Source organism: Larus michahellis, chromosome 20 (assembly GCF_964199755.1).
Source record: "Larus michahellis chromosome 20, bLarMic1.1, whole genome shotgun sequence".
NCBI lineage: Eukaryota > Metazoa > Chordata > Aves > Charadriiformes > Laridae > Larus > Larus michahellis.
This window is the reverse complement of record NC_133915.1, coordinates 7,519,722-7,580,669: the sequence shown is the minus strand read 5'-3', so window position 1 is coordinate 7,580,669 and position 60,948 is coordinate 7,519,722. Positions and strand designations below refer to the sequence as shown.

The following is a 60,948-nucleotide window of genomic DNA, read 5'->3' as shown; positions in this document are numbered from 1 at the left end:
TAAGATCATCGAGTCCAACCTTTAGCCTACCCTGACAAGAGCCACTTCTAAACCATGTCCCTCAGTGCCCCATCTACCCTTTTTTTAAACACCTCCAGAGATGGTGAATCCACCACCTCCCTGGGCAGCCTATTCCAATGTTTAATAACCCTTTCAGTGAAAAAATGTCTCCTAATAACCGTCCTTCTAGGCGGTTGTGCTGTTCAGTTCAGAAGATGTCCCCGCTTTGTCGAGGCAATTCCAGGCCATGGAAAGGGCTCTGCGTTTCCAGCTCAGAGCGGCAAGGCCCCATTTTCAATTACATTCATTATAGGCCCTGTCAGGTTCTGCAGAACGCCACGGAGGAGCCAATTAAGAGTTTTACAGATCAGCAGCTTCTCATTAAGAAGCTCTTCACAGAAATACAATGGTTTTTATTTCTTATAAATGTGTGTCACCGAGTGTCAGGCCTTCAGTTCAGCTCTGTGCTGGCAGAGGGCTCCTGTCTCCCTCGTTCTTTCCAGTGTCTGTGACTGGGACCGCTCTTTTTAGCCTTAAAAGGGGAAGTCGCGGCCCAAACCACCCAATTACTTACATGATAATTTTAAGGGCACAGCTCGCAGCGCTCCCTGCCGGCACCGCTGAACAAATGGCTCCGCCCGCCCGGAACTCGCGGCGTGCGGGGCTGCGGCGGCCCGGCCGGACCGGCGGCGTGGGCGGACCGCAGGCTGTGCCGCGATTGGTGGGCTGTGCCGCGCCGGCACCGCGATTGGCAGGCGGCGGTGCGCCCTCCCCCGAGCGGCGCCGTGATTGGTGGGCGGCGGTGTGCCCGCCCTCCGCGGTCCCCCCGGGCCGGTGGCGGCGGCGATAATGGCGGCGCGGGGCCGGTGCCCCAGCTGCGGCTCGGCCGCGCTGGTGGAGGACGCGCACTACGCGCAGCAGCAGCTGGTCTGCGCCGCCTGCGGCTGCGTCCTGGCCGAGGGGCTCCTCACCACCACCTACGCCGAGGAGGAGCACCTGCGAGGTGCGGCCCGGCCCGCGGGGGGCGCTGCCCCGGCGGGGAGAGCGATCGGCCTGGGGCAAAACTGGGAGAAAACCTGGTTTTGACCATTCTGAGTCGGTCCGAGCGGCGAAGCAACACCCGCACAGCCGTGTTGGCCAGCCCGGGGGCCTTTGGGCTCCCGCAGCCGGTGCGGGGGTGAGGGCGGGCAGTGCCAGGCCCTCCCGCCCTCGGCCAGAGCCCGGCGCGGCTGTTCCGCTATAGCGTCAGGCCGACAGCACTTCCCTGCCAGGTTTTAGGCTTGGGAGCGGCGCTGTGCTGCCTTGGGGCGTTTAAATATCTTATAAGAAGGACAGGGAACTGCTGGAGAGGGTCCAGCGGAGGCTATGAGGATGATGAGGGACTGGAGCATCTCTCTGCTGGGGAAGGGCCGAGAGCCCTGGGGCTGCTCAGCCTGGAGAAGAGCAGACAGAGGGGATCTCATCAATATCTAAAGGGCGGGTGTCAGGAGGATGGGGCCAGACTCTTTTCAGAGGTTCCCAGCGACAAGACAAGGGGCAACGGGCACAAACTGGAACACGGGAAATTCCGTCTGAACATGAGGAAAAATTTATTTTCTTTGAGGGTTCCTGAGCCCTGGCACAGGCTGCCCAGAGAGGTGGGGGAGTCTCCTGCTCTGGAGATATCCAAAACCTGCCTGGACGCGTTCCTGTGCCACCTGCGGTGGGTGACCCTGCTCTGGCAGAGGGTGGGACAGGGTGATCTCCAGAGGGCCCTGCCAACCCCTGCCATTCTGTGATTCTGTGGTAAGAGCAGTGGCGTAGTCCTGAGGCCATTTGCTCATTCTTTTTGTTGACAAGCGATGGCTGGAAGGGATCTTGCTCCTCACTGTTACGTACCCTGTGCTGCCAGCTCTAGTTTAGTGGCCTCAAAGACCTGTCAACTCTGATAATTGAAATCCAGTACCAGGGCATCTGGTTGCCCAAAACCTAAATGACACTGTCCCCCAGAGTCCCTGCGAGACCATCTGGCCTAACACTGCCTGTTTTTCAGAGGTGGCGTATTCCCAGAGCACTGGCCAGAAAGAGCAGCTGAGCCGCTGCCTGCAGCGAGGTAAGAGCTTGCTGTGCAGTTTCCTTCCCACCCCGATTCTCTCTTGTTGCTACTCTGGTTTGTTTTACATGTTTCTAATGCTCTTTAAAATGGCATAAGCCTTCAGAGTTGTCAGTAAAGCATGAAGGTGGCAGTTAATTCTGCGGCCAGCTGGTGCCTGCCTTCAGCAAGCTGCCTCACCTGCACAGAGGGACTTGGTGCAGAGGGACTCTTTGCACACTGGCTGCAGGAATGCAGGAGCTGGGCTGCTCTCGCACCTTTGCCGGGGGCAGGGTGAATGCTGGCTGCACCCTGATGTTGAGGAGAGGTGTGTATCAGAAGCTGCTTGAGCTGATCTTTAAGGGCGGTGTCTTCTCACAGGGATCAGGCGGGTCCAGGATCTCTGTAAAGTCCTCCAGCTCCCGAGGGTGTTCGAGGAAACGGCCGTGTCGTACTTCCAGAGAGCTCTGCAGCACCCCTCCTTCCACCTGGTCAGCCTGGAGAAGAAGGAGCTCCTGGGGGGCTGCTGCGTCTTCGTGACTTGTCGACAGCACAACTGGCCTGTGACGATGGGGACGATCTGCTCCCTCCTGTACGCGAAGCAGGAGCTGTTCGCCAGCGTCTACCTGAGCCTTCAGAAAGAGCTTGAGCTCTCTGTGCCGGCCCTGAGCCTGGCGGATCTGGTGAAGACACACCTGAACAGGTAACGGGGCCCCTTCCCGGGATTTCAGAGTCCTGCGTTTGACGCCGGGGGTGGAAAAGCTTCTGAAAAGCAGCTGCGGCCAGGGCGGAAGTCCACAAGCACGCACAGGGTGACCTGTGCTGTTACACCGGCACGTTGTTGCCGAGTGCACTAAGGCAAAACCAGATCATCTGGAAAAGTATTCCCTCAGACGGCTCGCAGCCCTGCGTGCTAAGGGGGGGCAGATCTACCGGGAGCCCGTGAGGCTGGATGGTGGTACTGGTGCAGCAGCATCTAAAATCTGTGGTCTGGGAGTGCACTCTGGTGACAAACTTCATCGAGTTCTTGCTCCAGCCAGTGACCATAGTACTGGAGGTGGACGTCAGCAGGACTGGTGCTTGCTGATGGGCTGCGGGGAATGGCCCACGTGAGAGCCGGGGTTTTTACAGACTGTGATGGCTTTTTTGCCTCCCTGCCCACAGTCTGGGCTGTGATTCTTCTCTTCCTGCCCCTTTCTCCTGAGTTTGGAGAGGGCAGTGAGGCACTTACGTAGGTAACATGAGCAGAAGCCCATCGCAGGGGCAGGGTGTGTTTGTCCTAAAGGACCTCACTGCAGCCAGCTCCCGCACTGCGCCGGATTGCGGCGTGGTGAGCCTTCCCTCTGCCCTGGTGCTAACGGTGGCCTCTTCGCTCTTGCAGTTTTCGGCTGTTCCAGCAGACAGCCGACGTCCCTGCCCGGTTTGTGGAGGACAAGGAGAAGATGGTCGCCCGAACGATGCAGATCGTGGAGCTGGCCAGTGAGACATGGCTGGTCACCGGCCGGCACCCTGTTCCCATCGTCACGGCGGCGGCTTTCCTGTCGTGGCAGTCGCTGCAGCCCGCCGCCCGCCTCACCTGCACCTTGGCGCGGTTCTGCAAACTGGCGGGTGTGGATCTGCCGCCACCAGCACACCTGAGGCTGAAGGAGCTTCTCGAGATCCTCCTCAGAATGGCCTCCCAGCTCGCCTGGCTGAGGGTGTTTAACGTGGACAAGAAAACTGTGGTCAAATACATCGGGGACCTGCTGCAACACCGAATTTTCCTGCTGAAAAATGCCTTCTGCCTGGAGGACGGGGAGGAGCAGCGTGCTGCGGCCCCGGGCGAGGGCCCCCCAGGCAAGGGCTCCCCCAGCTCTCCTCCGGCGGCAGGAGGGGCAGCGCAGGAGGAGGGCTGTCCCTCGGAAGGGAAACGCCAGCGTGAGGACGGCCCGAGGCCCCTGCTGCCGCCCTGCCTTATCAATCCCAGGAAGAGACTGCGGACGGCAGCCCCGAGCCCTTCAGCCTCTGCCATCACCGGCGACGAGCCCATCTCCGACAGCGAAATCGAGCAGTACCTGCGGGGCCCGGAGGAGATCCGGGCTTTCAGGAAGGCCAAGGCCTGGCCGTGAGGATGGTCGCCTCCGGCATGGTCCGGAGGATGGTGCTGCCAGAGACACTGGGGCAGCAGGGACTGTGGGACCAAAAGCAAGAAACCCGATGGTGACAGAGCCATTGCGCGCTGCAGGGACAGTGGCCCACAGGAGCAGGGTTGTGGGAAAGGAGCGGACTGTGTCCCGTTTCATGTTCTGGACCAAAACGGGGCTTTTTATGGAGTAACTGTTTTGGGTTACGTTCTGTTTCTGTTAGCAATAAAGAGAAGGGCAGGCGCCGGCACTGTTTTCTGGGTTCTCTCTCAATGCAGCCTCTGGTAAAAGGTGTTTTGGTGCATCCCAGTCCTGCGGGGCAGCGCCATGAGCGATTCTGGTGAGTCTGTGGACTTACGCTGAGGGGGATGCCCAGGGGAAGGTCGCCAGCACCTTCACTGCTGCTGGTTTTCCGCAGCGCTGCTCCAGCTTCTCTGGGGCCGTCTCACCTTCTTGTGCTTCACCTCCTTCAGCAGAACGGGTTTGGGAGTGTCAGGGAGACCCCTCAACCTGCTGAGAGAAAAATGCCCCGTCCTTGGTTAAATAAGGGCTGTGAAGCTGCTGGAAATCGTGGCAAAGGCACAGCTTCGGCTGGTGTGTTCGGGGCTGCCGGCTGTTCACGGCCGCGTGCTGCTCACTCGACACCACGCCGCCCTCTCCGTGCCCAGGGGCCTGTTGTATTTGACCGCAAAGTCTGTGAGAAACAACAGGAGATCTCGGCGGATTGGCAAATCTTTAATATATTAAACAAAACATATCTGCTAGAAACATTCTATTTATATAAAAATGCAAAAAAGACCCCTTTAAAGACATTTCTTTGGCATACTTTCCCCTCCCTCCCCCACGTATATTGCAAGAAGCTCTCTGTTGATATGTCATTTGCTTGTAATGTAAACAGACAAAAAAAAAAGTGTAATTAATAATACAAAGCTTTTTATATAATACTGTCACAGTGCAGCAAGCATATATATAACAACTCGGCATCAGCACGACCGTGTAGGCTGCGGTATCGACAAGAAGGATTTAAATTGTATTAAACACCAGGCGCAGTGAAAACGTGGTTTATGTCGGTTGGGCAGAGAGGCGGAGGCAGGCGGGGAGCGGCAGAAGCGTGTTAAGCCCAGGGGTGCCCCAGCCCTGCGGGGTGTGCGGGTTCCGAAGGGGAGACAAATCCACCACTAAGTGCTTTTTTTACTCCACTGGCTCGTGGCTCCCTCTCCCCACCGGCCCCTGCCCGGTCCCGGCGACCCCGCAGGAGGTAGCTGAATAATTAAACCCATTTGCACGCAGGAGAAAAAGAAAAACGGAGGCAGGAGGAGGCTGGAAAGGGCAGAGGAGGCACCAGGCTCCCATCCCGCCTCTGCTGCATCGCTCTTACAGCCGGGCTCGACGCCGGACGAGGGGGTGAAACGCAGCCCCGTCCAGAGGCAGCGGGTAGAGCTGTGGGGTACCCGCATGGGGATGGGGGGGGGACACCTCCTCTCCTTCTAGGAAACCTTCACGACCTGGCAGGGGACAGGTAGCCCAGAGCCTGCCGCTGCCTGCAGTGTGCCTTCTTTAGCTGCACGCTAGGGGAAAAAAAAAAAAGGGGGGGACACGACTTGTTTTGAAATGGGGAAAAATAAGTGCTTATCCAAGTTCCGGCCCTTTGAACGCGTCATGTGAACTGTCCAAGGAAGGGCCCTAATTAATTGGCATCATTCTCCCACTCTCCCAGGAATGGCCCCCGCTCCCCGGTGCTCTCCGGTCGTCTTATACGAGTGCGAGGCCGGTAGCCGGGGGGATTTCTCTGCCTTCCTAAGAGCAAACCCAAGCATTTTCTGAGCGTGCGCCCCTGGGTTAAGGCCGAGGACCTGCTCGGGGTCTCCATCCCAGCTCGGCTCTTTGGTGCTTTAGCAGAGAGGGTCAGTGGGCTCCGGCTCCGCCAGCCCACCCCATTGCATAGCTTACGCCTCGGGGGGCTCGGGAGCCCTTTCTGGCCGTGATTTTAGTGTCTGGCGTTAAAACAGTGCAGACAAATCGCCTCGCCTGGGAGCTGAGGCTCCTCTTACCTTGTGCTTGCTTTGCAATATGGCTTTTACTTGGGCGGCTGCGTAACCCACGGGGCCGAACGCTGGCGTCTGACACAACGCAGATAGATAGAAAAAAACTTTTGCGTGTAAAAACATTTCAGACAGAGAAGCTGCCCTCTGACTCGCTCAGAAGCAGCTTGCTCAGGCTGGGGGGCGGGGTGGGGGGGGTCACACAGGCATCGGCGCTGCGGTGCCTGTACGGAAAGGGCACTTGGTGTGGTCCCTCGGCGGGAATATTGCAGTCGTGGCACGAGCGGGCTATTGCCAAAGCGCCCGGGGACTCGCCCGCTCCCGGAGAACACTGCTTGGTAACGAGGCACTCGCATCGCTTCCTGATCTGTCTATACATATATACATTCAATAATATAGCTTTGAAAAATAGACATTTGTTTCCTCTGTATATTATAAAATAGCATTTAGGATCAGTCTTGAGTGACGTGCAGGAGCCATCGAAGCGCGGCTGCAGCTGGGGGCTGCGGCAGAGCCAGGGCTGCCTTTCGCCTCGAGCCCCCCCCGCTGCCACGGGACGCTTTGAGCCTCCTCGGAGGGGGACGGGGGGGGCCCAGCATCGCCCTCCGCCCGGGCTGAGCCGCAGCCCCCGGCCGCGCCGCCCGTCCCCACTAGTGCACGTGGCCATTCCCGCAGCGTCACCTCCTCGCAGACGCTCTGGCCGTGGCTCCCGGCAGAAAAATGCTGCAGCCGTCAGGTCCTTCCCCACCTTTACACGGTGGTTTCGCTCTTCCAGAGGCCGGTCTTCATCCCGGCCACGCTGTCAGCGCCGGCCAGGTTGATGTCATACTTGCTGCCCTTGAGGCCGCCGTTGTGGCTGGCCACGTTGAGCGGGTAGGAGCGTCGCTTCGCCTCCTTCTCGGCGGCGTTGCTTTGCCGCAGGTTGTCCCTGCTGGCGCTCCTCCGGCGAGCCTCGGCGAAGTCGGGCGCCCGCCGGCCGCCGTCGCTGCCTTCCGAGTGGCTGGGCGCCGTCTCCCCGTCCTGGGGCGGCCGCGGCCCCGGGCGGCCGCTGCCCACGGGGCTGTTCCGGCCGCTGTGGTAGCTCTCGGAGTGGCTGTTGTGGAGGCTCCCGCTCTCGCTGGAGGGATGCTCCGAGGAGGGGCCCCGCAGCATTTTCAAGCGGTGGTGCTTCCCGTCCCGGCACTGCTTAGTTCTGCCCCGGTGGTTCCTGCGGCTGTGGAGGTTGCTGGCGTGCCTGCCGGCACCCGCCGTCTTCCCGTCGGTGGGGTCCGGCTCCGGGCGAGCGTCCGCCTGGCTCTGGGCTACCTGCAGGTTGGTGAGCTTGCAGCGGCCCCCAGCCGAGCCGGCGCTGCTGGGCGAGGAGGAGGAGGAGGCACCGGAGCGAGCCGCCTCCGGGTCGCAGCCGATGAAGACCTGCGAGCCGTCCTCCGGCGCCAGCCCGGGGTGGACATATGCCTGCATGGGCAGCGCGTTCCTGTAGGAGGGGCAGCAGGAGAACCAGGAGCTGAGGACGTCCCGACGCCGCACGCAGTGGTGGACGAAGATGAAGAGCCCCAGCGCCACAGCGGTGATGCCGTAGAGGCAGCTGAAGACGATGTTCAGGTACCAGCGCTGGGACACGGCCATGGCGCCGAACGTCCACAGGGCGACGTACAAGGCGTGGGTGGTCACCAGCGCCCAGAATTGCACCTGCAGAGAGTAGACGCCATCCGCCTCGGGGCAGGGCGGCCCCGAGTTCAGCGTGACCGAGATGGACCCAGAGTCTGTCAGGAGGTCCCCGGCACCCCCCAGCCGCGGCGGCGGCTCCAGCGGCTCGGGGACGTCTTTCCGGCGTGACGGTCGGCACTGAAGGCTGAGCCCAGCGCAGAGGAAGTAAATCCAGGTGACGAGCAAGATGAAAGCCACGGGGACGTAGAAAGCCCCCAGGCTGGGCCGCCACACCAGCCAGCAGCTGTACGGGAGGAAAGGGGCTCTGAGCTGGGTGCCCGCCGTGCCGCGCAGCCCGCGGCCACGCGTCGTGGCACTGTGACGCTCGGCATCGCTGCCCCAGAGGGACAGGGCGGGCTCGGTGGCAGCCTGGCGGTTGTTTTCCCAATACATGGACTGCCTTGGGAAAGGTCTCAGCAACCTTTCCCGGGCTTGCCCGGATCCCTGGCACTGCTGGTGCCCCTGCCCGGGCTGGGGGGAGGCAGCCCCTTCGGGGAGGAGGGATGGCGGAGCAGGGACACTTACTAGGGGTTGTTGTCGTGGTAGTTGTGGATGTTGACGGCTGCCGTGATCCCACAGATGATGAGGGGGATCCCGCCGGCGATCAGGTAGAACCTGCATGGGGGGGACACGGTGTCACCGCGCACCCGGAGCGAGCCCTGGGGACGGCACGGCACGGCTGCCGGGGGGGACGGGCTGGTATGGCAGGGCAAGTCCTGGCCCAGCCTCTGGACCAGGGAAGCTGCCCCGGCTCCCCGTGGGGCTGGGGCGAGGGGAAGGGGGGGTTCGTACCGCAGCATGGGTCTGGGGGCCGGCTGGGACGCATCCCCGTCTGGCTGCCGCGGCACCTTCCAGGTGGCCTCCTTGTAGAGCACTCTGGCTTTCACCGCCATCCACAGCAGCGTGGAGAGGGAGGAGTAGTGCAAGATGATGCCCACCTGCAGGAGAGAGGCCATGGTCGCGAACGGGGGGCTGCAGACACGGCTGCGTCCCCGCCGGTCACCATCCTGGGGTCTCGGCAAGGCGGAACCTCACCGTGCCGGGCTCTGCGGTGGCCGTCCCCTCTCCCCCGGTACCTACCGCTTGGCAGACGATCAGGTAGCCGGTGAGGGTGATGCCTCCGGCGAAGACGGCGGCCGTCATGGCGATGTGGAAGCAGAGGTTAAGCAGCATGTGCCAGCCCTTCCGCGGGACGAGAATGGTGCTGGAAGAGGCACAACGGGCGCCTGTCAGCTCCTGCCCGGCCCCGAGCGGGACATTTATAGTCATCGGCGGCGGGTGAGAGAGCCGCAGCCTGCACTCGTCCCGCCTCCGCTGCTGCGGGAGGATGCTCTGACACAGCCGGTCCCCGGCCGGGCGACGGAGCGGAGCTGCTAAAAGCCCACAAGTGCACCCATGTGGGCAAAGGACTTCTCGTAGCTGCTGGCCGGGCTGCCAGCAGGGAGCCACCGGTGCCGGGACGCGGAGACGGGACCCGGCTCAGGTTGTTCCTGCCGCTGGCTGGGCAGCATCACGTTCCCACACCGGCTGCGGGGCCATAGCGCTGCCCGGCTTTGCTGGGGTTTGCGTCACTCAGAGCAACAGGAATGGCTTGGCCTTGCATTTATCTAAGTAAGTACTTGTTCAGCCTTGGAGATAATAATTATTATTGGGTTCTTCCAACTGGGAAGTAGTTAGATGTGGACTGATAGCGTTGCTTGGCTTTAATTAATACTGGTTTCACTTACCATAAATTCGCTTGCTGTTAACACTGGTTTCACTTACCCTAAGTTGAATGGCTTGGCCTTGTACGTACCTCATTAAGTAAGTAAGTATTTGACATAATAATTACTGTTGGGTTCTCCCAAACAGGTGGCAGCTCCATGGGGGCGGATGGTGGTGTTTGAGCTCTTGTTAGTCTTTGTTTCACTTCTAGTAAGGGGAACGGTTTGGCCTTAGGTGCATCTCATTAAGTGCTTGCTAAGCGTTAAACGTAATATTATTTCTGAGATAATAAAATTATTTCTGAGAAAGAGATAATAGAGGTTGTCCAACAATGCTGCTTGACTTTGTGTGTCACTCGTGGTAAGGGGAATGGTTCGGCGTTATATTTATCTTATTAAGCACTTGGTAGACATAATACTTATTATGGGGTTCTTCCTGAGAAATAGGTAACGGATTTAGCCAACAGCCCCTCCAACCGCCCCCGCGGCGCTGGCTCACCCGTGGTTGACGATGTAGGTGATGATGGTGGTGAAGAGGCAGAGCAGCAGCACGGCGGTGCAGGTGTACATGGCGGGGTGCAGCACCTCCGCGGCGCCCCGCGCCTCGCTGGGGAAACCGCTCAGCTCCTGCAGCGCACACCACGGCCCGTCGGACCCCGCCTCACCCGTCCCCGTCCCACCTCACCCACCCCGGACCCCCCCAGGGCTCCGCACCCCCCAGGAGAGCTTCCCAACCCCCCTCCGGCTCACCCCCCACCTACCATGAGCACGGCCACGTTGCTGAGGTGCCGGCAGTGCAGGGAGGTGACGTTGGGCTCCCGGGCCGCCAGCTGGCAGCCCTCGGCGCTCCAGCCCCCCATGCCCCCCAGCACCTCGAAGTTCCAGTACGCGGCCACCGGGTCCGCGCCCTCCCCGGGGTGTCGCAGTGACACGGCCACCGGCTCCGACAGGTTTCCCACTCCGCAGCCGTCTGCAGCAACAGAGAATCCTGCTCAGCAGGACAACAGCCACCCCTCCGCCTGCACCCCCAAAGGGGGCTGGGCACGGGGGAACCCCCCCACCGCATCCCACGGGCACGTTGCCACCTCCCCATGAGGACCCCCAGGGACGGCTTTGCCCCTGCGGGAGCACCAGGGCAGCACCAAGAGCCCCACGGAGCTCCATCCCCCAAGAAAAGCCCCACATGGGGCACCCCAAGTCCCCCCCCGCAACAGGCAGCCCTTACAGGTCCCGGCGTAGATGACCGGCGTGGCCACGCTGCGGCGTTTGCCGTCGTCGGCCAGGCGGGAGGAGTTGCCCGTGCTGCAGAAGAGCTTGCCGTTGCGGAAGACCAGCAGCTGGAGCTTGCAGTCGGCCATCGGCGCGGCCGGGACGGGGCTGGCGAAGAGGCTGGGGGGCAGCTGGATGGAGGCCAGGGCGATGCTGTTCTGCGGGCGCACGGTCACCGGTGAGCAGGGGACGACCCCCCCCGCCATGCCTGCCCCGGTACCCCCCATGCCCTGTCTGACCCCTACCTTGATGTGGAAGCTGGTCAGGGAGACATTGGGGCGCCCCGTGGTGCAGCGCAGCCTCAGCTGCTGGTCGGGCATGGGCTCGGCCCCCCGCTCGGCCGGGGGGGGACGCCCAGCCGGGCCCCCGTCCCGCCGCTGGAAAGCCACGCAGCTCAGCCCCACGTAGCTCTCGGGCTTCACCACGTACGCCTCGAAGGCGATGTTGCGTGAGTTCTGCCAGGCACAGCGGGGCGGCCGTCAGCTCTGGCATGGCCAGAGACCCCCCTGGCATGGGCAGAGACCCCCCCAGCATGGGCAGAGACACCCCTTGGCATGGGCAGAGACACCCCCTGGTACAGGCAGGGACCCCCAGCATGGGCAGAGACCCTCCCAGAATGGGCAGAAACCCCCAGCATGGGCAGAGAGACCCTCTGGCACGGGCAGACACCCCCCCAGCATGTGCAGACCCCCAGCATGCGCAGAGACCCCCTCATCATGGGCACAGACCCCCTGTCACAGGAAGAGACCCCCCCAGAGAAATCTCCTGGCACAGGCAGAGGCCCCACACCAGCAGCCCAACCCCCTCCTCCTGCCCCCTCAGCCCCCCATCTCCAGGCAGCCCCCCCTTGCCCCCGCTCACCACCGCCATGTGCTGGGAGTTGCTGCTGAGCGTGTGGGCGGCGATCTTCTCCAGGGAGCGGACGATGCTGGTGCACGCCTTCTCCTCCTTCTGCGACATCCACAGGATGTGGTCGTCCACCAGCATGATGTTGCTGGCCATCTCCACGATCACGTCCGTCAGCTGCGAGGACAGCAAGTGGCTCCGCAAAGAGCTACCGCCGTCCCCGGCGGCAAACACCCCGATTCATGCTTTTCTGCCCCAAAAAGTAACCAGCAGGGGCTGGGGCAAGCAAGGGACGGGAGCAGAGCTCATTACCTGCTTGATCTGGTCCACGTAGCCGATAAACTTCTCTATCATCTGGGCCACATAGAGGACATCAACCATGTCGGAGAAGTTGGCTGCCTCGGCCGTGTAGACGCGGAGCTGGTGAGCCAGGGTCAGGGCGTTGGAGGCGTTGATGGGCATCTGCAGAACGGCACGGCCACGGAGGCGGGGGGACGGTCACCGGCTGCGCCAGACCCACCCCCCCGGCATGGCCGACGTTCCTCCCCGGTGCCCCGTCTCACCAGCACGAAGGTGTAGAGGACGCGGGTGATGTCGTTGGTGTAGAGGCAGTGGGAGTAGTCGCCCTCCTCCCAGCGCCCGGCGCGGTCGCAGCGCCGCCATGCCTGCTTCTCCGCCCCCGCGCCCGCGCCCGCCGGCCCCGCGGCGAAGGGGTACTGCAGGCAGGGCTGGAAGGCAGTGATGCCAGCCAGGGTGCGGGGCCACCTGAGGGTGTTGACACACGGTGACCGCGGGGCCCTCGCCACCAGCAGCAGCTCCCCCCCTCAACCTGCTCCCCCCACGCAGACCCTGCCCAGCACCACGCCACGACCCCCATGTCCCCCCAACAAGCCCCTGACGCTCCGGGGGGGCTGAGAGTGATGCTCCCCAGAAATCTTCCCCCCGCCTCAGTCCCGCATCCCACTTGGCTCAGCACAGCACAGAGGGAAGCAGCGGGTGGGGGCGAGGGGGCGGCACTGCTAATTTAAGCCACATTGACTGTACCAGTAATTTATATTCCGTAACGGCCCCGCCGGGGTTACGGCGGGCGCCCGGAGCCTTTCGTCTCGTGCCAGAGAAATTCCAACACCTCTGCTGCTGGAGCCGGGCTGCACCGCCGCCACGGGAAGCCCTTCAAAGGCGCTCGCGTTCCCCGCGGCCGCTAATCGCTACCAGACGCCCGGTCACCTGCGGCGAGCCCCCCGGCCCGGCACGCACCACTCACGCTGTACGTGGCACACGCCACGTGCACCCCCGTCCCGCCGCCGTGGCACCCACCCCCTGGCCAGGCCACCGCCGGTCCCCACCTGAAGTCCCCGCGGTTGTTGGTGACCCGCTCGGCAGGGCAGTAGGACGCGGAGGTCTCCAGCACCACGATCTCCACCTTCTTGCTGACGTTGCCCTGGGAGGTGGAGACAGCGCATTCCCACTCGCCGTTGGCCGAGACGTGGATGTTGGAGAGGATGAGCTCGCTGCAGGCAGAGGGGACGGGCTGGCACGGTGGGTCTGCCCCACAGCGAACCCACAGCAGCGATCCCCCAAGCTTGGGGGCACGGGGACACACACCATGAAGTGCAGGAGGTGCCCACACTTGGCATCCCACCCATGGCACGTGGTACCCACAAACCAGCAAGCCCTGTGGCTATGAGTGTCCGTCCCCATCCCTGTCTCCATGTCCATCCCATCTCCATCCTTGTCCTGGTCCCACCTCCATCCCAGTCCCCATCCCCATTCCATGTCCATCCTTGTCCTGGTCCCATCTCCATCCCAGTCCCCAGCCCCATCCCATCTCCATCCTTGTCCCAGTCTCATCTCTATTGCTATTGCCACCTCATCTCCATCCCTGTACCCATCCCATCTCCATCACTGTCCCCATCCCATCTCCATCCCTGTCCCAGCCTCCATCTCCAGCCCCATCTCCATCACTGTCCCATCCTATCTCCATCCCTGTTCCCATCTCCATCATTGTCCCCATCCCATTGTCATCCCTGTCCCCATTCCTATCTCTATCCCTGTCCCCATCACATCTCCATCCCCGTTCCCATCCCTGACCTGGTAATGAAGGTGCAGTCATGGATGAGGCTCTCCTCCACGATGACGCCCGTCCGCTCGTCCTCCTCCACCAGCTCCCGGTTGTGGTACCATCGGATCTGGGTGCTGTTGTCCAGGTAGGTGGCGGTGCACTGGAAGGGCAGTCGGTCGCCCTGGAAAACCACCTGGCGCAGCGACGGGATGAGGTGGTGGGTGTGCAGCTCCGGGGCGCCCGCTGCGGGGGACACAGCCGGCGGGGTGAGCCCGCGCCCCCGCCTGACGCCGCCGCCCCCGCCCCGGCCCCGGCTCACCGCAGCGGAGCTGGCTGTCCCGCGCGCTGCGCAGGGGGAAGGCGTGGAGGTGCCGGGGGTAGACGCACACCGTCCGCTCCGAGATCTGCGCCGAGCGGTTGCGAGCCCAGGGCAGCACCCAGCGCAGGTTGCAGTCGCACGTCAGGTACTCGGTGGCGAAGTCCCTGCAAGGGCCGGTGTCATGGGGGTCCCGCAGGGAAGGGGACACGCCACCAGCCCCGAGACCCTCTGGCAGGGACCCCTCTGGGTGCTGAAATCCCGGGGCACAAACTCACACGACTTTCAGGGAGGGGAGTTCGTCAAAGACGCCGGGTGGGAGGCTGGAGAAAATGTTCCCGGACATGTTCCTGCAGGACAGGAGAGAAAGGCGGAATGGAGGGGACCGGGCACGGAGGGGACTGGAGACCTGCCGGGAGTGTGAACACCTCCCGGGCCTCTCGCTGTGCCTGCACACCCCACCATGGCACCTGACGAGGGTGGGCATGGGGCAGGCACAGCCTAACGAGCCCCCAGGCTGGCTGGAGGCATGTGGCATGGGGAAGGAGCCCTCGGGATGCGGCACAGGGAAGGAGCCCTTGGGATGTGGCAGGGGGAAGCCCTGGGATGCAAAACCACCAGCGATGCCCCGGGGGGCACAGGACAGCCCCGGGAGCTCCTCTCGAGGCCAGGGGACAGGGCCGGCCAGGGTGTCCCCAGGGAGCTACTTACAGCCTGAGGAGGTTGGGGAGCCCCTGGAAGACGCTGGCGCTCAGGCAGCCGATGCGGTTGTTGGAGAGGTCCCTGCAAGGCAAGCGGAGGGGCCGTCAGGGCTGGGGTGGACACCCCGCTGTCCCCGTTTCCCCCCGCCCGGCCCCGGGGGCTCCCTGGGGGGCTGCGCCAGCACTTACAGACGCTTCAGCTCGGGGAGGCCGAGGAAGGCGCCCGGCTGGACCGTGCTGATCAGGTTGTTCTTCAGGTCCCTGCGGGGAGACAGACACAGAGCTCAGATTGTGCAGCAGGGACCCCGGGATGCGTCCTCTGCCCCATCCGCAGGAGACCCAGCGCAGTGGGGACAGGGGCACGCGTGCACCCCAATCCCCCCCCGGATTCCAGTGCGGGTTCCTCGGCAGCCCCAGGCGCTGCAAAACCCCGCAGGGGAGCCTCATTAGCAGCTTTCCATCCCATTTCCCTCTCGTTATCTCTCCAAAGGGCGCAGGGAAGGCGCGAGGCTCCCCGCTGCTCACGGGGGGGACGCCAGCCCCTCTGCCCGCTCCGAGCGCGCCCCGCGGAGCATCGCCTGCTGGCGGTGGCCGCTGTCCCCTCCGGCACATTGTTTCCGGAGCAGCCCTATCCCGGCGGGTTATCTCCTACGTGTGGGATAAGAGCGCGCTGCAACTGCCAGCGTGGCCCCAAAAGGGCCTTGTGGCCCGCAGGAAGCTCGTTTGGGTTATTAGCCTGATTGGAGGCACGTATCTAATCAGAGGCAAGCCAGGCGTGCGCCGGTGCGGGGTGGCTGCCGTCACGGCGGGGAGCACCGGCGGCATCGGCCACTCCGTCCAGCCCTGGGGACCAGTGAGGCGGCTCCTGCCGAGCACCGGCGCTGGCCGGGAGAGGAAATGGGATCCATATGGCAATGCCGTGTTTATTTATAGCAGTCTCCACGGTGCTCATCGCTGGGGCGCCTGCTGCTCTGCGTGCAGCCCCAGGGACACCCCGTGAGCCACAGCCCTCGTTTCAAAGCCACAAGCTGGCAGCCGTGGCACACAGACCTGGGGTGCAGGCGGGCGCGGGGGTCCCCCCGGTGAAATGCGAGGGGCCACGCAGGGAGAAGAAACCAGGGCGACGCTGCCTGCACGCCATGGCCACGCAGACACAATTTGCTTCCAGACTAAAACTCACACACGTGGCTTCTGGGGGTCCCCGGCTGATCCCGAACGGGCAGGGCTCGGTGGGGGGGCGCACGGCCCCAGGGAAGGGAAACGCAGTGTGACACCTTCCCAGCCGGCAGCGTCCCAGCCCCGCTCGGCCAACGGAACTCTGCCCACACCTGCCTTCCCCGGTCTCCCCCGACAGGTATAAGCATGTCCTGCCGGCTCCAGTGGCTGGGTGCCTGGCTGGGTGTGCAGGCAGGGGTGCAGGCAGGCAGGCAGCGGTACAGGCAGGGGTGCAGACAGGTGTGCAGGCAGTGGTACAGGCAGGCATAAAGGCAGCGGTACAGGCAGGGGTGCAGACAGGCATACAGGCAGTGGTGCAGGCAAGGGTGCAGGCAGGCATACAGGCAGTGGTATAGGCAGCGGTGCAGGCAGGGTTGCAGGCAGGGGTGCAGGCAGGGATGCAGGCAGGGATGCAGGCAGGCATGCAGGCAGTGGTACAGGCAGGGATGCAGGCAGGTGTGCAGGCAGGCAGGTGTGCAGGCAGTGGTACAGGCAGGCATGCAGGCAGCAGTGCAGGCAGGGGTGCAGGCAGGCGTGCAGGCAGGCGTGCAGGTAGGTGTGCAGGCAGGCAGGTGTGCAGGCAGCAGTGCAGGCAGGGGTGCAGGCGGGGGTGCAGGCAGCAGTACAGGCAGGGGTACAGGCAGCGGTGCAGGCAAGCAGGTGTGAGGGCAGCAGTACAGGCAGGCATGCAGGCAGCGGTACAGGCAGGCAGGGCTGCAGGCAGGGGTGCACCGGGTCCAGGTGAGCAGCGGTGCTGAAGGAACAGCTCCACTCACCTGCCCCGCCAGCGCCGACACCCCCTGCTCCGACACCCCCTGCACCGACACCCCCTGCATTGACACCCCCTGCTCCGACACCCCCTGCACCGACACCCCCTGCTCCGACACCCCCTGCATTGACACCCGCTGCACCGACACCCCCTGCTCCGACACCCCCTGCTCCGACACCCGCTGCACCGACACCCCCTGCTCCGACACCCCCTGCTCCGACACCCCCTGCTCCGACACCCGCTGCACCGACACCCCCTGCTCCGACACCCCCTGCATTGACACCCCCTGCTCCGACACCCCCTGCTCCGACACCCCCTGCACTGACACCCCCTGCACAGACCACCCCCTGCACCGACACCCCCTGCTCCGACACCCCCTGCATTGACACCCCCTGCACCGACACCCCCTGCACCGACACCCCCTGCTCCGACACCCCCTGCTCCGACACCCGCTGCACCGACACCCCCTGCTCCGACACCCCCTGCATTGACACCCCCTGCTCCGACACCCCCTGCTCCGACACCCCCTGCACTGACACCCCCTGCACAGACCACCCCCTGCACCGACACCCCCTGCTCCGACACCCCCTGCACCGACACCCCCTGCTCCGACACCCCCTGCATTGACACCCCCTGCATTGACACCCCCTGCTCCGACACCCCCTGCATTGACACCCCCTGCACAGACCACCCCCTGCTCCGACCACCCCCTGCTCCAACACCCCCTGCACCGACACCCCCTGCACCGACACCCCCTGCATTGACACCCCCTGCTCCGACACCCCCTGCTCCGACACCCCCTGCTCCGACACCCGCTGCACCGACACCCCCTGCTCCGACACCCCCTGCATTGACACCCCCTGCTCCGACACCCCCTGCTCCGACACCCCCTGCACTGACACCCCCTGCACAGACCACCCCCTGCACCGACACCCCCTGCTCCGACACCCCCTGCATTGACACCCCCTGCACCGACACCCCCTGCACCGACACCCCCTGCTCCGACACCCCCTGCTCCGACACCCGCTGCACCGACACCCCCTGCTCCGACACCCCCTGCATTGACACCCCCTGCTCCGACACCCCCTGCTCCGACACCCCCTGCACTGACACCCCCTGCACAGACCACCCCCTGCACCGACACCCCCTGCTCCGACACCCCCTGCATTGACACCCCCTGCACTGACACCCCCTGCACCGACACCCCCTGCTCCGACACCCCCTGCATTGACACCCCCTGCACAGACCACCCCCTGCTCCGACCACCCCCTGCTCCAACACCCCCTGCACCGACACCCCCTGCACCGACACCCCCTGCTCCGACCACCCCCTGCTCCGACACCCCCTGCACTGACCACCCCCTGCACCGACCACCCCCTGCTCCGACACCCCCTGCTCCGACACCCCCTGCGCCGACCACCCCCTGCGCCGACCACCCCCTGCTCCGACACCCCCTGCTCCGACACCCCCTGCGCCGACCACCCCCTGCGCCGACCACCCCCTGCTCCGACACCCCCTGCACCGACACCCCCTGCACCGACACCCGTCCAAACACACCCGTCCTGCAAACACCCGTCCTGCAAACACCCGTCCGAACACACCCGTCCTACAAACACCCTGGGACACCATCCACACCAGCCCCACTCCCTGCCGGGGGCCAACAGAGGTCCGCGGGGACCCCCCACAACCCAGACACCCACCCAGCACAGCCCGCAGCGACTGGGGACGCAGAAGCCAAAACACGTCCCACGGCCAAAACTCAGCGCCCCCGGCTCTGGCCAGGGCGCAGTTGGGGGCTGCAGGGGACCACTGCCAGGGATGGGACCCGCCAGGGACTGTGCTGGGACCGGGGGCTCGCAGCCAGCCCCGCGCATGGCCTGGCGTGGAGCCTTCTTTGCTCAATCACTTCCTCCCCACTGGCCGGGGGCCGGGGCTGCTGCTGCTGATTTACGATAAGGCTCTTCTCTCCACACCACGGTTGTTTGCCTTCGTGTTTCCGCTGGTCCCAAAGCCCTCCTCCCCCTGCCCCGGCGGGGTGACATGCTGCAGGCACCAGAGCCGTCAGCAGCACCGTGCCACGTCTGCTCGGGGACCCCGCTGCCACCATGCACACGTGGGCACGCTGCAAAGCAACCGCTTCCTGCCCCAAGGCAGCAAGCCCTGGCACAGAGGGCCTGATCCAGCCCAGTGCAGACCCCAGGAGCCCAGCACCCCAGGGCTGAGCCTGCAGCCACACCAGCAGCGCCCGCCGCAGCCCAGTGTAGGTGGACAGAGGGACAGACTCCATCCCCGTCACCGCCGTCACCCGACCGAGCCCCCTCGCAGCCCCGAGGGGGGAAGCGCTGGCCCCGGCGGAGGGCAGGACATTCCCAAGCGGGGCTGTGCTAATGAGCGCGGCTGCCCCGGCTGCATACCGGCCCCGCTCAGACTCATTAATCTCATTACGCCGCTACAAATCACTGGAGATGCCAAGCTGCAAAGCCCGGAGGGGTGGTGGTACCCGAGGGCACCCCACACGCCACCGAGACCCCGTGAATGGCTCCTCCCCAACGTGGTGGGACACCAAAACACCCACGGCAAGCAGTCAGGGTGGGCAGGGGTCCCACAAGCCCCAGGATGAGAAGCGAGGGGCCCCCGCCACGCCAGCGCAGTCCCTCCACGGGGCACGTCTGTGCCGCGGCCGCGGCCCGACCCGATGAAAACAATTAGGGCTCCTGTCGAGGGCAATCAGGCGCGGCGCGACGCTGGCCGGCCCAAGATGGGGGAGCACTGCCCAGGACCCCCCCGCCCATGCTGGCGCTCCCCATCTGACCCACGCGGGGCTTCAGCACGGCAGAGAGGAGCGGGAGGTGACGCGGAGCGGCTGCTCTCCCAGGGCACAGGGACTCTTAGGGGGACGCCAGGGCTGCAGAGCTGCGGTCCCCCCGGGTGCCGGCCGCCCCAGCTGCCCCCTGCCCGCACGCACGTTCATCCCTCCCGTTAATGACAGCCCGGTGCCAGCCGCGGGAGGGGGTGACCCCACGCCTGTTACCGCACTGGGGGGGACTCGCCCACGTGGGACTGCAGGGACGCAAGGTCCCCACGGTGACTGCTTCCCGCTCACCCCGAAAACAGTCCCACGGGGATTTCCACGGCTTTACAAGCCAAAAAGCCAGTGTACCAGGCACTGCCTGCGCCCCAGCCGCAGTGCCCTGCCCCAGGCACCCGGCATCCCGGGGTGCCTGCACCCCACCCCAGCCCCTGCACCCCACGCTGTGCCCGGGGGTGGGCACCCCCCGAGGCCGTGTGCCCCAGAGCAATGCCACCAGCGGGCACAGCCCACCCCGGGCTCCGCTGTGAGCTGGGGCAGGTGCACGGCATGTAACTCGAACAAGATCCCCGTTAATAAATGCTTCCTCGTTTGGGCTAACGAAAGGCAGGCGGCGCGGGTCCCACCGCCCCTGGGGGACCATGCGGTGTGGGGCAGGGACCCAAGGGAAGGGGACCCCACAACCGCAGCCCCACAACCACAGCACCATGTGCCGCAGAGGATGCCCAGCACAGAGGTGGGCACGGGGCACGGTGCCCGTGGCCACCGTCACATTGGGCGAGCATCCGGCAGTGGGAGCCCACCCGGCCCCACTCGGCGCAGGAATGTGCGAGACCCTCGCGGGGAACAAAACGCCCTCAGTGCGCCGGTCCCCGCTCCTGCATACCTACAGATCAAACCCATATGGGGGCCATAAATCTCCCCTTATTACAGCTCCCTCCATAGAGATGCCTTTCATGGAGAGATAAGAAAGTTGACTTTGTTCGGGGGGACAATGTCGCTTTTCATACTGGCCCCCACGGAGCGCAGCCCCCCTGGTGCCTCCCGCCCCAGCGCAGCTCCCGGGGTCCCCAGTTCGCCCGCGGGTGCCGGTGGCAAACCCTGCACCCTAGTGCTGGCCCTGATGCGGCACCCGGGAGGGACGTGGGGAGCAGGACGCACACGGTGCTGCCAGCACCCGCCCCACTGACACCCCCATGGAAGCCCTGCCTGCACCCCGCCGCTGCCCACCCCTCCGGCCCCGAACCCCAGCCGCCTGCCAGGCACTCACAGCTTCTCCAGCGCCCGCAGCCCGAAGAAGGAGCCGTTCTCCAGCAGCGTGATCTTGTTGTTACTCAGCAGCCTGCGGGAAGAGCAGAGGGAGAGGGGCAGCCCCGTTACTCGACTTGCCGGCAGCCCCGGCCGTGCCACCGGGGTGGTGGTGGCGACGTTGAAGGCTCAGGGACAGGCTGGCACGGCCGGGGTGGGGACATGGGATGCAATGGCCACACTGGGATGCCAAGTGTGATCCACATGCATGGCAGCACTGGGCTGGGGGTGCCCAGGGCATCGCTCCTGTCCCTGGGCCTGGGTGCAAGGAGCTGCACGTGCCAGGGACGAGATCCCCACCCCAGCACCCACACCGAGAGGGCACCCTGAGGACCTGGAGCCAGGACAGGACCATACAGCACCCCCAGCTCTTGCCCCCCACCAGCCACAGCCATCCCAGGAGCCTCCCAGCGCTGAGATTTTATCCCAAAATAAACAACTTTGCTGGTACAAAGGGGCCCTGCGTGGCGACAGGAGAGGGAGGGAAGGCACAAGCACCCGCCAGTTCAGCCAGGAGCTCATTAAAGCGTGTCAGTGGCAATTAGCAGAGCCAGCCCCTGGCCTGGGGATGGGAGCTGGCTCTCGGGGACCAGCGGTGCTTCCCCGGCACCGGTGATGCTCCCGCCAGCAAACGGGATCCAAAAGCCAGGGGGGCAGCCTGGAGCTTGGCCGGGGAGAGGCGCGGGGAAAAAAGGGCTCATTGAGGGCCGGAGCCGGGGGTGTTTACCCACGGGCGGGCTCTGCAGCCGGGCTGAATGGCGGCTGTGTGCTCCACAGCCCCAGCCCCTCTGGACGCCCAGCCGTTGCCGGCCGCGCTCGGCTCATCCTGGCCGAGCTCCCGCGTCGGGGCTGCCCGGGAAGCGGCGGGAGCGGGACCCGGATCGGGGGGCTTCATCGCGGCAGGGGTGGCTCCAAACCCCCGAAGGGTGATGGGGAGGGAAGGGCTGGGGGCAGCCCCCCCACCCGGGGCCGCATCCTGTGCTAATGAGGAGCGGAGGCGGCCGGTGACCCCGCCAGCCTGAAAATTGCTTCCACACGCCGGCGGCCAGAGCCACATCTTGCCCTTTCCTCCCCGTGGGGACCCCGCTGTGACAGGGCTCAGCGAGCCCCAGCACGGCGGCAGCGAGCCCCGGTGCCGGCCAGCGGTGGGCTCAGCCCCGGCAGCCTGCCCGGAGCAGGGGGGGGCAGCAGGGATGCTCCCGGAGCAGCATCGCTCCCGGAGCAGCATCCCTCCCGGAGCAGCCCCGTGGCACCCCTCCATCCCCTCTCACGGCATCGGTGGGGGCTGTTGCTCAAGGGTGCGCCCGCCTCAAGGGCTACAGAAGGTTTTAATTCCAGCAGCGGCAGATTTCACAACCCAGCAAAGCTCCGCAGGCTGCGCACTCATGGGGGGGACCTCAGAGGCTCCCTGCTAAAGCTGGGGTGAGCAGAACCCCCTGGCTTGGGGTCTGAGCTGGGGCGCACGCTGGACCCTGCCGAAACAGCCCGTGGCGCTGCATGAGCAGAAAATGCAGAAATTAGAGGAGTGCAGGAGATTCCCATCTTGGACCTCCCGTGTTTGCTCCCACGCCCTGGCCCAGGGTGGTAGGGGGTCCCCAGCACGGCCAAGGGGCAGGGGGGAGCTGGTCACCCCGGGCAAGCCGGACCGGGGCTCCGACCGCGGACATGCAGGGAGCAGGCACCCAGCTGCCTGCACCGGGGGGACGGGGCTCCGGAGAGCTGCCCCCAGCCCCCCCAGGGCCGAGCCCCGCGCTGGGGATGCTCGGTTTGCTCATGGACCCCCAGCACCATCCGCGCCTCCGCCATAAACCCAGAACTCCCCGCCTTCAAAGGCAACGCTCCCCGACGGGCTCGGCCTCCCCTCTCATCTGCAGCCAGGCCACCGGGCCGGCAACCCGCCAGCCACGGCTGGGAACGAGCCACGGACACCCTCCCCACAGCCAGCTGGGGCCAAGGGCAAAGCCACCCCCGGAGCCACCGGCCCCCTGGGACCTGCCATCGGGAGCGCGGGAACGGCCAGGACCCCGGCACGGCGGCACTGCCCGGCACAGGGTCTGCCCTTCCTCAAGGAAAAGATGTCCTCGCCCAAAATGGGTGTTTGGCACCAGAAAATTGCGCTGACAGTGACGATTTGACTGAAAGTTTTCTTCCTGATAGAACTTTTTCTGGGTAGCGATCCCGGCTCATTTTTTCCCCGTCCTGTAGAAACCAGCGGGGTCGCGCTCCCCCGTAACAACTCGCATCCTCAGACACGGTTTTATTTTGTTTTCTCTAGTTTTATGGATATTATGTTCCAAAATGTTTTCTGGGTTGTTTTTTTTCCAGGAAGTTCCCGTCAGGCTCCACGGGACTTTCCGGCCCCACGCAGTCGCCGGCACTGTCCCCTCACAGGAGATTAACTGAGAACCCCCCAAATACGATGGGATAAGTGTCCCCGAGAGGCCACCCCGACCCAGCACACGGGGGTCACGGGCAAGCAGCGGGGCCCCACGCTGGGACCCGCCCTCGGCACCGGGGCTGGACCCAAACCCCTCGGCCGATTTCAAGCCCCGAGAGCCGCCCTTGCTCTTGCACCCGGCCAGGAGCCGGGATCGATGGGGTGGGAAGTGGATGGAGGGCGGGAAGGGAATCCCGCTGCTCCCCAATCTCCCCTTCTCACCATGGCCACGGAGGCTCTTGCCGCCGGCGGGCTGGGGAAGACGCCGGGCAAGCTCCCTGACGGCTCGCCGTGGTCCGTGTGGGGCTGGGGGTGCAGGGGGGACGCGGTGCCCCCACGTCCCAGCCGTCCGCAGGCTTGGCAGGGCATGAAAGCACAGCTGTGCTCCTCCAGAGCCGCCGCTCGGCCGTGCCTTGGCTCCGGCCCAGGCTGGGACTCCTCACCTCGGCATCGCCAGCAAATGCCGCGGCGAGAGGTACCCCCCAACCCCGCAGCGCGGTGGCAAGGGCTGGGGACCCCGCGGACACCCCCAGCCCTCGACGCCCGGCCACCCTCGTGCTGCTCCAGCATCCTCCTGCCCCACGGCACCTTCGTCCTGCCCGGCCGCCCCAAGACCCTCCGGCATCGCGGAGCGTGGGCAGGCGGGTGGCTCCCGTCGCCTGCCAGGGGATGGTCCTGCCACCGGGATGATAATCGGCTAATTGAGCGGTGGCTGGAAAAGTCCCTCCAGACAATGCGGGCATTAAGGACCAGAGCGTCGAGTCAAAGGGAAACAACGGGGGGATGCGTGGCGGCGACGGGAGCCCCCCAAGGGGCATCCTCCCATCCCGGGGGGATTCAGCCTTGGAAGGCGTGCAGCATCCTCACTCCATCCCGCCCGCGCCGGGGCTCTGGGAGCTCGGAGCCCTGGAGGCTGCAGGCAGGGAGATAGAGATCCCTTCTTCTTTTTTTTTTCCTTTTTTTTTTTTTTTTTTCATCTCAAAAAGAGGAGCCAAAAGTGAAAAAAAACAAGATTGTTTTTTCAAGCATGCTGGAATCCACTTGGATAAATAACAGCTCCAGAAACTGGGCTGCTGAAACAATAAACTTCCTCTGGACCCAACCAAAAAAGGACGCGGGGAGATGGTGGCTCCCCGGCCGGGCAGGGGCACGGCAGCGGCGCGGAGCTTCCTCGGGGGGGGCCGCGGTGGGGGCGGGGAGCCCGGCTATGCTTTGCTCTCCGAGTGCATTAATTCAAAGCATATGCTGGCGGCAGATCCAGCGCGGGCTGCGCCCCGAGCAGAGCCCGCTGCTTCGCAGAGGGATTTTTTAGGAAGAGAAAAGAGGGGCCCCGGAGCTGGCGAGAGGTGCCGAGGGCTGCGGCGCCGCGACGGGGTCTGGGGGGGGGGGGGGGCAGCATCCCAGAGGGGGGACCCCGCAACTCCGAAGGGGCTGGAGACCCCCCGACACGGCCGGGGACGCCCCCTCCCCGCTTCGTTTGGGCTCCCGGGGGCTCTTCCCCTCCCCGCGACGTGCCCGGGGCGTTGCCTCCAGCCTGGCGTCACGCCGGGCTATTTCGGATGGTGAAAATTATTGTTCCAACCCTCGGCTTTTGTTAGCACAGGAAAAATCAGCCCCGGAGAGAGGGCGAAACCTCCAGAGCTGGCGCGGGGCCGGGATGCTCCCAAGCACCGGGCAGCACCGCGACCCGCAGCCCCTGGGAAAACCGGACCCGCAGCCCAATAAATAACAAATAAAAAGCTGAAAAAGGTTAGGGAAAGAAACCATCTGCAGGGCCCAGGATAAACCGGCCTCGGAGAGGGGAGTTCAAGTAGAACTGGAAATTGGTCATAAGTCAAAGCCCTCTATTCCCTGCAGACAATCTGTAATTTCGGTGCAATCAAGCTGTGCACATAAATGAGGCCTGGGCTGGGATTCCACATCTGGAAGAGGTTTGGGCTCCCGCCCGTGTGACAGCGGGGCTGGCCGCGGCCGGCATGGCTATCTGGGTCTCGTTAGGGATACAGTGCTTTTTCCATTAGGCGATTAGCACAGGGGTCAGCGGGAGGGGGAGGGAATTAAAGCCTTGTTAATACACGTCTGCGGAGCCCCGGCACCTCACAGCTGTGCCGGAGGGATGTCCCCGAGAGGTGACAAAGCCCCCAGCCCCAAACCACGGGGAGACAGCAGTCCCCCCAGGACGGAGGGGCCAGGCAAAGGGCTCTGCTGAGACAGCCGCAGCCGGGCGAGCCGTGCAGGGCTATGAGCCAAGAAGGGGTGACCACACCAGCCATTAGGGTTGGCAATCCTCCTCCCTCCCCACGACGAGCCGGGGGGCGAGAATTAACCTCCAGGTATAAAAACGGGGCGGGTGTCAGAGAGCACACGCCTTGTCCCGGCTGCTGGGGTGGCACGGGGACGTCGCACCCCTGCGAGCATCGTCCCCCTTGCCAGACCCCACGTGTGTCCCCACGCAGCTCCCTGCGCCTGCGCCCCCATGAAGGCAGCGCTTCCGCCTGCACCGGCACCCGCCGGGTCTCCCCACAGCAGGAGTTCCTCAGCCACAACCGGGGGGACACGGCCGGGACAGCTGTAGATATTTAGGCAAGAAGCGAGGTACCCCATCTCCCTGTCCCGCTGCCATCCCACAGCTCAAGGGGCTGCAGCGCCGGGGTCCCGGGGGTCATATCTAGCGCCAGGACGGAGCAGGGCCACCGGTTCCCAGCACCTCCAGCCACGCTGGGTTTGTTCCCCACCACCGCCGCTTCCCCACATGGAGTTAATTTCTGCAGCTCCACATCTGCGGGCGCTGCCGGGGCTCCGGCTTCGCTCCCTCCCGAAGCAGCGAGCCCTGCGAGGCGCCCAGGGAAGGGACAAGCTGCCACGTCCCCCAGGACGCCCAGCCGAGCCCGGCAGGTCCCCGGGGTCGCAGGCATCCCTCGTCCCCTGCTCTGCCCGTCCGCAGGCTGCGATGGCAGCAAGCGTTTCTCAAGCGCGGGGGGGTAAATACGCAGCAGCTGTCGCGGCTGCAGCCTTGGATTCCTCAGCACAGGCCTAATAATTAAAGATAAATAAAGAAGCAAACCAAGAGTGTGGGAAAAAAGCCAAGCGAGAGCTGGCGTGAGGGACCCGCACGGCGGCAGACCTCCTCCGGCCCCCCCGCACATCCCCGGCCATCGCCAGGGCGGCCGGAGCTGTGGCCGGGACAGCAGCGGTCCCACCCCGGCAGCCTCCCCCCGCGCCCAGCATCGTTAGCACTAACGCACACCCGCTTCCAGGCCAGCCCAGACGAAAACTAGACCAGGGCTCTGCTTTTTAGTGTTTTTCTGCACAAAACACACCCTGTGTTTCCTGCGACTGGGGCAACACGGATGATGCTGAGCATCCCTTGGGGCACGGTCGGGACCTGAGCATCCTGTGGGGCATGGATGGGACCTGCGCATCCCCGGGGCACGGACGGGACCTGCACATCCCGGGGGCACACAGAGGAGCCCCACTCGGACCCGTCTCACCCGCGGGGCTCAAAATCAGGCTGTCCCCAGCGGGGTGTCCCCCAAGGCACGTGCAGCCCTTGCCATGTGCCCAGGCCCCGCTGCCTCCTCCGCTCCCTGCCCGCACCCCAGTGGCTCCAGGAGACGCTCCCGAAGCCGGAGCCTCTGGTTTTGATTGTTCCATCTGGAAAGGGTTTAGAATAAATCATGTTTACTGCGCAAGAGCAGAGCCCAGGGTCACCGCATATTTGTAGGTTTCTGCCTACGCCTGTAGGTTTCGTGTCACGTTTTAGTGGGATCGTGTGATGCCCTAATGCCTCTGCACGGTCATCCCGGCTCCTCCAAGGGAGCCGACCCCGGCATGGCTGGCTCCAAACACCCCTGTCCCACTGGGCATGGCCCCCCCTCGGCCGCTCTGCCGGCACGGGGCTCCGCTCGTGCACAGCACTGGGGTAACGCTCCCTCACACTGGAAAAAGCACCAGAGCAGGCAATTAATCAGATGCTTTTCCCAAAACAAATTGACAAAGGACTGAGAAGTCTCTGCGGGTATTTGCAAGGGGGTGATGTATAAAAATGGGCCGTAGGAGGAAAGAAGTGAAGAGCAAAACCTGGCCGAGGGAGAGAGCGACCAGAGAGCCCAACCTCCACCTGCCCAGTGCCCCCCACCACGGGGAAGCTCAGGACAAACCCAGTGCTGCTGCTCCAGGACGATTTACGCTTTTTTTATCGCACCCACCACCCTTCAGACCCTGCTTGTGGCACCCGCGCAGCACAGGCACGGTTCACAATGTGGGGGACGGCGGCATCAGCTGGGTCGCCTTCGCAGCCACCCCATTTTCACAACGTGGACATCGCCACCCCGAAACGAAGCCCCGCGGCAGCCAGCGACCCGGCACACGGGAACCGGGAGATGCTTTAGGCACAGCAGAAACTCCAGCATGGGAGTGGACACGTGGCCAAGCGGGCTTGAGCACGTAAGAGCGATAGGACCACGAGCGCCGCAGCCCCCAGCCCAGCCCCAATTCTCCGCAGCGCCCAAGAAAACCCACCCGAGGAGCTGAAGGTGGCGAGCCGAGGCCGTGGGCACGCAGGGCCACCCTCCTGGGACGACACTCGAGGCGAAGGCGACCTTCCCTCCAGCAACGGCGCTGCCGGCCCTGCCCTCCAAACCAGATTTTAATTCAAACGTCTCCTGCGGAGTTATAAATAAACCCTGCAATCTGCTGCTGCAGCGAGCGGGCGCAACGGCTGCCAACGCCGGCCGAAACCTCCCCAGGACCGAGGGGGAAGCTTTTAGGAAGCAGCTTCAGACCCTTCGCGCAAACCCAAAACCCACTTACTGCCCCCGATCTGTCTTCAGCAAATATTTCCAGTAAGAGCCTTGGCTTTCAAACAAAAACATCCTCCCCCAGCACTCAGGCAGCAAGCGCCGCGGAGGGAAGCGTGGAGAAGGAGCCCGTTTCCTGGATTTCCAGCTCACGTCCACACTTTAAACCCGTGCTGCCGCCGCGCCGTGGGGAGAGCGGGTCCTTTCCGTTATTCTATAGCCGCAACATCCCGCTTTAATGCGATTTACACAGCGTTACGCAGAACCGAGAAATGCTTCTGTGGGTACAGATTCGCTTATTAAGTAAGTGAGTGAAAAAATAAGTGAAAAAAAGGATCTGTTCGTACTGTGCTGCCCGACACGGCGGGAATTTACCCCCGCCGGCACCCGGGGGCGCGGTACCCGCGGCGTGGGGTGGTGCTGGGGGGTCTCCCGCTCCCCCGGGGCCGCTCGGCGCCACCCGCGCCCGGGCTCCCACCCCTCTCCCGGCGTCCCGGCGCAGCAAATGCCCGGCCGGAGCGGCCCGGGGGGGAATGCCCGGGGCCGGGGACCGATGCTCGGGATCGGGGACGGATTCCCTGGTCCGGGGACCGATGCCCGGGGCGGGGGACCGATGCTCGGGTCGCGGTACTCACAGCGTGGCGGTGCCGTCGGGCAGCAGCCGGGGCTCGGGCGGCACCGGGAGCCCCCCGCCGCTGCAGACCACCCTCCGTCGGGGGGCGGCGGGGCCGCCGGGCGCCTTGGCCCGCTCCGCCGAGCACTTGCAGCCCAGGCTCTGCACCGGGCAGCTCCGCGCCGCCCCCCCGCCGCTCAGCGCCGCCGCCAGCAGCACCAGCGCCGCCGCCCGCCGCATGGCCCCGGCCCCGGGCCACGGGCTCCGGGCTCCGGCTCCGCGCCCGCCGCCGCCCCGCTCCCCGGGGCGGCTCCGGCGGCGCCGCCTCCCCCGGCTCCGCCGCCGGCCCTGGCACCTCCCCCGGCCCGCCCCGCCCCGGCCACGGCCCCGCCGACGGCATCGGCTCCGCTGCCCCCGTGGGAGAGGGCTGGAGTTCCCCGTGGGCCGGGGCTGGAGCGCGGGGGGGTCCTGGAAAGCTGGAGCCTGCCCGGGAGAGTCAGAGTCACAGAATGGTTTGGGTTGGAAGGGACCTTGAAGCCCACCCAGTGCCACCCCCTGCCCCGGGCAGGGACACCTCCCACCAGCCCAGGTTGCTCCAAGCCCCGGCCAACCTGGCCTTGAACCCCTCCAGGGATGGGGCAGCCACAGCTTCTCTGGGCAACCTGGGCCAGGGGCTCACCCCCCTCACAGCAAACAATTCCTTCCCCAGATCTCATCTCCATCTCCCCTCTGTCAGTGTAAAACCCTTCCCCCTCGTCCCATGGCTCCCCTCCCTGCTCCAGAGTCCCTCCCCAGCTTTCCTGGAGCCCCTTTAGGGACTGGAAGGGGCTCCAAGGTCTCCCTGGAGCCTTCTCTTCTCCAGGCTGAACCCCCCCAGCTCTCTCAGCCTGTCCCCACAGCAGAGGGGCTCCAGCCCTCCCAGCATCTCCGGGGCCTCCTCCGTCCCCGCTCCAAGAGCTCCGTGTCCTCCTGATGTCCCCAGCGCTGGAGGCAGCACTGCAGGGGGGTGTCCCCTGAGCGGAGCAGAGGGGCAGAATCCCCCCCTCGCCCTGCTGCCCACGCTGCTGGGGACGCAGCCCAGGCTGCAGGGGTTTTCTGGGCTGCCAGCGCATGTTGCCGGCTCCTGTTGAGCTTCTCCACCACCAACACCCCCTAGTCCTTCTCCTCGGGGCTGCTCTCCAGCCATTCTCCGCCCAGCCTGGATTTGTGCTTGGGATTGCCCCAACCCCACCCCAGGACCTTGCGCTTGGCCTTGCTGAACTTCATGAAGTTCTCATGGACCCACCGCTCAAGCCTGTCCAGGTCCCTCTGGGTCCCACATGGTACAACGCTGGAGCCCCCATGGAGAGGGGGTGGAACTCCCACAAGACCAAGAGCTACAGCCCCCACAGACCAGAGCATCCTCCTGGAGGAAGAGAAGCTCCAGCCCTGCCTGGTCCTGAGCTGGAGCCCTGGGCATCAGCGGGGGGCAGAACAGAGCCCTGCATGGTCCGGAGCACACGTGGTCCATATGGGCCATGATGCGACGCCTCACTGTGTCATCCCAGCTGTGACAAGCACAGGGTGCTGTGACAGGGTGGTGGCACACACATGGCCCCACCAGCCCTCCTGCGCGGGGGTCTCTGTGGCCCCCCACTGCCTGCCAAGACCCTGGGACCCCTCGCCATGGAGGAACGCCCTGCACAAACTCACACAGTTGACTCCACGGTCGCGCTGCTCTGTCCCCTCCTGGCCTCCGCCCCGCAGTTAACACTCCTCCCTTCTTGCCTTCCCTGTTTGCTTCACTGCTTTTCATGCTAAGTTCAATATTTTCCTTCCCGTTCCCCCCTCCCACGTCCCCGCTGCCTCTCGCGCTGCCCCCGGCCCTTTCTCCCCCTGGGGCTTGGCTTCTCCGAGGCCACGGCTCGCTGCGGCTTCAAATCAAACGGGAACAAAAGCCAGCAATGAAGTCTCCAGGACCCCGCGCCAGGCAGCGGAGGAAGAGGGTCATGGAAGGAGGACAAGAGACAGTGCTGGGAATGCGGTTTCTCTCCAGGACCAATAGTTCCTGGAGGGGAAAAGAAATTGACTCCTTTCTCCAAATAAATACATCTTGCTGCGGCGGTGGGCGTCGGAAGGAGGAGATACTCATCAGCACACACTCCCAAGCTGTTCCCACATGCGCTTTGGTTTGGGAACATAAGCAGCGCAGGGGCCCGCGCGGCTCGTTAGACACTTCCCCAGCAGCGGCCTCGTCTCTCCAGCTCTCCCCTGCCCGCGCCCTCGCTGCCTCCCGCTGGGCAGGGACAAGGACCGTGGCCCCAAGGGCTCTTCATGACCAGTCGCACCCCCCACAGACCTCCCCCAGGGGGTCAGCTGTCAGACCCCAGAGCCCTGGAGAACAACAGGAGACCAACATCATCTTGCCAGTAAAAAAACAACAATCAACAGTGTACCCACATCTTCCCTGCTTCTTTTTTCCCCCCTCCTTTTTTTTTTTTCCTCCCCTTTTTTCCGCTGAGCAAAATTTCTACGGCAGGAATTCCCCTCCCGCGCTCAGCGCCGCAGGATGCTGGTCCCAGATCCTGCCGCTGAAGCTGGACGAGCAACAGGAAATCGCTCGTGTCCAGTATCCTGTGAGATAGATCCGCTCAGAGATCCTGCGAGCGGCTGCGCCACACGAAAACCTCCCCAAAACCCCAGCCGGTGAGCTCTGCCTCCCGCTTTAAACACCGCGGAAAGCAAGAGGGGTCTCCCCTCCTCCTTCTGGAGAAGACGAGCCTGCGGGCTGGAGCTCGCTGCTCTCCCCGGCTGTCCCCACCGACAGGGAGAGGGGGCTGCTCGTCTGGCGTCCGATTAAGGCACCAGGCACCCGCAGCACAGCAAACCCTGCGCCAAATAGGGGAATCCCCGAACGCCGCGGGGCACAGGGCTCAGCCACTTCCCTTCGCTGGATCGAGCCCTAAATTAATAACTCCAAGCAGCCCAGCGCTTGCAAGGACCCCGGGAGCCGCCGTGCAGCGCCGCTCACCGCCGTGCCCTTCAGCACGAGAGCTGGGAGCAAGACACACGGGGCTGACCCCGATCCAAACCGCAGTCCCTGCCCCTCTCCTTCCCCTTCCTCGGGGCAGCGGCTCCACAACCAGGACAGAAGGGCCCTGGGAAACCCCAAGAGCTGCCCATGTGCGGAGAGGAACGGGGCTTGGCCTGGATCTCAGGCCCTGGAGGATGTTGGTCTGTGCCGGCAGCATCCAAGGGCAATCCGAGCTCTGGAGTTGTCTCCACGACACATTGAAGCAATCAAGCCACTGTGCGTGGTCTTCAGAATCTCAATCTCCTATAAAATTACCTCCAAGAACAGTCAAAACCTTGTCCAAGTTAGTAACAAATGGGAAATACCTGGCCCCAGCCCCGCTGCGAGGAGAGGGGCTCAAGCAACACTTCCCACACGCTTTGAGCCCGGCGGAGTTCAGGTTCTTTCAACTACTTCCAAGCCCCGCTCCGAGCTTTTCCAGCCCCGACCCCTCCTGGTGCCTCCTGCCCAGGAGACAACAAGGCAACCTGTCTGAAACCCCACGGCCACGGCTGTGCCGGTGCCAGGTGCCAAATCCCCCTGCCCCTCGCTCCCGTTCAAAGGTAAAACCGCTCCGTAACCACGGCAGGGCACAGGGAAAGACAAGCGGCGCAGGACTCTCTAAATTCCTTTCACTGGGATCCAATAAAAACCTTGGCAGTTGCCGGCCTTCCTGCCGGAAACCCGATATCCCAGAAATAAACACTCTTCCCACTTTGAAGGGTTGCAGCGGGCTCGGGGGCGAGCTGCTCCCAGCCGCCCCCCACTCTCACCTGCCCGCAGCATCCCCGGAACAGGGCAGGGAACTGAGCCAAGAGGGACGGGGAACTGCTGGGGAGGGGACAGCAAAGGGCCACCAAGAGGATGAGGGGACTGGAACATCTCTCTGATGGGGAAAGGCTGAGGGATTTGGGGCTCTTCAGCCTGGAAAAAAGCCGACTGAGGGGGGATCTTATCAACGCTGATCAATACTTCAAGGGGGGTGTCAGGAGGACGGGGCCAGGCTCTTCTCAGTGGTGCCCAGCGACAGGACAAGGGGTAACGGGCACAAACTTGACCGTGGGAAGTTCCATCTCAAGACGAGGAGGAACTTCTTTGCTGTGAGGGTGGCAGAGCCCTGGCACAGGCTGCCCAGAGAGGTGGGGGAGTCTCCGTCTCTGGAGACATCCCAAACCCGCCTGGAGGCGTCCCTGTGCCACCTGCTCTGGGTGACCCTGCGCTGGCAGGGTTTGGACCAGATGATCTCCAGAGGTCCCTTCCCACCCCGGCCATTCTGTGATTCTGTGACCCAAATATCTTGATTTTCTCATGGAAGCCGAGCAGCCTGCACCTGCCCACAGGCGACAGGGTGCCGGGCACCGGGACCAAGCCTGGCTACGGCACCCAGTGCTACCAAGATGCTTTCGTGTCCCTTCAGTCCCTCTGGGCTCGGACCCACCAACTCCCTGCACATCGATTTGGCAGGGAGGCCACGCTCGGCTCCAGACACTTCCCAACACAAAGGATATTATCTGATAAAAAAATAAGCCAAGCCTGGCTTTGTGGAGGAAGGGGAGGGAACGATGCCTGGACTCAGCAGCTTCACAAAGTGCCTCTCACAGGAGGGGCTGCTGCTCCAGCACCGGAGCTTCCCTGAGGATGAGGATGGCCTCAGGTGGCCAGCCCATCTCTCCAGGAGCCAGGAAAGGAGAATCATGGAATCATAGCATCCTTTAGGTTGGAAAAGACCTTTAAGATCATCAAGACCAAACCAGTAAACCCAACACTGCCACATTATCACTAACCCATGTCCCTCAGCACCACGTCTGCCCGTCTGTCGGACACCCTCCGGGATGGCGACTGCGCCACTGCCCTGGGCAGCCCATTCCAGTGCTTGACAACCCTTTTAGAGAAGAAATGTCTCCTAATACCCATCCTAAACCTCTCCTGGCACAACTTGAGGCCATTCCCTCTTGTCCCATCGCCTGTTCCTTGGGAGAAGAGCCCGACCCCCCCTGGCTGCCCCCTCCTTTCAGGGAGTTGTGGAGAGTGAGAAGGTCTCCCCTCAGCCTCCTCTTCTCCAGGCTGAACATACCCGGCTCCCTCAGCTGCTCCACAGTTCTCCAGACCCTTCTCTCTGTGCTCCAGACCCCTCACCAGCTCCGTGTCCCTTCTCTGGACACGCTCCAGCACCTCAAGGTCTTTCTTGTCATGAGGGGCCCAAAACTGGACACAGCACTCGAGGTGGAACCTCACCAGTGCTGTGTACGGGGGGACAATCACTTCCGAAGCAGCAGCACATCACCCCATCCAGCAAAATTGACAGTTTTATTCCTTCAGAGGCAGCCAAGTCTGCCCACAGGTGCTCCCCAAGCCCTGGGAAGAGTTTTTCCCTCCATGACGCATGTGAAGTTCTGCTCTGCATGCCGGCATGGCTCAGGGGGGCCAGTCTGGCCAGCCGTCCTCCAGGGGACAGCATGGAAACACGGGTCACCTCAGGGGGCAGCTGGGGAACCCGAGGCCGTGCCTTTGCCACAGGAGGTGATGGCGCCTGCGCCACCGGCCATCAGCAAGGGCTGCAAGTCACGAGGGTGGAGTCGTCCCTCTGGCCGCAAAACAAGCCGCCTTCGTCTGCTGGCCGCATTCCTCCCAGGCAAATATTGACAGTGACATCGCCCCAAGGAGCGGGGAGCGGGAGCACTGCTGCTTCAATAAACCGGCCAAGCGCTTTTAATAGATGTAAATAAAGCTTGTGTTGCAGGGGGCCGAGGTGCCCGAGCGGGGAGTGGTTCATTAAGAGGCCAGGGCGCCTTTCATCTCCGGCTCGTTGGCTCCACTCCAGTGACCAACAGTTCCCATCTGCCGGGTGACCTCCACTGAAGGAGTGGGTGGTCTGCACCCTGCTCCCCCCGGGCAGGTGTCCAGCGTCACCAACACCGTGGCTCCGCACCCTCGGGATGGAGGTGGGCACCTCCAGGAGGAAGGGAAGGTGCCAGTGGGCACTGCCCCCAGCACCGGCTTCGGGGAGGCTCAGTCGCAGGAGGAGCATGGGAAAGCTCTCAGGCATGACACGGCCAGAAGAAAAGAAGCCAGTTGGAAGCAGGACGGGCGAGAGAAACAGCTGCAGAGCAAGGGAGCAGAAGCTCACGCTGCTCCTTTCTCCTCTCCAGCGCCTTGTCACAGCCCAACCCCGGCTGCTGCAGCTGGCGCTGCCGTTGAGGCACAGCACCCAAACTGCCCTCCAAACTGCTCCCCGCAGCCACCTGCATGGCCCGGACACTGCTTGGCTGGAGATGAGAGGTGTCCCACAGCCGAGAGCATCCCCAGCCCCGCAGCTCTCCAAAGCCACTGAGACACACAGCTCCAGCACGGTCTCACGTAGGAGGCCGCCACCAAAGCCAACGGAGCCCTAAATGTTTTAGCAGGCAGTACACCGGCAGGTCAGAAAACCAGACCGCACGCTTTCGTGAGCCAGTCTGCTGCTTAAATACAACTGTTCCAGAGCGCACGGAAGCCAGGACAAGCCTTGTCCTACCCCACAGCCACCCCTGCACGCCCACCTCCCAGCTGACACCATTTACTAACCTCATTAAGCTTGGCTAGCGTCCAATTTCAACTCAGGAAATAAGCACAAAATGCCTGAGAGAGGAAAAGCAAGAGGGGACGTGAGCCACGGCGCAAGACAATTCTCAGTGTACACCCGCCCCGCTGCTCTGTGCTCGATCAGAAAGAACTGCAGCAGCGCAGCCGGTTCTGGAGCCGCGGGCTGGTGGGAAAGGGGCGTCAGCGAGGGGTGAGCAGAGCAGGGGGTCCCCGATCACCCCCCGGCTCAGAACCGCCTGCTCCAGGGCTGGGCTAGCTCTGTAAGCTCAGGTAGCCCATCACTTTCATTCCTGGTTTGCTCCAGCCAACATTTTACAAGTAGCAGACAAACACTGCGGGGCCACGGGCTGTCTTTGCACGTTGGAATCAAATTCAGATAGAACAGGTGTCCTGAGTTTGCTCGGCAAAATAAACGAAAGGCTTTTACCATTGTGAAATTTGCAAACAGGAGGATCTGTGGTCAGTGCGCAGCGCCGAAGTTCTGGCAAGAGAGAGATGGAAGAGGAAGGGATTCACTTCAACCACCAGCTGGGAAATAAATAGTTATTTTTGAGACTCATTGTTGATCCGTACCTGCCCGACAGCGGCCGAGGAGCTGGTGTCTCTCCTCCGGTGGCCCAGGAGCGCTGCCCCGGGCCTGGGGAGCAGTGCCACCCAGAGGGCTTCTCCAGAAACAGCTCATGCCGTCTGACATCTCGCCCACCTCGGCAGCTATTTTTTTTCCCTTTCTGATCAAAGAAAGCGTCACTTTCTTTGCCAGCTCCGTTTCAGCTGTTTTTCAAACCACCCTCCTCCCTCCCTCCCGAGACAAGCACGTCTCGCTCAACAGCAGCTCCGGGTTTGGGAAATAGCTCCAACGACAACTCAGGGCATTTATTCACAACACTGGAACATAAAAATAACATCTTTAATAGCTTTATAGTTGGCACAGATGGTATTAAAATTCACCACTTTTTATTAATAGACTATGAAACACCACATGGTGCAGGCCGCGCAGGGCAGCTCAGACTGCATGTTGCTTCTAAACCATGTAGCTATGACAGGTTGGTGTTAGAGTTGACTCTTTTCATTTACATTCAGCATTTATAGTCAGAGAGTAAAACCAACAGCTAGATTTAACCACACGCACACAGAGAAAAGCCTGGGAGGGATGTTTCCGCTGGCAACCGCTGCCGCCTCCTCCTAGCAGCACACAAAAGCCCAAAAATGCAGTTGTAACACAGGTTACAAGAGACTTGTCATTGGCCAAACAGCACATGCCGTAACACCGGAGCTTCTGCTCACACCTGAATCAAACAGCTACTGCAGGGCAAGAGTCCTTTCCCTCTTCCAGGAGAAGTGAAGGCTAGACCAGCGCTTAAGATATTAAGACATCGCCTAGAAGCTCTGTCAGTGGCGACAGGATTTTTTTTCAGGAAACCTAGAACACAGCGGAACAGTAACACCTTATTTTCCAGAGTACTTTTCCCAAAGGGCCTCTAGCAAACCTCACTGCTGCCCTGTGAGACAAGCACGTATTATAATCCTCATACAGATGTGGGCGGGACGGTGAAAGCACCAAACGGTCAAGTGACTTGCCTTGGGAAGCAACAGCAAGCTGATGGTCGAGCGGGGACCTTGCAGAAAAGCCCCAAAAAGAACTTACAGCGTCAAGAATTACTATGCAGAATGAATATAACTCCCAACAACACTTCACAGAAGGGGAAGGTTGAAAACACCCCAGAAGATCTGAGCAGACATGGAACCAACGGGGAAAATGAACAGTGTCAGCCTGAAAAGGACAAACTTCAGCCAAAAAGACACTCCCACCCTTGTGATCTGCATCCAAACCGTTAGGCCATGAACTCATGCTGGCGACTGTGCTCCTTATCCAGCTTCGTGTGCTTGTTATTCGTCCTCTTTTTAAGTGGACACAGTCTCTCCAGTGTCACAGTGTGTCTCTATCACAGTTTCTACGTAAGCATCCCCTCAGCAGTGATCGCGTGCAAAACTTTTATTTGGGGAAACATTTATAGGTCTCTGGCAAGATTATAACTTATTTAATGAAGAATTTAGTCCTCAGTGAAAACATAATCACCACCACTGCTGCAGATACATCTTGCTCATTAGCAACTCCATCCTGACAAATATTTAGTTTGTTCAACCTAATAATCCAAAAGTCACTGTCCTTAATGACCCTGAAGGAGCCAATATACCACAGTCACTTTCAACCATAAATTTTCTTATCATTTGTTGGTTATAAACATTTCCAGTTTCTATGGGTACTCTATAATCACAATAAATTATGAGGCATTTCTGGCCTTTGTTCTGTTAGGAGGAATTCCCTCTCACCATCACGATCGGGTGCCGACACGGAGGGAGGTAAGAATGCATAGTGAGGTCTCCCATCATCTGTCCTCTGTCGAGGCCGCTTTTTTTTCCACCTAATGACCCTGCACTGTCAAGGTCTCCGTTTCGCCTTTAGTTTCAGCAGGGGCCTTGCCACCAACTGCTTTGTTGGAGTAATCTCGCTCTCCAAAAATGGTGCTTCCAATCCTGACGTTTGTGGATCCAACCTCTATCTACAAAGAGACAGAAGGGAGGAGTTCAGGGCCGGGCTGCCACCCACACCTGCCAACACGGTCCGTACCAACCTCGACGCTCCCCGTGTCACAGAAGGACAGTTCCCCACGTACCCGCCACCCGCAGCTACAGCTAGGGTCCGTTTTCATCCCCAGAACTCTATCCCAGCACCAGGAGCGCACGACTTACCGCGTGCTGGAAGTCTGTGGACATGCCCATGCTCAGCTCCACCTTCTCAATGGGGAGATTCAGCTTTTCACACACTTCCTGCCGCAAAGATAACAGCATCTAGAAGGGAGGAGGAAAGAAGAGAGGATCGCACATCTGACAGCCACGCCAGCTCAGTTTCAGGGTTTCACAGATCATGATTTCTGCCTTTCTTTGAAGTCTCCTTCCCACAGAATGTGCAATTCCCACTCTTCCTACTGAAGCTTGCTCTGCAGCGCTGTAATAACGCCTGGAGATTTCCCATTACAGGCTACGTTACTGACAACACGCGTACTTACAAGTCTACGCATCTCCTGAAGACATCCAATTATGCCACCAGCATGACAGACGAGGAACGCTGACCTAGTTCCTCTGCCTGATGCTGCCCTGTGCAGACAGTGCGCAAAGGAAGGCTGAAACCTCATCTGAAAGCTGGCCCAGAGGATCCCGGACAGCAGTTGCTGCACAAGGTGCCCCTGCTGATGTCCTGGCTACAGCTTCAGAGAAGGGACGGGACCAAATACACCTGGGCACTGGCTGCTGCAGAAATGAGCCTAACACCTGCACTGACACTGACACTTCAGAGACCTGTGCTACTCTGAACAAGGTCTTTCTATTGACAATCTACAGTCAGACTTACAGCTTGACTGTGTGCTGGTTTGGCTGGGACAGACAACAGACTGTAACGAGAAGCCAGCCAACAGTTCATGTTTCTCCTAGAAAATCTTACCTGGAAGTCAGGGTTTGGCCCCTTGCTAAGGTCATGCCCGATGCTGCCGATCGTCATCAGCCCCACAAATTCCAGGCTCGGACACTTGTTGATGACATGCTCCACAGCAGCCGTGGTGTCTCCAGGAGGAAGGCCATGCTTACCTGGCAAGAAGTGGGGAGATTTGTGCCAAGCTCTGCCAGAGACCTCCCCTCCCCACAGCCAGGCAGAAGCCAACAGATGAGGAAGTTTCTTCTTAGCTTAGAGAAACTCTTTAAAAGCACAAACCTGAAAACCACGCCATTCAGGTTCTTTCATTCAAGTCAGCGGGACAAACCTGCATAACATCAGAAAAAAACACTTACTGTCTTCTCCACTCGTGTTAACTTGCACCATGACCTTCAGCTTCTGAGATGACCCTTTTTTCTGCCACGAGCTGTTGACTCTGTCTGCCAGTTTCACAGAATCCACCGTTTCCAACATGAACAGGTTCGGGACAGCTGGGGAGAAAACACAGGCTGAGGGCAGCTCTGCCGGCACAGAAATTTTTGTACCTACAGCTCGGCTCGCTCACAGAGACAGGCACTGGTGAGTTCATGTACACGAGGTTGTTATTATTTGAATGTTGGAAGACTATTGCCCACAGGGTCACTGCACATAAAATTAAATAGGGTTTACCGATCAACTTGTTGACGTTACTTTTCTGCAGATGGCCAATAAAATGCCACTTAATCTCCGGACAAGAGGACAGAATCTGAAAGCAGAGAGGAACAGTCACGCTTGAATGACAATTCCCTCTTACCCCGCACAGTATTTAAGTCTTGGTTTGCCCACAAACAAAATACCAGACGCCCAATCTTCTCTTGTTGTTTACCCTGAAAGACACAGCTCGGGCAGTGCTCGTGGTGTGTACTGAGATTGCTTCACAGTCTGGAGAGGAACAGGGCTGTGGCTGCAGAGCATTACTCAGTGAATAAGGCAGGCAAAGCTCTTTTGTAACTGAACAGTCACAAAATGAGATTTTACCCAAACTGAGTGTTACCATTTTTTTTAAATGAGGACTGTGCATCTCCCACAGCAGAAAGCACAAGAGGTAAAGCATTGTTCAGACAAATACTTTATGACTAAGGCCCACGTGTTCACAGAATCCTCTGGAGCCAGCAAGGCAACGAGGGGGACGGGGGCAGAGGCAACGAGCTAAGAATAACTCCACCATTTATCCGAAATGACAAGGATCAAACAGCCTTCACCACCAAATCCCTAATGAAAAACAGGTCTTTTGCCGAACAGCTCTCAGGACACAGCCATACAGGGAGGGAGAATATATAAGGAACTGCATACTTACTCTGGAGTCTGACGCCTTTTCTAGCAACTCTTGAACCTAAGAGAATTGAAGACAATCTCTTGTTAAAACCATGCCAAACGTACCAGCACCATAAGAACAGTCTCTTCGAACCTGGGACCAACATGTGCCCCAAATACAGGCCCAGGAGCATGAAGCTATAACCAAGCCCAGCTCCCCATGCACTGGGCTGCCCAGCACCTGCCTTCGGCGCAGGGGCCAACTCGCAGCCCCATGGGACCCAGCCAACTCACATAGTTCTCCCCAAAGCTGCGCTGCCCGTGGCTGTAGGCGTCGATCACCATCTCTGCTGGCTTCGTCTTGCTGACGGCCACCAGCCGCGGCTGCACGGCTGGGAGCCCCTGCAGAAATACTGAGGGTGAGGGGGACGCCCGGGGGAGGCTCCAACCTGCCCCACGCTCTCCCCAGTGTCCTGTAGCGTCCAGCTTCGGCCCCCTGCCCCACCGCAGGTCACCCCACAGCCTGGGGCTGCCATGGGAGGGGGTGAGGGAGGCCTCCACGGTGATGGGGAGCCCGTCCCTATGGGGGGGGCTGGCTCTACTGGGGGAGGCCTATCTCTAAGGACAATGACAGGGTCCTGGATTCTTTGCTGGGGGAAACGGGCACCCACCTCCACGGTGGGCCCGTCTCTGTGGTGATGAGGGGGCTGTCTCCATGGTGACGGAGGACTTGCCCTCACGATGCGGGGCCCGTCTCTATGGTGACGGAGGACCTGCCGCCAAGGCGAGCGGGCCTACCCCGACGGGGTAAGGGCTCCCTCCCTCCCGCCGCGACCCCGGCCCCTCCGCCGCGACCCCGGCACCGCCGCGCCTCACCTGCGGCCTCCTCGCCGCCGCCTGCTGCACCTGCTCGGTGACGGCCCGCAGCGCCGGGCCAAGCCCGTCCCCGGCGGCCATGCCGGCTCTCCACATCCCCGGCCGGCCCCGCCGCCCTCACTTCCGCCACACACACACAGGCGTGCGCGCGCGTCACTCCTCCCCGCCGGCCAATGGGAACACTCCGCCGCGCACGGCCGACCAATGGCAGAGGGGGGGCGGGGAACAGGGGGCGGCGGCGCCATGATGGGAAGGTCGGCGGGCGCCATGGCGGCGGCGCGGAGGGCAGAGCGCAGGCCCGGCCGCCGGGCTCGGGGCCGCCCCCGCTCGCTTGGGGCCGGCCGCCGGCCTCCGCGAGCTCCTGAGGGGAAAGGCTGGACTGCGGGGCCTGGCTGGGGCTGCCTGTCTTTGGTGGGCTGCGAGGACGGCATCTCCAGAAACCCTGGGCCCTCACGACTGGAGAGAAAACCCAGAAGCCTTGTCGGTTCAACGGGCGAGGACAAGAAAAGCCACACCCCCCCCTCAAAAAAATTGACATTTTTCCCACCCCTGTGAAGAGCAGTCTCGCTAGGGTGTACATTTCAGAAAGAAACCATAAAAAGAAAGGCAGGCGACAGCACTTTCTCGGCAGGCCCCGCTGGAGCCATGAAGGCCGGGTGGCCGCACCAGGAAGGACCCCACCACGCACCCACCACAGCCAGGGAGGCCCCGGTGCTGCGGACAATGCCAGCCTTTATCGAGGCAAGTGGGATGGAAAGAATGGGAGACCGCCAGCTGGAACCCATTAGCTAAAATATTTGCCTTAACACGCAGAACTTAACTCTCCCTCCCCGTATTCTGAGCAACAGCAGTATTTACACAGCTGTTTAGAAATACCCAGAAGGTTCCTGCCCTTTGTCTTGCAAAACATGACAATGATTTTCTGCAAACTGTACCAAATCCTAGATACTTGCCACTGAAGTCTCCGTTCATGTATTTTTCACCAATTTGAGCCAAAAGATGCTTGTGGCAGCCGACACAGACACCTCTGCCCCTCTTCTTCAGCCGGAGCTCTGCTTTTCTATCTCCTGCCCACTGGAAAGGCAGAGCTGGCAGCGTGCAACAGGACAGGCGTGTTCCTGCCAGCACAGCACCCATCTGCAGCACTCCGCAGCTCCACACACTCCCCCTGGAGCAGCAGCAGCCGTGGTGTCACCCCGGTAAACATTCCCCTGCAAATATACCTACACCTAGTGTTAAAGGTTATCCATTAAAAAAAAAAAAAAAAAAAGAGACCGATATTAAAATTGAAGGCCATTTTATTGTCATAGCAAATACCAAAATAAAAAGGCTTTTAATTCAATACATAAGATCATCAAAGACCGTACTGGTAAAGCATTACCATGCTCCCGCCAGCAATTCTCAGGTATCAGCAGTGCCACAAACCTGTACTTTGTTTGTTATACAGAGTGGTTTTAAAAATTCAGATCTTCATTTCAAGATTTCAGATTATGGAAATTAGAACAAAATGCCAGTTAAAGAGATACATGGAATAAAGATTTACATGTAGTGACAGATCTACTCTGGAAAATTAAGGAAATTATACATAGAATGAAGAAACCTGAATGAAAAAGCAACAGTGGGTTTTGACTTGTGAAGACTGGTAAGATTTCAACTTTGTTTTTGCCTTTTTATTGTTATCACAATTTAAATTACAGGAATACTTTAGCAGTAATGTTTTCAATTAAAAAAAAATCATTAAGACCTATTTATTCCAAACTACTGTCTTACTGTGAAGTCATACAAAGACATACTTGATAATACCTTTTTGGCTTATTTGGGTCTCTTCGTTAGTGAAAAATACTTGCGTAAAAAGTAGGTTTTAGTTACTAGTGGAAACCTCTAACATCAATGTAGAACAATCACACAAATGAGATCACCCTCAAAGGTTTAGATACTATTACCTCATTCCTAAGTTTCTGCTACTCCCTGTTCATAATCTTCCTGCAGAGACCCATTTATAAAAGTCAGTAATATTACAGCCTGCCTATTGATGCAATTTTTTGACGGCTGTGTTGTCTAATGTAGTGCATAGGTCTGGAGATGGAACTTCCCTTAGCTCCTATTTTCCAACAAATACAAAGACGTCACATAGGAGATGGGACTTTTCTCCAGCAGAAACTGACATTTAGCTTTTATTTTGCATTTTCATTATGAATAGTCACTCTGCTAACAGGAAAAAGAAAACTGAAGTAAAAATACTGGAACCAGCAGCTGAAATTCATCAGATTTCTATCTTAGTGTGACTGCCTTATTAAAAAGACTAGTGTGTATTTAAAACACTGAAGAGTGAGACCAAGTGTAGTCGGTAGCAAGCGTTTAGGGCACAAGATTGTAAATGCAATAGGCTGGTCTCTGACAACTAAGTTAGCACTTACACTGGCATCATCTCATATTAGTGTGTTGGCCGCAAATTATAACAGCAATTAATAAACAGGCTCTTCTGCCAAGTGGCAGATGGATTAGGGAGAGGAAAAAAAATGTTCTCTCTAGGCCTGAACTTTTGTCTTTAACACCCCCTCAAGTTTTGCATGACTGTAAAACAAAACCCTATTGCCTCTTTGCATCTGGTATGTGAAGTTTTCTGAAATGAAAGGTACATCATATAGCATCGTTCTGAGCAAAAAAGGAAAATTTATCTTTGGACAGTCCAGAGATTCTTTTCTTTGCCCTGTGACTTTTCAGTATGATGTTTTATGTCCTTTGCTACTAGGAAAGCTTCCTTTTGCGAGGTCTATTCAGAAAAAAAAGCCAACCGAACCCAACAGTAACTCGGTTCCGTTCATTTCAGTATACCTGAATGTCCTCTTTCTAATAAGACACTGTAAACACTGAAATCCAGTTGGTCTTGCAGAGGCAGGTAACGTACGGTAATGACCATGGGACTAGTCATTCAAGCAGTTACTCACCAGCAAGGCCTTTTGCGAAGTCAGGGTCCCTGAGACAAAAATTCTTTTCTCCCTAGTTTTTCTAACTATGATGACTGTGACAAGTACCACGCTTGCAGTCTGGTTTCACTGAAAATCAAGTCCAATTATCCACTGGCAGGACAGTGCCTCCATCAGCCCACCCACAGCCCTCGCCTAGCAGCTAAACTGCTGGGAAAGGCCTCAAAACACAGACTCCCCTCCGCCCTCCCCAAATATGACAAATGGAAATCAAAGCAGTGTTAAAATGCAGAAAATGAAGAGTTTGGGCCACTACCTGCGTGACACCTGGTCTAAGGCTTAGATCCCCCCCCATGGTAACTAGGCAACCTGCAGGATTTCAGCTGAACTTCTGTACCTCACTGTGCACGTGGTCTCAGCTGCCCTACCAAGGCAAAACACATCGGCTCAGACCTCAGTCGAAGGTAGTTTCGTGCATTTGCTGCAGCCCACGCTCAGGATGGGCCCAAAGCCTGCGCACAGGCTGTTAAACCGTCCCAGCACCCCACACAATGAGCAGCAACCTGCCGTTTGGACAAGGTCCGGGCCTTCAAGCAGACACATGTAGTGCACAAAAAGTCTAGCACCTTTTTTAAAAGGGGTTTGAAATAAAGTACTTGAAATTTCCAACAAGAAAAAAAACCCACAAATCAAGTCGTAGCAGCAATTCCCCTCCCTCCAAAACCTCAAAATTTCTTTTCTTCCAACTGCTACAAACCACCTCAATCCAAAATTACGTACCCATCTAAGCTGGCTGCCAAACAGATAGTCTAGCTAGCCTCTCCAGAATAATTTGGTCTGCATGTCCATGAGCGGGGAGAGGTGCATCTAGAGGACGTACTTGGAGATGGCTGCTTAGAAGTTACCAGAAAAAACACCCCATAAATACCAAAGTCTTTGTGTCTCATTGTCATACAAAAGATTGAAAGGATTAAGTCTGATTCATCTTTTTCAGTACAGGAAAGGGGGAAAACAAAAAGGAACTTCCCAGTTCATACTTCTTCTGATATAAAACGAATAGAAATCTTTCTTTTCAGTTGACGTTATGAAGTAGTTTTGTGTCCTCACTGGCTCCTGCCCCATCCTCTTCTTGGATTCCTTCTGCCAGTCCCTCTGCAAATTTGGTCTGGCTTCCTGCATAGTCCATGAACATGTTGGGAATATCTTTGCCAAAATATATCTTGCTGTTTGCTGCGATAGCCTTGTATTTCATCAGCTGCAAGTACTCAGGAGTTAATTTCAGCTGCACAAAAGGAAAACCGATCACCAACAGCTCTGATTCAGTCAAAAGCAAATTTCTGTCATGAGCATACGAGGCACCTCCTTTTCCACAAGACTAGCAGGCATGCTCATCCTCTCTTCAGCTGAAAAGACGGAGCGCCCAGGAGAAGGCTCTCTTTCAGTATGTCTAAGTGAAGCTCTAAATCCCAGTGACTAAATGGCAAAATGAGAAAGTGATGGAAGCAGCTGGGGAAATGTTCAATCCAAACGTACCAGAGATGGAGATGCTCGAAAGCACATAACTCACTGAAAGCCCTCGCAATGCAAGCTACTGGAAAGAAAAATACAACTGGCTTTTTTCCAGAGAGCAGATTGACGAGTCTGTTTCGGAGAGCAGAGCTCATTCGTTCAGAATAATGACATTATAAAAGGGAGGATAGAATAACTGGGACAGAACTTGTGCACAAACATCCCAGACCTCTGTCCATTCTCACTGACCCTTACAAAACAGAAAGCCTTCCTGCTGGGATGTCCTGGGAACATGCTGTAGGCAATAACAAGCCTGGCAGTTCTATCCATATAATTTCTCCATTTCTAGGGGGTTTTGCATTTGGTTTCTTTTTTCCCTTTTGCAGGACCAAGGCTTTGCCAGGCTAATTATGATTGGTTTGGTGTATAAGATGAGTTCTTTACCTGAACACTTGTTTACTCTAAGCCTGCCTGTCACTCTAGAGATCTCCCTGCTTTGACTGCTCGCCAGCTTGCAGACTGGAATGAATCGACATTTCTGATTACAACAGCGTGAAAGGGCAACACTGAAACTGATATTCTATCTACAGAGGGAGCCACGGCCCCATTAGCAGAGCTGTCTCCAGAGATGACCAGATATTTCACATATCCTGACATAAATTCATTTGTCCAGAGAAGAAAATGAATTTGCAAATAAGGATCTAATTGTTTCAGTCTCAATGAAAAGTTTTCTGAGAGAAGATAGCTTTTTTTTTTCTTTTTGACTTCATGAGACACAACAAACGAACAATAATCACAGCTGTCTCTTTTGCTGAGTGTTTCTAAGGAGCCCTGCTTCAAGGCACAGCGTAAGGAAATAACAATACCTTGTTAGCCTCGGCTACTTTCATAGCAGTGTAGCATTCGGCATCAGCTCTTGCCTTCTCTCTTGCAAGAAATGCAGCATCTGGAAGAAAACACATGCTATCATATTCAGATTTCCAGCCATGTAAGCACCATTTGCAGCTGGAAACTTTTTAAAGTGGCCAGTACCCAATCTAAACTGTATGGGATAAAACAAGGGGAAGAGGGAACAACATGGGAAACCCAGAAATGGGATCTCAATTTACATCTAAAATGCTGCAGGATGATAGCATTAAGTAAATTGCATCTGCAACTGAAGACCTCAAAGCATTTTACAAACATAAGGTTTTTATTACTACCCCTGTCATGCGGGCTGAGAACACTCTTTCTTCTTTAGCCAGCCACTAACTCTCGTGCTGAAAACACAGCAACTGTTCCACTGAAAAAGCGGTATTTACCCACGACATTTGCACAGGACTCCAAGAACAGCACAGCAGACTGCTCTACAGATGAAGTCTGTGACTGTGAATGCAATTCCCCAGATGGGATTTTGTCTGGGATATTGAGGTTAAGGTTCTGGCACATAGAGGCAGGCGATTTTAACCTTTCCAGGCTCTGCCCCTTGGACAGATGTCAGAGAGCTGTTTCTCTGCAATATCAACAATTTTGTAAAGGGTCTAAATCTGCAGGATACCGAGATTCCCTGGCTCCTAGCAAAGACATTTAAGGAAAGAAACAATTCTCCTTTCTGTACTGCACTGTTTTTTCTTTCTGACTTTTTATCTGTCAATGATAACGATGTGATATCAGGCCACCGTGTTAAGGCTAAGATGAGTTTCATCTGCCTGGTTTGATGTGATCTCTTGACACTCCTTCTATGACAGGGAGCCACACAATCGTAATACATGCCAGTCTGAATTTCAGAGCGGCACAGCTGGATAAACCATTTGTTTATCTATACTAGCAGGGAGTCCTGCGAGCTGCTACACTTAAAAATCATGTAAGCAATTGGACAGTTTGGCCTGCAACTTCCTCTTTTTTGGCTAAAAAGAGTGGTCCCAGAAAAGAAATAACGAGAGAGATGGAATCCTCTGCCAGCACAGAGCTGAACTGAAGGCCTGACACTCGGTGACACACATTTATAAGGAATAAAAACCATTGTATTTCTGTGAAGAGCTTCTTAATGAGAAGCTGCTGATCTGTAAAACTCTTAATTGGCTCCTCCGCGGCGTTCTGCAGAACCTGACAGGGCCTATAATGAATGTAATTGAAAATCGGGCCTTGCCGCTCTGAGCTGGAAACACAGAGCCCTTTCCACGGCCTGGAATTGCCTCGACAAAGCATCATATCAGGTGGGCGGGGACATCTTCTGAACTGAACAGCACAACCGCCTAGAAGGACCACCTTGAGAAAGAGTTTCAAGCAGCACAGCCCGCAAAGAAACATTCCAATTCCTGCCTCCGGTCAATGCTCCTTCCTAAAAGTATTAGCTGCAAAACTAAAGGAGGATGGAAAAGCAAAAATGCAAACTAAACAGAGAGATTACAGATTTATTGGTTACAGCAAAACGCATTTTCAAAAGAAGCAGCTCCCCCTCCCCTTCTCTCAACCTTTAGGAGTTGGAAGCTTGTAACAAACCCCTGCTGTTGCAGAGTGTGTAATAGCCAGACTTTGTTTTCTAAAGATTTCACACTACAGAAAAAAACTAAAGCTAAATCTGCATACCTCTTCTTCCCTCCAAGAAAGAGAAAGGTTCTAGAAGAATCCTAAGCAAGAAAAGGATAGAAAGCTTCTGCAAGTCTACCCTACTGCTGATCATCTAGAGCTGTGGCTGCCCCCACAAGACTGCACAGTAATGTTTTAGGATGCATTCACTTCTCTGTGAGAGTCCGCAGCCGTTATCCAAAACCTAGCACTACTTCTTTTAGGAAGACACCAGCCTGCCATCCCCTTCCTCTGTACTTTTGACAACTGTTACTTCCTGCACTCATGTTATATGAAGAATCACCTAAGAATCTGTAGTCAAGCTTCACTAACGTTGTCATTGCCCAAGTATTCCGAATGCCTTCCGCTATCCTGACTGCTCTGCCCTCCTGAAAACTCCACTGCAAAAACGGCTGTGAAATTGTTGGGAGAATCGGCATATTCAGACACATTTATTCAGAACTGCAATGCAACACAAGGTACCACATACATGGGCTAAAATGAAAGACTTCAGACCAGTAACTTCACCCCTGTGAATGTCAGCTTGAAGAACAGTCAATACACACACTTCAAGAACTACTTAACTCCATGGTGAACTGCTTCAGGATCTTTAGATAAAATTCACCACAATCCATTTACTTACTCGAAAGCTCACTCACCTTCAATCTCTGAAATTCGCTTCTCTGTTTCCTTTTCCATCACTTTCTGTCCGTAAGTTATTTCGGCAACTTGTGCAACTTTTTCTGCCTCTGAAATGAAAAAGAACATATCCACGTTATCTTCGCACAGTCTTCCTAATGCCAGAAGCAACTTCACCCATGGAAGTCCTCACCACCCTGTTTTGGTGGAAATAGATTGTGGGAAGAATTTTCACCCTTCAGAAGGCATCAGTCTACATTTGTGGGCAAAGCTAGAAACCACCCGAAAAAACTCTTTTGAGTTTCTCTGGAAGAGTTTCAGATCAGCAGCACACAGACACAGCAGAGAGATCACCCAACAGTGAACCAGGTGCATCCCTGCCCAATGTCTGGGTTCTTTTTGCTGTCTATCCCCACCACACCCCCTATAGTTATTGCCTTCAAGTAAAGATATACAGACCAATGAGGGCTTTCTTCCTTTCTGTCTCCGCTTCCTTCTCCACCACCTTCTGCTTCTGTGCTGCAATCAGCAGCTTTGTCTTCTCGCTCTCCCTAGTGAGCCAGAAGAAGCCAGTTACAAAACGTGAGCTAACTGGAGTGACCTCCCGCATCTCCAGGATGAACTGTTGGCTCAGTCCTCCTTCGAGCACGTGTTTAGGGCAGGCAGCAATCAGCAAAATGAGGACACAGACCTGCACACACAGAGCTTTTTTCCTATACCAAAGTGTCTTTTCCTCCCCTCCATAGCAGGAAGACTCTTCAGCCAAGTCAGTATGAAACAGTCCCTGCTACTCTTTGCAGGCTGCCATAATGCCTTTTACAGAAGGCAGGTCACAGACCATACACATCTAAGTTTTTCGGGCTACTGTTAATGAGGAAATTATTTAAACAAAATAAGAAATTAAAATCCTGTAAAAGCCTTGCCCTCACAGATGGTTATTCTTCTTCATTTGGAAGTATACAGCTTTGAAATCACCATTCATTCAATCCAATGGCTCTGTGCATTTTACCTGCTAAAGCCTTGCCTATCTTACTGCTTTGTACATACACCAAGACACTTTAAAAGCGTGTACATAAATAAAATACTCTGCTCCCGCTCCCAATCAGGGAAGAGAGATTAGAGTCAAGAACAAGTCTCTCTCAACACATATCCTGCTGTATTTATGGCAACAGGCTCATTTGGGATTCTGCCTACCATGACCATACCGCGTGTGACTTACCACGATACCAAAAGGTCACATGAAATGCTAGGGAAGCAAAATGGACAAGAGGGATCTTATTCTGGCCTACACAGACTCTGCTGGCAGAGCGCTCCGAGAATATAAGCCGTTCTGAATGACCAAGTGCAAGAAAAGGCAGCTGGCTCAGAGCATTGAAAAGGGATCAGTATGTCAAGTGCTAGTAAAGAAAGTTATTTCAAAGATTTGCAAGTCTTCAGCCCGTTGAATCAACAGTTTCTCCATCCTAGTCAAACAACAGGATTAAGGGTGGAATCTATCCACCTGCCACTCACTCACACACTCTGGGAGGCCTCTTTAAAATAGGGCCAGTGTCAAGGGGAAGGAGCCCCTGGCCAAATAATTTCTGTGCTCAAGTGTTCAAAATGGAGAAATACCTTTAACTCAGCAGCGACCCCCCGGCCACTTACAGCGACAGACACGTGCTCATCTGGTGCAGCCTCACCAGACCCTTTCTGAGCAGCAGCACGAGGCTGAGAGCAGGCCTGGCAGAGGGCACTCTGATCACTGCCTGCTGTGAAAACACATTAATCTGGATGACCGATTCTTTTTGGTAACACAAAGGTGCAAGTCTCGGGCACTTACATGAGCTCATAATTCCTCCGGATCGTTTCAGGGATGTTCGGCTTTGTAACTCGAACTGCCTGGAAAGAGAAACCGAAGAAAACATAGGCAAGCAGCCAACAATCAAAAGCCAAACGGTCCCTGAGGCTGCAGAGGGAGGGGGAGCTAACACCGCGGCGTGCTCTGCCACACAAAGCTTTCACATGCTGCAGAAATTGTGACCAGGTCCAAACCCCACAGAGCAAACTAGAACTGAATGATCTCCTGACATGACAGGAGATTATAACCTGGGTAAACCAGTACCCAGAATAACACCAAAAGAAACCCAACACATCAAAGCTAAGAGGGGATGGAAAGGATACTGTTCTCATTCCTCAAGTTAAACCAAGTCTGTGTTATAAAGCAATTTTCTAAAAGAGTTTCACAGCTTCGTATTTCCTTGTAGCCCTTCCCCCTCCTTATGATCTGCACCTCAGACATCTCAAAGTGCAATCCTGATTACCTGTATAATTAATCCAGGGGCCATGGTAGTTAGGTCTTGCTGCAAGGCCAGTTTAAGGTTTTCATCAATCTGATCTGATTGGGGAAAAGAAAAAAAAGGTAACTAAAAACCCCACAAAGCAGATTGCTGTCAACACATACAGAACTAGCTGGAATGGCTCAGATTTCTTATTCCTGGAAAGTAAGTACAAATGTAAGTTTGATGTAGGAGTGCTGGGCTGAGAAAAGCCATCCCTGACCCCGAGGCAGGTTCCCGTCTCTCTCAGCATGTCAAGCAGCATTGACCAGTGCCAAACACTGGGGACAGACCCCAGGAACATGGCAGGCATAAAATGAAACCCTTCCCAGTTTCCCATAACCCGCAGTTTGGAATCTTTCCCAGCCAGAAGTAGCATCTTTGCGATAAAGAATCTGTGCTCTAACCCACTTCCCCATTGGTATCTTCCCAACTAGATCCTTGAGTAACACGGTCCAGCTAAATCGTGACTGATTAGGAACTGTATCTGTGCCAGCAGGAGACAAAGAAAATGGAAAGGCAGAAGTGTGAAATGGTTGCATCAGTTATTTTAATAGGCTGCAACAAAATCATCGGTAATGTCTGTTTGGCTCAATGGATAACAGTTAACTCCAGCACAGCTAAAAAATTTCAAAAGGAAATATAAACCAAAACCCTGCTTTGGTGAAAGGCTCTAAGGACAGCAGTGTTCCCAGTTGGGGCCTGCTGAGAAGCACAAAGGGAAAATAAAAATGTAATGGCCTTGAAAGTGATCACATCGCACTCCTTGATTATTTGCTTTGGTCCCAGTTTAGCTATCTGGAACTCACGCTCATAATGAAGTTCAGCCAGGAGTTTAGGAAACAGCTGTTATCAGTTTCCTGCACCTGCCTGCAGATGCGGGGGCAGAGAATGACCTAAGTCTGCTCCAAATGGGCTGTGCCCCATTGCAGAACTCCCGAGCCAGAAAACTTTCAGCTCAAACAAAGAGTTACACGGGAGTTTATACAAGTTCCTTCTGTGCAAATCAGTGGCTTTGAGTCCATTTCAAGCAGTTGTCGTCAGCAGCTGCCGACATCTGGAGACTCCATCGGCAAAGAATCAGTACACCCGCCAGCAGTCCCGTAAAGGATCTGGAGGGGAACCGAGCCCCAGTTCTGCATCTTGCACAGAGGCCTGTCAGAAAGCAGAAAGCCAGGCTTCTTGGACAGCCCAGTTTGAACAGAGAACAGGAGTTTGCAAACACCATGTTCTTTCAGACACAAATTCTGTCCATTTGGGGTCCAAAACCACCCACACTCTGCAACCCACAGCAACACTTTGCCCGCAGTCAGCACAGCTGTAGTGCTGAAACACTGGAAGGGATTTCTTGTCAGTCCAAAGCCATAAACAAAACACTCAGCACTGGCAGCGACTGGTCTGTGTCTACCAAGAAACCACCACTTTTCTTTAGACACTCTCTTGCGATGTGTTCTCCCAGCATCTGTGCTGTCTGATTTCCCAGCGGCCTGAAGGTCAGCAGACCCTTGCCAAGCAGCCCTGTTTCCCAGCACTCACTCCCAGTGCCTGGGCACCGCAGCCATGTGCGTGACACAAAGCTAATCACACCCACAGGCCAGGGAGTGCTGGCTCACACTTTTCGTAACAGCAAAGAGCAGAAGACTGGCTTTTCCATCTGGACTAGCAAACCCCGTGACTGATTCAACAAGTCACATTTGCTAAACACACAAATAATGGTGCAGAATTACTGCTCCCTCCCCTAAAGCCCTCCGCTACTACTGGCAGGTTTGGATTTTTTGTCAGAACATACTGAAGCACTCAGCACCAAAAAAATAACAAGGAGTAAATGACGGTAGCTGGTTAACAATCCTGATTCCAAACAGATCAAGCACTGGATTAATAGGTAAAAACGCCCATCAGCTGGGGGAAGTGACTTCTGCACCCACAGACCATGCAAATAACCATCAGAAACACCACTCAAGGAGTCACCAACCCAACAGCGAAAGGTCAGAGGGGCAGCTCACCGAACAGCTCAATGTAGACCTCCTGCAGCGTGTGGACACTGCAGAACTGGTTCAGCTCATGGTGAATCTTGTTGAAGATGAGAGCTTTGTCATAGTCCGCGGTGTAGTTCTTCACTATGTCATAGACTACAAAAGAAGAAGAGAAACCAGAGGGGTGTCTTGCGTTGGGCTGAGTGCTTGCAGTGAAAAGCTTATAGCTCAGTCACAACGAGAGTTGCAGCGCCAATCTGAAATGAGGAATCCACACACAAGAGAAGCCTGCACCACAAACAAATAGTTTGTTCAGGGGAATTTTATTTATTGCTAGCATTTCACAACACCGTAACTGATATTCTGTCACATGCTTTGTAAACAAAAGGACATCTAACTAATAACAGCCTTCTATCTGCAAATACGCATGGGTTGTGTCCGAGCTGCAGAATACACACTGGGTGGTCTACACACAACAAGGGAAGGGCAGCTAGCATAGAACAGAGGTGTCCAAGCACACCACCAGTGAGCTAGGCAGTTATACCACACTTGTAACCAACAGAATGTTAAAAAAATCGAAGAATTTGAAAAAAAGGTCATTCTCCTTGGGCCTCAGAGGCAGCTCACAGCCACCCTGTCTCCCCTACCTCTTGCACATCTCGTTATTCAAATCAACAGGTCTTCACTGAAGCATAAAGCCCAGTGGGGCTGTAATAATACGAATTATAAAAGCAATGGATGGTATTGGGTATTAGTGAAGCAAGTAGCAGCACAGAACAAGTACGCAGAAAAAGTAAGAAACGCATAAAATGTCTGGGAGAGCTGGTTCAAAGTTTCCACCCAGTAAGTACGGGGCTTTGTAAGGCACACAGGGGAATGCCAGGGTACGCCCCAGCTCCAAATCAAAGGCCAGCCACGCACAACCCCTTCACCTCATCTCACACGAGCAGGAGCACCAACAACCCCGGACTGCAGGTCACAGGGGAAGAACTCACCTGCACTCTGGATGAGGAAATTCACCACCTCAATTCTGTCAAAATAAATCATCACTCCTCCACTGCAAAAGGAAGAAAAAGATTAAGAACAAAAATGAAGCTTGCTGCAGGCCTGTGGAGCCAGGCAGCTCCGAGTGGAGGACACTCCCCTCTAGCGGGCTGAGCGCGGGTCCCACACCGGGCTGTGGAGCACGGCTGCGGCACTCTGGCAACCCCCCCCGCTCGCACCAGGTTCCCAGCTTCAATTACACTTCTCCAGAAACTGGATCACGGAACGTGGGCCCAGGCTTGGAAAACCCAGTGCAGACCCTGAGGATGGGTGCACATACACCACCCCAGCAGCGCTCATCAGCTTGAGCAGCGCCACACAGAGCCTTTCACCAATTTTGGGGGGGTGGGAAATCCCACCCGTGAAAACAAATGTACACGTTTTAAAGCAGGCTGGGGCAAGCAGTGGGGGAAAAGGGAAAGGACTGAAAGGTTTCTATCAGAAATGAAGGACTGGGGGGGGGGGGGGCGGTAATAGCTGAGCTGAACACCTCACCTGGTACCACAAGGGACATTTTTCACCTCATCTGTCTGCAGCGTGGTCTGAAGAGACATTTATGAAAAGAGGCTTAAGAGACAGGCTTTTCCCTGCGCAAATCCTCGGTGCTTACCAGCCTCAGAACCAGGCACCAGCCTCCGCCCGCGCCTCCCCCTCGCACCCCCCGGGGAAAGCGCTAAAAGCAGGAGTCCGACCTGCCTCGCCCGGTCCCTGGTCCCCACAGCCGCTTCTCCCCCGGTACCGGCCACAAGCACACGCTGCCCCGACCCCGCGACGCCGGCCTTTACCACAGCGGCCCTCGCCCCGCCACCCCGGGGGAGACCCGCCGAGCCCGACCCGCCCCCCGCCGCAGGACCCCCCCTCCTCCTCCCGGCGGGCGGCGGCCCGGCAGCACCTGCACCGACTTGTAGGACGTGATGAAGGGCAGCATGAGGTGGAAGCCGGGCCCGCTGGTGGAGGTCAGCAAGGCCCCGCCGCTGCGGAAGGAAAGAGAGGCCCGTGAGAGGCGGCGGCCTGCCGGGGGGCCCGCCGAGGCGGGGGGAGGCCGCGGGCCCCGCCTCACCGGTAATAGACGCCGATATGGCCCTCCTCGATCTTGTGGATGGCGGAGAGGAAAGCGGCGGCGAGGAAGCTGAAGGAGAGCGCCGCGATGGCGCCCAGCTGGGCCATGCCCGGCGCTCGGCGGCGGCGGCGGCGGCGGCGCCTCTCCCGGGCGGCGCCGCCCTGACGTCATCACCGCGCGACCGCCCCCTTCCGGCGCGGCGGCGCCCCGCCAGGGGGCGGTGTAGGCGCGGCAGACTCAGGTCTGCGGGTTCGAGACCCGCCAGCGCCACCCCTGCGCCGGTTTTTGGGGGACACCGTACCCCCGGGGCCCCGCTCTGAGGTTGGGGCGGGGGGAGAGCGGGAAGGCGACAGGGCGGGGTGCTCCGGGTGGCAATGAGCCCGGGAAGGCACCCACAGACGGTTCTCCCCTGCACTGACCTCTGGCTCGCGCGTAGGGGCCGGCACTGGCCCCTCATGGCCAGTGGTGTGGGCTCGGACACAGCCCCCCACCACCGACCCCCCCGGTCCCCCTTTGGTCCTTGTTTGAGGGGCAATAATGGGAAAAGTCACAGGCCTGGCAAAAAAACATATTAAATCTTCCACCTCTGTAATTGTTGAAGGGGACTTAAAAAACACGGGAGAGAGGAATAAAATGTCAATAAAAGAGAATAATTTGATCTTTACACTTGATAGATCTCCGAGGGTTATATATAACAAACCTGTCAGGAGGATTCAGCGCCGTTTAGAAATAAGGAATGAAATATCCGCGATATTTGTCAATCCAAATTTTACAGCTCTTAAATAAGCGCAAAAGGGCGCCAGAGATGAAATACACCCTGTATTAGGGTCTTTTTTTTTTTTAAAAAACGCTTGCCCAGATTTAAGACCTTGATAAAATGTATTAAATCTTTAAAGGTTTTAATGAATCTAGTATGTGTTTCATAAATCAAGAACCTCTGCTCAGCCCCCTCTCAGTTTAATAAGGGTAAACTAGGAAATTGCTCTGAGCTGAAGCAAAATACATTCATATAATATTGAAAAGTAATAGATTTTTAAATGTGGGGTGTTCTGGCTCGCAGGCGAGGTTTTGCTTCATAACATCGGCGCTATATCATTACCCTGAATGGGAAACCAGCTGTGGCCACGTGTTTAACAGCATCAAGATGTGAACTAGCACAAAGGTAAATATTATTTGTAATAATCCTGAAAAAAAAAAAGGGGGGGGGGGGCAAGAAAATCATTACTTCTGGACCTGGGGCCAGGAACATTCGGTGTGTCTGTGCCGCAGCTCTCTGGTTTTTAACAGCACGGGCTTTTTTTATATGAACAAATGGTTTATTACACCCACTTCTCTCCGGCACTTGAAAACTTTTTCATCCCTGCCCCGTCCCTCCCCGCCCCGCTGCAGCGCAGCCCGTATAAAAATGTCTCGCGGGTTTTACTGCGAAGTGAGTTGAGAGGAGTTGGAAGGGCTGGGAGCGCTCTCCTGAACGCCGTGGTCCCAGCCTGCGGCGGGGGCCGCTCCCGGGGCCAGCGGGTGGGCAACCCCCTCCCCGGTACGTGCCCGGGCTCGGTCACTGCTGGGGAACGGGGGGTCCCCCCGCCCGGGGCACCGAACCCCCCGGGGCTGCTCCACCGGGACCGGCGTAAAGCGCTGTGTAAAAGTCTGTCTAACCTCATTAGCTGTCACAAGTAACAATGCCGGGCTGGCAATAAAGGCAATTTCGAGCCTGTTGGCCATTAATCACCGCCTGACAGTTGTGAATAGGGGTGGAAAAACTCTGTCCCCACGGCTCCTGCTTCGGCGTTTAAGGTTACCTCCGTGCGCAGCCGGAGCAGTGGGGTGGAAAGCTGTTGCTCGCCAGTCCCGTCCCCATCCCTATTCCCGCCTCCATCCCCATCCCTGTCTCTGTCCCCATCCCCATTCCTACTCCTGCCCCCATTCCTACTCCCGTCCCCATTTCCATCCCGTCCCCATCCCATCCTCATCGTTTTCTCCGTCCCCGTTTCCATCCTTTCCCCATCCCTGTCCCCATCCCATCCCCATCCCTATCCCACTCCATCCCATGCCATCCCCATCCCGTCTCCATCCCTATCCCATTCCATCCTCATCCTGTCCTCATCCCATCCTATCCCTATCCCAGCCCCATCCCCATTTCCATCCTTTCCCCACCTCATCCCCGTCCCCATCCCCATCTCCATCCCCATCCCCATCCCATCCCCATCCCAACCCACCCCATCCCCACCCATCGGTGCTCCCTCTGGCACGGCCCTGCTCGCCTCCCCGGCTCGGCAGCTCCTGGGGAAGCTGCTCCCAAAGGCAAACCGGGCGCTCGCTGACTGGGATGCCCAGTAACTATTTCATACCGTGTTTGTAAAGTGCCTCAAGGACAAATCCTGCTCTGTGAGCGCTCGCTGCTGCTGTAACTCACCGCTTTTCCCAGGGCTTTTCCCCGGGAGCCGCTCTGGGTGCGAGGGGCCCCTCACCCGGCTGCCGGCTGGGGTGGCGACCTGCGTATTGGCCTGGGGAGCCCCAAAGTTGTCTGGCAGAACCCCAAAATTACCAGTAACTACTGCAGCTCCCACCGGAGTGCGGTGGCAGTGGGGGACCGAATCTGCACAGGGTTGAAAATGTATAAAAAGTTGATTTTTTTTTGTTTCGCTTCTGGAGCAAAAGCTGTTCCCTATCCAAAACCTAAAGGAGCAGGCGAGCCCAGCAAGGGACGTCCCCGGCGAGAGCTGGGGCGCTGCGGGGGACTCAGCCGGACCCCTGGCGCTCTGACATGGCTTTGAAAGGGAAAGGAGGTGGGGGAGGCACTCTGAGGGGGGAAATACTTAACAAATTAAGTCTATCGAACGTTATTTGCAGATTACGGTGCAGAATTGTGTTAAGGTATGTCCGGGCTCGTTACATGTCAGCGCTAACAATACAGCACTTGGCAATCAAGGCAGTTGTGCGGCGTTGGCCATTAATCATCCTCTGACAGTCCTGAGCTGGGGAGGAGGAAACCGTTCACACGTGCCCGGGGCAGCTCCGCACCCTGGCTACCATTGGGCCAGCACAGGTTGCCCGTGACCCCCTGCCCACCCGAGCCCCGCTGGTGGGCGTTAAGCGGAGGCTCCCGATTTCATGTTCTGGGCATTTCGAGGGGCACGCGGAGAACAGGGGCGGCCATCGCCACCGTCTCTGCCATCACCGCAATCTCACGGCGCAAACAAGCTCTTCCCCCGGCGAAGAGGGTAAAACGCGCGGCAATTCGGCAGCGTCTTCCTCTCCCTCCTCCATCCTCTTGCTCGCCCCTAACCTCAGGGACGGGGGGGGGGGTTCGTCCTCAGGGTGGGGGGATGGTCCTGGTGGGAGCCACCGCCGCCGTCCCGGCACAGCGGAGGGGAGCTCACGCCGAGGCTCCGCTCCGTGCTCCACGCCGTCCCGCAGACGCCAGCCCCGTGGCCGGGTGCCAGCGTGCCAGGTCATCCTCCCAGTAAAAAAAGGAGCAATGTTTCCAGCCCTCCCCCCCGGCCCCCGGCCCCCTCCACCCCCCGACGCTGTTTTCTAAAGGGAAATGATTAATGGCGCTTGGAAACCACAATTCATCCCGGGAAAGAAAGTAGATTTACCCGAAACATGCGTGAGAATTAGCACTCGGCTCAGCTCCTAGGGCAGACGAGGGGGAGCTAATGGCAAACAGAGCCCGTCTGTGCGCAGGGGGGGCAAATACCCACGAAAAACACGGGCTGGGGAAGCCACGGTGGAGCTGGGGTGGGAGGAGGAGAGCGGCCGGCAGAGCTGGGTACCCCCCGGGCTGGAAACCTCCTTCCCTTCCTTCGTCTGCCCCGCAGCCAAGATGGTCACGGCGGAGGAGAAGAGAAATCTCCTCCATGGGGCTCCCGACACAGCACGGGGATGGATGGACGCTGCTGGTGGAGCCCGAACTGCTCATTCCCAAACGTCCCAGAGGTACCCGGGGTTAAGGAAGGAGCAGGAGGGGTTTTGCACCAAAACCCAGAGAGTTCCTGCCTGCAAAATGCAGAATATCTGAAGCTAAATGCTTTAGAAAATGGCCGGTTTTGGGCTGGGGGGGACAGTCTCACCCTGGTCCTGACGATGGGAACCACTGGGACGGCGCTGGGATGCACCACAGCAGCACTGAGTGTCGAGCCATCGCGGTGAGGCTCCGGCCGTCCTCGCAACAGTCGTCGAGGTGCTTTGTCCCAGGGGCGCAGAAAACCTCTGAGAGGGGCAAAACCTGACTTTCCTCCGCAACGCTGGGAGGGAAGCGGCCCTGGCATTCCCAGCCCGGGGCACGGTCCCACTCGGACGCAGGAGCCGCAGCATCATCCCCCCATCGGCGGGTCCTGTGGGTTAGAAAAGGCTGGGCCTGTGGGTTAGAAAATGCATGAAAAAGGCTTTCAGGCACGAATCCTGACCCGGATCCAAGCGGCTGTGCGCTCCTCTGCCCGGGGGGAAAGGGCTCCCTCGAAAGGGACCAGGGACCCGTGGCGTGCATTTATCACCCGATCCCGGAGATAAAAACGAGATCTCTGCCCCGATCTCCGCTCTGGATCAAGGCAGCGACCGTCCTCACAGGGGTCCCATCTCGCGAGTGGCGTGAAGGAGCTTGGAAAGGGCTCCAGGAGGGTGATTTATTTGTGGGATTCCGGGAAGGGCTGGGGAAGCCTCAGCGAGGTGCTGAAGCCCAGGTCAGGAGTCAGCCCTGTCTCGGTGATATATTTAGAGCGGGATAATGTAAGCGACAGGAGGGAAAAAATAAAAAAAAGCTGTGGAGGAGGTGCAGATCCGTCCCCTTGGCCGGGGAGTTACGGGATGATCTGAGCCAGGGAACAGATAGTTGGATTTCCCTCGTTTCTCCCTTCAAATAAATCACAACTCCAGAGCCCTTTAAACTCTGCAATATGATCTGTTCCAATAAGGAAGGGAATGAAAGGCTGCGTCTCTCTGGAAGCCTCCAGAGCCATAAATCTACTATGTACAAACACATACCAGATTTCCAAGTGCATTTATTTTATTGTATTGTTTTAACAGAAAAATCAAACTGCAATAAACTCAGTCCCTCATTAGCTGTCTCTGTGTCCAGGCCAAACGCGGCTAACGAATAAAATCAGGACAAAGGAATGTGGCTGTCCGTCAAAAGCCTGGCCGGGCCCTGACCCCCCCGAAAGGAGCTTCCCCACGAGCCCCACGGAGGAGGTGGGATGGGGGGAGCGGAGAGGCCGGCTCCTGGGGTTTGTCACCCCAGAGCCAGCATCCCTCTCTGGGACCCAGCATCCCTCCCACGGACCCAGCATCCCTCTCCAGGACCCGGGATCCCTCCCTGGGATCCAGCATCCCTGCCGTGGACCTGGGATCCATCCCTGGGACCCAGCATCCTTGCCACGGATCCAGGATTCCTCTCTGGGATCCAGCATCCCTGCCATGGACCCAGGATTCCTCCCTGGGACCCAGCACCCCCAGCAGCCCGCGCAAAGTGGCTTGCAGAAGTATGTCTGAACTCATTAAGCACGGGGTCAAGCAACACCCAAACTGGCAACGGGGGCAGTTCCAGGGTTGTTGGTCATTAATCATCCGCTGACAGTCCTGAAGGGTCCGGCTGCTCCGTTGAGCACGGCTCTCTGGGGGGGTGGGAGAGCCTGGGGACGGGGCCGTGCACGGTGCTGTCACGTCCCAAGTGCAGGAGATGCAGCGACTTGGTCTGATCTGGGGGGGAAAAAAAAAAAAAAAAAAACAAACCACGAAAATAAACCCCGAGCTGCCCGGGAAGGAAAAAGGAGCCTGTCTGCAGGATTTATGGCGCTGGCGCGGCCGAGCCGGAGCGCCCAGAGCAGCGCCCGCGCCGCGCGGGTCCCGCCTC

General features: G+C 58.4%; 5 protein-coding genes across 5 annotated transcripts in view; 1 reads left to right on the top strand and 4 right to left on the bottom strand.

Moving 5' to 3' along the window:
• The first annotated feature begins 828 nt into the window (after window positions 1-828).
• Window positions 829-4,449, top strand: BRF2 (BRF2 general transcription factor IIIB subunit). Its single transcript, XM_074563671.1, has 4 exons — window positions 829-1,003; window positions 2,033-2,092; window positions 2,453-2,774; window positions 3,453-4,449. Exons 1-4 carry the CDS (start codon window positions 850-852, stop codon window positions 4,177-4,179), a joined length of 1,263 nt encoding a protein of 420 aa, XP_074419772.1. The 5' UTR covers window positions 829-849; the 3' UTR covers window positions 4,180-4,449.
• Window positions 4,450-4,913: 464 nt separating this feature from the next.
• On the bottom strand, window positions 4,914-29,101 carry ADGRA2 (adhesion G protein-coupled receptor A2). Its single transcript, XM_074563670.1, has 19 exons — window positions 28,813-29,101; window positions 20,904-20,975; window positions 15,030-15,101; window positions 14,851-14,922; window positions 14,418-14,489; window positions 14,143-14,306; window positions 13,853-14,066; window positions 13,108-13,272; window positions 12,325-12,526; window positions 12,074-12,223; window positions 11,777-11,938; window positions 11,161-11,370; window positions 10,872-11,073; window positions 10,408-10,616; window positions 10,146-10,273; window positions 9,024-9,147; window positions 8,736-8,881; window positions 8,469-8,558; window positions 4,914-8,187 (listed from the first exon to the last, which is right to left on the bottom strand). The coding sequence occupies exons 1-19, from the start codon at window positions 29,028-29,030 to the stop codon at window positions 6,987-6,989; spliced, it is 3,873 nt and encodes a 1,290-aa protein (XP_074419771.1). The 5' UTR covers window positions 29,031-29,101; the 3' UTR covers window positions 4,914-6,986.
• Window positions 29,102-36,310: 7,209 nt separating this feature from the next.
• On the bottom strand, window positions 36,311-41,235 carry PLPBP (pyridoxal phosphate binding protein). The gene is made up of 8 exons (XM_074563429.1): window positions 41,081-41,235; window positions 40,499-40,606; window positions 40,248-40,283; window positions 39,581-39,656; window positions 39,268-39,402; window positions 38,924-39,066; window positions 38,176-38,274; window positions 36,311-37,985 (listed from the first exon to the last, which is right to left on the bottom strand). The coding sequence occupies exons 1-8, from the start codon at window positions 41,174-41,176 to the stop codon at window positions 37,848-37,850; spliced, it is 831 nt and encodes a 276-aa protein (XP_074419530.1). The 5' UTR covers window positions 41,177-41,235; the 3' UTR covers window positions 36,311-37,847.
• Window positions 41,236-42,360: 1,125 nt separating this feature from the next.
• Window positions 42,361-55,295, bottom strand: ERLIN2 (ER lipid raft associated 2). The gene is made up of 11 exons (XM_074563428.1): window positions 55,098-55,295; window positions 54,930-55,011; window positions 54,533-54,579; window positions 53,989-54,050; window positions 53,024-53,149; window positions 51,006-51,079; window positions 50,525-50,583; window positions 49,162-49,253; window positions 48,723-48,812; window positions 46,383-46,462; window positions 42,361-45,289 (listed from the first exon to the last, which is right to left on the bottom strand). The coding sequence occupies exons 1-11, from the start codon at window positions 55,202-55,204 to the stop codon at window positions 45,080-45,082; spliced, it is 1,029 nt and encodes a 342-aa protein (XP_074419529.1). The 5' UTR covers window positions 55,205-55,295; the 3' UTR covers window positions 42,361-45,079.
• Window positions 55,296-60,079: 4,784 nt separating this feature from the next.
• ZNF703 (zinc finger protein 703) overlaps window positions 60,080-60,948 on the bottom strand; it is an 11,821-nt gene continuing 10,952 nt past the window's right edge. Inside the window, exon 3 of the transcript XR_012584293.1 lies at window positions 60,080-60,794. The gene's annotated coding sequence lies outside the window, so the exon portion shown is untranslated. The remainder of the gene's footprint in view (window positions 60,795-60,948) is intronic.

Bases quoted from the DNA above. Each gene is read 5' to 3' on its own strand.
- ADGRA2 (XM_074563670.1), bottom strand. From the start codon at position 29,030: ATGCGGCGGGCGGCGGCGCTGGTGCTGCTGGCGGCGGCGCTGAGCGGC. The intron at 20,976-28,812 runs GTGAGTACCGCG...CTCTTCCCGCAG, and splicing joins CCCGACGGCACCGCCACGCT to GCTGCTGAGTAACAACAAGA. The intron at 14,067-14,142 runs GTGAGCCGGGGC...TGTCCCCCGCAG, and splicing joins GGACAGCCAGCTCCGCTGCG to CGGGCGCCCCGGAGCTGCAC.
- ERLIN2 (XM_074563428.1), bottom strand. From the start codon at position 55,204: ATGGCCCAGCTGGGCGCCATCGCGGCGCTCTCCTTCAGCTTCCTCGCC. The intron at 53,150-53,988 runs GTGAGTTCTTCC...CTTCTTTTGTAG, and splicing joins TTTCCTCATCCAGAGTGCAG to TCTATGACATAGTGAAGAAC. The intron at 49,254-50,524 runs GTAAGTGCCCGA...CTGGCTCACTAG, and splicing joins CGGAGGAATTATGAGCTCAT to GGAGAGCGAGAAGACAAAGC.
- BRF2 (XM_074563671.1), top strand. From the start codon at position 850: ATGGCGGCGCGGGGCCGGTGCCCCAGCTGCGGCTCGGCCGCGCTGGTG. The intron at 1,004-2,032 runs GTGCGGCCCGGC...CCTGTTTTTCAG, and splicing joins CGAGGAGGAGCACCTGCGAG to AGGTGGCGTATTCCCAGAGC. The intron at 2,093-2,452 runs GTAAGAGCTTGC...GTCTTCTCACAG, and splicing joins GAGCCGCTGCCTGCAGCGAG to GGATCAGGCGGGTCCAGGAT.
- PLPBP (XM_074563429.1), bottom strand. From the start codon at position 41,176: ATGTGGAGAGCCGGCATGGCCGCCGGGGACGGGCTTGGCCCGGCGCTG. The intron at 39,403-39,580 runs GTAAACCCTATT...TTTTCTCCCCAG, and splicing joins TAACGTCAACAAGTTGATCG to CTGTCCCGAACCTGTTCATG. The intron at 39,067-39,267 runs GTAAGTGTTTTT...ACTTCTTGCCAG, and splicing joins TAACACGAGTGGAGAAGACA to GTAAGCATGGCCTTCCTCCT.